The sequence below is a fragment of the Aegilops tauschii genome, chromosome 7 (genome assembly GCF_002575655.3).
Source record: "Aegilops tauschii subsp. strangulata cultivar AL8/78 chromosome 7, Aet v6.0, whole genome shotgun sequence".
Classification (NCBI taxonomy): Eukaryota; Viridiplantae; Streptophyta; class Magnoliopsida; order Poales; family Poaceae; genus Aegilops; species Aegilops tauschii.
The window spans coordinates 436801354-436873442 of NC_053041.3; the positions used below are offsets into that span (position 1 = coordinate 436801354).

Consider the following 72089-nt stretch of genomic DNA (forward strand, 5'->3'; position numbering starts at 1 on the left):
CCCGGAAGGCATCCCCTCTTTCGACTTCAATCCATCGGTAAATTTACTTGAGGCTATATTTTTATTCACCACATGATATGTGTTTTGCTTGGAGCGTCTTGTATAATATGAGTCTTTGCTTTTTAGTTTGCCACAATCATCCTTACTGTACGCACCTTTTGAGAGGGACAAGCATAAATCATGAATTTATTAGAATACTCTATGTGCTTCACTTATATCTTTTGAGCTAGGCAATATGCTCTAGTGCTTCACTTATATCTTTTTAGAGCACGACGGTGGCTTTATTTTATAGAAATCGTTTAACTCTCTTACTTCACTTATATTATTTTGAGAGTCCCTAAATAGCATGGTAATTTGTTTAGGTTATGAATTTAGTCCTAATATGATGGGCATCCAAGAGGGATATAATAAAAACTTTCATATTAAGTGCATTGAATACTATGAGAAGTTTGATTCCTTGCATATTGTTTTGAGATATAAATATGGTGATATTAGAGTCATGCTAGTGAGTAATTTTGGATTGGTAGAAATAGTTGTGTTAAAGTTTGTGATTCCCGTAGCATGCACGTATGGTGAACCGTTATGTGATGAAGTCGGAGCATGATTTATGTATTGATTGTCTTCCTTATGAGTGGCGGTCGGGGATGAGCGATGGTCTTTTCCTACCAATCTATCCCCCTAGGAGCATGCATGTAGTACTTTGTTTTGATAGCTAATAGACTTTTGCAATAAGTATGTGAGTTCTTTATGACTAATGTTGAGTCCATGGATTATACGCACTCTCACCCTTCCACCATTGCTAGCCTCTCTAGTACTGCGCAATTCTCGCCAGTGCATTAAACCCACCATATACCTTCCTCAAAACAGCCACCATACCGACCTATTATGGCATTTCCATAGCCATTCCGAGATATATTGCCATGCAACTTCCATCGTTCCGTTTATTATGACACGTACCATCATTGGCATATTGCTTTGCATGATCATGTAGTTGACATCATATTAGTGGCAAAGTCGCCGTTCATATTTTTCATACATGTCATTCTTGAGTCATTGTAATCCCGGTACACCGCCGGAGGCATTCATATAGAGTCATATATTTGTTCTAGTATCGAGCTGTAATTCTTGAGTTGTAAAGTAAATAAGAGTGTGATGATCATCATTATTAGAGCATTGTCCCAAGTGAGCAAAGGATGATGGAGACTATGATTCCCCCATAAGTCGGAATGAGACTCCGGACGAAAATTAAAGAAAAATAAAAGGAGAAAAAAAGAGGCCAAAGAACACAAAATAAAAAAATGAGAGAAAAGAGAGAAGGGGCAATGTTACTATCCTTTTTCCACACTTGTGCTTCAAAGTAGCACCATGATCGTCATGATAGAGAGCCTTCTATTTTGTCACTTTCATATACTAGTGAGAATTTTTCATTATAGAACTTGGCTTGTATATTCCAATGATGGGCTTCCTCAAATTGCCCTAGGTCTTCGTGAGCAAGCGAGTTCGATGCACACCCACTTAGTTTCTTTTTGAGCTTTCATACACTTATTGTGACGCCCCCGATTTGACCGTACACTAATCATGCACGCAAATGTGTACGATCAAGATCAGGGACTCACGGGAAGATATCACAACACAACTCTAAAACATAAATAAGTCATACAAGCATCATAATACAAGCCAGGGGCCTCGAGGGCTCGAATACAAGTGCTCGATCATAGACGAGTCAGCGGAAGCAACAATATCTGAGTACAGACATAAGTTAAACAAGTTTGCCTTAAGAAGGCTAGCACAAAAATAGCAACGATCGAAAAGGCAAGGCCTCCTGCCTGGGACCTCCTAACTACTCCTCGAAGCCGAACTCCACGTAGAATCATCCTCGGGATCTCTAGCTCCTGGACTCCAGCATCTGGTTGCGACAATCCGGTATAGAAAGGGGAAAAGAAGGAGAAAAGCAACCGTGAGTACTCATCCAAAGTACTCGCAAGCAAGGAGCTACACTACATATGCAAGGGTATATGTGTAAAGGGGCATATCAGTGGACTGAACTGCAGAATGCCAGAATAAAAGGGGGATAGCTAGTCCTGTCGAAGACTACGCTTCTGGCCATCTCCATCTTGCAGCATGTAGAAGAGAGTAGATTGAAGTCCTCCAAGTAGCATCGCATGGCATAATCCTACCCGGCGATCCCCTCCTCGTCGCCCTGTTAGAGAGCGATCACCGGGTTGTATCTGGCACTTGGAAGGGTGTATTTTATTCAGTATCCGGTTCTAGTTGTCATAAGGTCAAGGTACAACTCCGGGTCGTCCTTTTACCGAGGGACACAGCTATTCGAATAGATAAACTTCCCTGCAGGGGTGCACCACATAACCCAACACGCTCGATCCCATTTGGCCGGACACACTTTTCTGGGTCATGCCCGGCCTCGTAAGATCAACACGTCGCAGCCCCACCTAGGCTCAACAGAGAGGTCAGCACGCCGGTCTAAACCTATGCGCGCAGGGGTCTGGGCCCATCGCCCTATGCACACCTGCACGTTGCGTACGCGGCCGGAAGCAGACCTAGCCCCCTTAATACAAGCGCGAGCTTACGGTCCAATGCGGCGCGCGCCACTCAGTCGCTGACGTCAAAAGAGCTTCGGCTGATACCACGACGTCGGGATACCCATAACTACTCTCGCGTAGATGGTTAGTGCGTATAGACTAAATGGCCAGACTCAGATCAAATACCAAGATCTCGTTAAGCGTGTTAAGTATCCGCGAACGCCGACCAGGGCCAAGCCCACCTCTCTCCTAGGTGGTCTCAACCTGCCCTGTCGCTCCGCCACAAAGTAACAGTCGGGGGCCGTCAGGAACCCAGGCCCACCTCTACCGGGGTGGAGCCACCTGTCCTTTCAGCCCCCTCATCAGAATCACTTGCGGGTACTCAACGAGCCGACCCGACTTTAGTCACCACATGTGTCATGTATATAATGTATATAGTATATACCCATGATCACCTCCCGAAGTGATCACGGCCCAGTAGTATAGCATGGCGGACGGACAAGAGTGTAGGGCCACTGATGGAACACTAGCATCCTATACTAAGCAGTAGGATAGCAGGTAAGGGTAACAACTGTAGCAACAATGACAGGCTATGCATCAGGATAGGATTAACGAAAGCAGTAACATGCTACACTACTCTAATGCAAGCAGTATAGAGAAGAATAGGCGATATCTGGTGATCAGGGGGGCTTGCCTGGTTGCTCAGACAAGAAGGAGGGGTCGTCGGTGACGTAGTCGACCACAGGGGCATCAGCATCGTCACGGGGTCTACCGAAGAGAAGAGGGGGGAGAAACAGTAAATACATAGCAAGCAAGTGCATAACAAGACAACAGGCAGAGCTAGACGTGTTCTAACGCGGTATGAGGTGATACCGGTGAAGGGGGGAAACATCCGGGAAAGTATCCCCGGTGTTTCACGTTTTCGGACAGATGAACCGGAGGTGAAATGTTGCAGGTTCACTATGCTAGGGACGCGTGGCGGACGAACGGACTGCGTATTCGGATTCGTCTCATCGTTCTGAGCAACTTTCATGTAGAAAGTATTTTCATCCGAGTTACGGATTATTTTATATGATTTTCTAAAGATTTAATCATTTTCTGAATTTTAATTAATTATTTAATTCAACATTATCCAAAACAGTGTTGCGATGACATCAGCATGACATCATGCTGATGTCAGCAGTCATCTGACATGTGGGTCCCACATGTCATAGACTGATTAGGGTAATTAGGGTTAACTAATTAATTAAATTAGATTAATCTAAACAGGGTTAATTAACTAATTAATTAATTAATTTTATTTTTATTTATTTTTAATTCTTTTTTTTAAACAGGGGCGTGGGGCCCCGCTGGCAGTGGCCCATCTGGCCACTGGAGCGGGCTATCGGGGCTGCAGGAGCGGGGCGCTCGGGTGTGGGCGTGCGTGCTCGAGGCCACCAGGGGCGGGGAGCACTCGGACGCCCAGGAGGGCGTGCGCCGGCGGCCATGGCGCGGCCGGCCGGAGCCGCGAGGACTGGGGCGGAGGCGGACTCGGCGAGCGGCAGCCAATCCAGGCGCGGCTGCAGTGGCGCGCGGTGGTGCGCGGTCAGGACGCGGGCACGGTGAGCACGAGGTCGTCGCGAGCTTCGGGCGCGAGCTGGACGGCGCAAATCGACGATGGAAACGATGGGGGAAAAAGGGGGGCGGACGCGGCTCACATCGGAGTCGTAGGGAGGTGGCAGCGAGCTCGAGGGGGGCTCGGGGTGGCGATGGTCGACGACGGGACGACGACGGCGCGGTGACGAGCGACGGGCGCGGCGTCAGGAAGCGTCGGCCGGCGAGGGTGAGGTGGTGACGGGGCAGTCCGGTGGGAAGGCAGCGCCAGCGAAGTCCACGGGCGGCGGGGGCGGTCGTCGGGGCGCGGCGGGGTTGAGCCCTCGTTCCAGATCGGGGGCGGAGGGGCCGGGGCGGCGCACGGATGGGAGGAGAAGGAGAGACGGGCGCGGTTGACCGCGGTCGAGCCCCGATCCAGAAGGGGATCGGGGGAGTGGGGGGGAGTGCGTGGGGAGTGGGTGACGCTAGGGTTCTGGGTGTGGCCTAATAGGCCAGGGGGTAGCGGGGGTGGGCCGCGTGGGTGGCCAGTTGGCCCGGTTGGCCAGCTGGTTGGCCCGGTTGGCCAGGGGGGTTGGCCTTTTTCTTATTTTTGTTTTCTTTTTAAAAACATTTCTGTTTTCTTTTATTTTAAGGCACTTAAACAATTTGTAAAAAGATGATTTCTCCACTAGTGTTTTCTATGAATTATTTGTCAAAGTCTGAACACTTTAGTTTTACATTTTGAAAACTTTAAATTTTGACTCTAATTTAAATTTGAATTTGGACCGGATTCGAACCAACGTGAGTTTAACAATAGTAATCATGATGACGTGGCATCATTAGCAGGGAATTACTGTAGCTTAATTATCCGGGCATCACAATTCTCCTCCACTACAAGAAATCTCGTCCCGAGATTTAAGAGGGAAGTAAAGGGGGAAGGTTCGGGTTACGAAATTCTAGGGAGTGTTCTTGGTCTTGGTTGTTCTTCTCGAAGAGGTTGATCCATTACATTAATGTCTTCATTCTGCTGCCTCAGGTCATCATGATAAAGTTGTCGTCCTTTCTTCGGGAACTCCATCGTACTTACGACAGAGTAAGGGGGGTATTCTGGAAGAACGGACCTCTGAACGGTTGACTATCTGGTTGATAACATCGGGGAAGGTGGCGGAAAGTAACTCTCGAATTAAATCTTAAGAAAAAGCCGAGAGCAAGTAAGAAAGTAACACGAGAAGTTTCAAACGGGTAGGCAATCGTTCGAAGCCTGAAACAAAGTGTGAAAGGGGGTTCAAAGCAATCGGAATAAGTATTATGTCTGGTACCAGAATAGATCACTAGGCAGGTGGCCCGTGAATCACATACGAAGTCAAGCTCGAGGAATAACTTCGACAACAGGGTGTATAGGAGAGTCAGGTTTCGATCCTGTGGAACTGTGGGTTATGGGCCCACCATGTGGTTTTTTTTATAGGAGCAGTGACATCTTGCACGGTCATGATAGCAAGGCATGTCAGAGAATAGCCTGTGAGTTATGTCGGCAACACGTTGGTACCAAGGGCGAGGGACGAAGAGAACCATTTTCCTGCTCGTTGAAACGAGGCGGACCATTAGGCAAAGTTCTCGTCCATCGGTGGCTACCGGGATGTCATCAACAATAGTAACAGGGTCTTGCTGACAGAATGTTACACCGAGGTGTTTACATAAGCAGGAGAATATTACTGCTTAGATCATATAGAACTCAAGAAGGGTTAAACAAAAGAATGGAAAGGAAAATATCATTATCAGATTAAACAGAACAATGGAAAGGAAAATGTGTTTAAACACATATTTCAAGGGTATATTCTTCCCAAGGGTAAGCAGAGCATGATATCCATGTCGGGATATAACATAGAAAACCCTTTAGGAAAGAGGAGAGAAATTTCATGCCATTACCCATACAACGGTGTATGGATAATTGGTAAAGAAAATTTAGCATTGTGCTTCAAATGTTCTTATTGAAAATTGGAGTACCAGTGACATGCTTTGAGATAGCATTGGCAATGTATTCAAGCAAAGGTCAGACTTTGGATACAGGAAGGATCCATCAGGAACAACTTGTAGAATAAGTCTTACAATTTCCTTATGGGAGAATGGTTAACCTTGCTAAAAAGGAAATTATAACAAAAGGTCCTCTGGCTAGGGGTGCTAAGCAAAGACACCACCTTATCGAGTTATGTAGAGACCAATGTTATAACTCTTGGAAATATGTTCCAACCATCATATCTGACCGAGATTCAGATCTGATTGGTGTCACGATTCCTCAGACTTAGGATGCCTAAGAAGAAAAAGGTGCAACACCAATTGACGAGATGACATTGTAAGATTCTCGGGAAACGAACTATGGAAGCGAGTTCCGAAACAAGAGTCCATCAGTATACCAACGAGAGGATGAGGAGGTGGCTGATTGTCTCAGCGACAACCCATTGAGATTTCCAAAAGATGGATTTCCACAACTAAGTGACCAAGGAGATAACATTAGCTAGATCGAATGATTTAATGAGGTATGCTCGAGGAGAACATACCCAATTAAACATTGGTTGAAAGGTGCACCCGAAATATAGGATGGGTTGCACGACCAACGTCGGAATGGTGATTCCATAATCAATAGTCTAAGAATGAACGGCCGACCATTAACTTCAAAGGAATAAGGTTGCTAGAAGGGCAGAATCCAAACAACACAGTTCACCTGCTGGTATCCCGGTTAGAATCAACACGTGAACCTAGAAATGAATGGAGATGACGAGAAGTATTACTATATCAGGAATTCTTAAGAGGTGGGGCAATCCTCACAACATCCTTGACATGAAGGACAGTAATACTTCAATGTAGAACATAACATAAGCTAGATAGTAAAGAGATCCATAACATGATCAAGTCTGACTTGGAGGGGGGGGGCAATAACGTTGCCGATGATAACACCAATCATCGAGGGCAAGGATGGTATTTCTCATCCTGAATTTCGACTGATATCCTGGAAGAGCTCAAAATGTTGATGGTGATCACGACATTTTGTTGTCGAGGGGATCCACGAAGAAGCAATTGATCAGCGACTGCATCAAGCAAAAGGACTGATGCAACAAAAGATTATTGGAGCCACGGATACTACACAAACTCGGGGCAAGTTTGTTGTTCGAGGTGAAACGATATGATGAGGAAAATCGACGTAAGCTTAGCTCATCGTCGAAAGTGGTGCTCCGGGAATAAGGACCAGGTAGCACAGTTAAAATCATCAAGATAATGATATAGACAAACAGGCTAGGAATGACGCGATCGGGTACAAACTCGTAGGTAAGGAACATTACTAAAAGTTGTTGAACCGTAGTGCGGACTCGATTCAATTATCGATGTCCTTGAGTGTTTAATAACTCGGAGCCCGTGAAAAATTGGAATCAATGAGAATGTAATACTTGATGGAGAACTCATAATAAGTTATGCAGTTCCGCGATAATCTCGAGATACCAGGGGGGTAATACTCGACGACAAACCAAAGTAGAGGTTGGACTGGGGTATTGCTCTGCAGAAGACAAGTGCTTAAACTTGCACAAGAAATGGTATTTAAAAGAGAACATGGTTGGAACCACGATTGCAAAATGTCAGATCCCAGATATAAGACGAACTTATACCAAGGGAATAATTAATTTAAGAAAAGCTTTAATGATAAGATCTACATCGTGTCCATGGGCATGAACGCAAAGTTCAAGGTCGACTCGCACTTCTCCAATGCATAACCTTTCATTCACTTCTCATTTTTCAAAGAAGTTGTAGTGTTGAAATTTTATCTGGCAAAATACCAGAAGAGTATGACTCATGAAAACTTTCGAGTTCACACATATTATGAAAGGCATAGGTTCAACCCATCAAGGCATCTTAGGAACATATACCACAAACTTCGGAGTAAATATTACAAGCTCAAAAGAAGAGCATTATTCAAAAACAGATGATACAATTTACCAAATGCATTATATACCCATGGAAAGGCTCACAAGGTTATTCAATATGAAGGACACTGCGGATAAAATCCAACAAAGGAACCGATGGTCCACAAGGGATCTGATGTGAGCATCGGTACTCAACCAGAGGAAGAAGAATGCAAGGAGATCTGATTATAGAAACAACTGACTAACTCAAAGTTCAAATGCAAAGGAATTATGATTTCCAAATCAAGGGATCAGAAGCAACGCTCTGATCAAGGATGGATAAGTTGAGTAGGCTTAGGGTTACAATCGATGGCAATTTGATAGGTCGAGATCCAGCTCATGTTAAAAATGATGTCTGGGCCGGAAGGATGAATTCTAGGATCTGATTGAGGATTGCGAGCTTTCGCAACAAATTGAATCAACGGACTCAAAATGATAATGACAAGAGATGCCAATAAGATTTAGACTTATGGGATTAACCATAATGCAAGTAAGTAAGAATTTCAAGAGCAATAGGCTACTCGGGATTTCGGAAGTTCAAATAGTATTTTGAAGACTTTTGTGAAATACATGAATCAACTGGGGATGAGCAAATATCCGGTGAGTGCTAGAAATTATCCTTAATGGTATTCATGTGGCAAAGAACAGCAAGGCAGTAAGCTCAAAGGATTCTCGGTGCAGCAAAGAGAATTTCAGGGTATCTTGTAATAACAAGATCAACTGGGAAACAATTGTATGAATGGCGAGTATACGTGGCTATTCATAGGAGTTTATTATTGAAAGGGAATTGCAAAAGCGATGAACACAAGTTCTCGGGTTATCAGCGGAGAGTATCTTCAGGGTCTTCACGTGCAGCAGACGATCATCAGTAATAAGGAGCTCTCCGGGTGAAAGTGATAACGAGATCCTAATGTTAGATTTAGCAAAATTCACTTAACCCGAATAGAAGAGAGATCAGAGTTCCAGAGTATAGGCAAGGAGTAAAAGATCCTAGTACCACCCAATGGCGACGTGGGCCCGTAAGACACACAACCATGTTAGTAAAAGTTTTGTAATGTCTAGACTCGACTTCGGCCAAGGAGTGTGGAAAGGGGGATTCCTACAGGCAGTCGGCTCTGATACCAACTTGTGACGCCCCCGATTTGACCGTACACTAATCATGCACGCAAATGTGTACGATCAAGATCAGGGACTCACGGGAAGATATCACAACACAACTCTAAAACATAAATAAGTCATACAAGCATCATAATACAAGCCAGGGGCCTCGAGGGCTCGAATACAAGTGCTCGATCATAGACGAGTCAGCGGAAGCAACAATATCTGAGTACAGACATAAGTTAAACAAGTTTGCCTTAAGAAGGCTAGCACAAAAATAGCAACGATCGAAAAGGCAAGGCCTCCTGCCTGGGACCTCCTAACTACTCCTCGAAGCCGAACTCCACGTAGAATCATCCTCGGGATCTCTAGCTCCTGGACTCCAGCATCTGGTTGCGACAATCCGGTATAGAAAGGGGAAAAGAAGGAGAAAAGCAACCGTGAGTACTCATCCAAAGTACTCGCAAGCAAGGAGCTACACTACATATGCAAGGGTATATGTGTAAAGGGGCATATCAGTGGACTGAACTGCAGAATGCCAGAATAAAAGGGGGATAGCTAGTCCTGTCGAAGACTACGCTTCTGGCCATCTCCATCTTGCAGCATGTAGAAGAGAGTAGATTGAAGTCCTCCAAGTAGCATCGCATAGCATAATCCTACCCGGCGATCCCCTCCTCGTCGCCCTGTTAGAGAGCGATCACCGGGTTGTATCTGGCTTGGAAGGGTGTATTTTATTCAGTATCCGGTTCTAGTTGTCATAAGGTCAAGGTACAACTCCGGGTCGTCCTTTTACCGAGGGACACGGCTATTCGAATAGATAAACTTCCCTACAGGGGTGCACCACATAACCCAACACGCTCGATCCCATTTGGCCGGACACACTTTTCTGGGTCATGCCCGGCCTCGTAAGATCAACACGTCGCAGCCCCACCTAGGATCAACAGAGAGGTCAGCACGCCGGTCTAAACCTATGCGCGCAGGGGTCTGGGCCCATCGCCCTATGCACACCTGCACGTTGCGTACGCGGCCGGAAGCAGACCTAGCCCCCTTAATACAAGCGCGAGCTTACGGTCCAATGCGGCGCGCGCCACTCAGTCGCTGACGTCAAAAGAGCTTCGGCTGATACCACGACGTCGGGATACCCATAACTACTCCCGCGTAGATGGTTAGTGCGTATAGACCAAATGGCCAGACTCAGATCAAATACCAAGATCTCGTTAAGCGTGTTAAGTATCCGCGAACGCCGACCAGGGCCAAGCCCACCTCTCTCCTAGGTGGTCTCAACCTGCCCTGTCGCTCCGCCACAAAGTAACAGTCAGGGGCCGTCAGGAACCCAGGCCCACCTCTACCGGGGTGGAGCCACCTGTCCTTTCAGCCCCCTCATCAGAATCACTTACGGGTACTCAACGAGCCGACCCGACTTTAGTCACCACATGTGTCATGTATATAATGTATATAGTATATACCCATGATCACCTCCCGAAGTGATCACGGCCCAGTAGTATAGCATGGCGGACGGACAAGAGTGTAGGGCCACTGATGGAACACTAGCATCCTATACTAAGCAGTAGGATAGCAGGTAAGGGTAACAACTGTAGCAACAATGACAGGCTATGCATCAGGATAGGATTAACGAAAGCAGTAGCATGCTACACTACTCTAATGCAAGCAGTATAGAGAAGAATCGGCGATATCTGGTGATCAAGGGGGGGCTTGCCTGGTTGCTCAGACAAGAAGGAGGGGTCGTCGGTGACGTAGTCGACCACAGGGGCATCAGCATCGTCACGGGGTCTACCGAAGAGAAGAGGGGGGAGAAACAGTAAATACATAGCAAGCAAGTGCATAACAAGACAACAGGCAGAGCTAGACGTGTTCTAACGCGGTATGAGGTGATACCGGTGAAGGGGGGAAACATCCGGGAAAGTATCCCCGGTGTTTCACGTTTTCGGACAGATGAACCGGAGGTGAAATGTTGCAGGTTCACTATGCTAGGGACGCGTGGCGGACGAACGGACTGCGTATTCGGATTCGTCTCGTCGTTCTGAGCAACTTTCATGTAGAAAGTATTTTCATCCGAGTTACGGATTATTTTATATGATTTTCTAAAGATTTAATCATTTTATGAATTTTAATTAATTATTTAATTCAACATTATCCAAAACAGTGTTGCGATGACATCAGCATGACATCATGCTGACGTCAGCAGTCATCTGACACGTGGGTCCCACATGTCATAAACTGATTAGGGTAATTAGGGTTAACTAATTAATTAAACTAATTAATTAAATTAGATTAATCTAAACAGGGTTAATTAACTAATTAATTAATTAATTTTATTTTTATTTATTTTAATTCTTTTTTTTAAACAGGGGCGTGGGGCCCCGCTAGCAGTGGCCCATCTGGCCACTGGAGCGGGCTATCGGGGCTGCAGGAGCGGGGCGCTCGGGTGTGGGCGTGCGTGCTCGAGGCCACCAGGGGCGGGGAGCACTCGGACGCCCAGGAGGGCGTGCGCCGGCGGCCATGGCGCGGCCGGCCGGAGCCGCGAGGACTGGGGCGGAGGCGGACTCGGCGAGCGGCAGCCGATGCAGGCGCGGCTGCAGTGGCGCGCGGTGGTGCGCGGTCAGGACGCGGGCACGGTGAGCACGAGGTCGTCGCGAGCTTCGGGCGCGAGCTGGACGGCGCAAATCGACGATGGAAACGATGGGGGAAAAAGGGGGGCGGACGCGGCTCACATCGGAGTCGTAGGGAGGTGGCAGCGAGCTCGAGGGGGGCTCGGGGTGGCGATGGTCGACGACGGGACGACGACGGCGCGGTGACGAGCGACGGGCGCGGCGTCAGGAAGCGTCGGCCGACGAGGGTGAGGTGGTGACGGGGCAGTCCGGTGGGAAGGCAGCGCCAGCGAAGTCCACGGGCGGCGGGGGCGGTCGTCGGGGCGCCGCGGGGTTGAGCCCTCGTTCCAGATCGGGGGCGGAGGGGCCGGGGCGGCGCACGGACGGGAGGAGAAGGAGAGACGGGCGCGGTTGACCGCGGTCGAGCCCCGATCCAGAAGGGGATCGGGGGAGTGGGGGGGAGTGCGTGGGGAGTGGGTGACGCTAGGGTTCTGGGTGTGGCCTAATAGGCCGGGGGGGTAGCGGGGGTGGGCCGCGTGGGTGGCCAGTTGGCCCGGTTGGCCAGCTGGTTGGGCAGGGGGGTTGGCCTTTTTCTTATTTTTGTTTTCTTTTTAAAAACATTTCTGTTTTCTTTTATTTTAAGGCACTTAAACAATTTGTAAAAAGATGATTTCTCCACTAGTGTTTTCTATGAATTATTTGTCAAAGTCTGAACACTTTAGTTTTACATTTTGAAAATTTTAAATTTTGACTCTAATTTGAATTTGAATTTGGACCGGATTCGAACCAACGCGAGTTTAACAACAGTAATCATGATGATGTGGCATCATTAGCAGGGAATTACTGTAGCTTAATTATCCGGGCATCACACTTATAGCTCTAGTGCATCCGTTGCACGGCAATCCCTACTCACTCACATTGATATCTATTGATGGGCATCTCCGTAGCCCATTGATACGCCTAGTTGATGTGAGACTATCTCCTTCTTTTTGTCTCTGCACAACCACCATATTCTATTCCACCTATAGTGCTATATCCATGGTTCACGCTCATGTATTGCGTGAAAGTTGAAAAAGTTTGAGAACATCAAAAGTATGAAACAATTGTTTGGCTTGTCATCGGGGTTGTGCATGATTTAATACTTTGTATGATGAAGATGGAGCATAGCCAGGCTATATGATTTTGTAGGGATAACTTTCTTTGGCTATGCTATTTTGAGAAGACATGATTGCTTTATTAGTATGCTTGAATTATTATTGTTTTTACGTCAATATTAAACTTTTGTTTTGAATCTTATGGATCTAAATATTCATGCCACAATAAAGAAGATTACCTGGATAAATATGTTAGGTAGCATTCCACATCAAAAATTCTGTTTTTATCATTTACCTACTCGAGGACGAGCAGGAATTAAGCTTGGGATGCTTGATACGTCTCCAACGTATCAATAATTTTTTATTGTTACATGCTATTATATTATATGTTTTGGATGTTTTATATGCATTAATATGATATTTTATATTATTTCTAAGACTAACCTATTAACCTAAAGCCTAGTGCCAGTTTCTGCTTTTTTCCTTGTTTTTGAGTTTTATAGAAAAGGAATATCAAAAGGAGTCCAAACGGAATAAAACTTCCGCGATGATTTTTCTTGGACCAGAAGACACCTACGAGACTTGGGGATAAAGTCAGAAGACCCATGAGGCGACGACAAGCCGTAGGGGCACGCCCCCTGGCTTGTGCTCCCCTCGAGGTCCTTTAACCCTAATGTTTGGGTTATAAATTCCCAAATATTCCCCCAACATCATAAGCATCCACCAAAATACTTTTCCGCCACCGCAAGCCTCTGTTCCCGTGAGATCCCATCTTGTGGCCTTTTCTGGCGATCTACCGGAGGGGGATTCGATCACGGAGGGCATCTACATCAACTCTATTGCCCTTCTGATGAAGCGTGAGTAGTTTACCACAGACCTCCGGGTCCATAGCTAGTAGCTAGATGGATTCTCCTCTCTCTTTGATCTTCAATACAATGTTCTCCTCAATGTTCTTGGACTTCTATCCGATGTAATATTCTTTTGCGGTGTGTTTGTCGAGATCTGATGAATTGTGGATTTATGATCAGATTATCTATGTATATTATTTGAATCTTCTCTGAATTTTTATATGCATGATTTGATATCTTTGTATTTCTCTTTGAATTATCGGTTTGGTTTGGCCAACTAGATTGGTATTTCTTGCAATGGGAGAGGTGCTTAGTTTTGGGTTTAATCTTGCAGTGTCCTCACCCAGTGACAAAGTAGGGGTAGCGAGGCACGTATTTTATTGTTTCCATCAAGGGTAAAAATATGAGGGTTTCATCATATTGCTTGAGTTTATCCCTCTATATCATGTCATCTTACTTAAGGCGTTACTCTATTCTTATGAACTTAATACTCTAGATGTAGGCAGGAGTTGGTCGATGTGTGGAGTAATAGTAGTAGATGCATAATCATTTCAGTCTACTTGACACGGACGTGATGCCTATATTCATAATCATTGCCTTGGATATCGTCATAACTTTGCGTTTTTTTATCAATCGCTCGACAGTAATTTGTTTACCCATTGTATGCTTTTTTCAAGATAGAAGCCTCTAGTGAAACCTATGGCCCCGGGTATATTTTCCATCATATATTTTCAGATCTATAAACCAAAAAACCCAAAAATACCTTACTGTAATTTATTTGTTTTATTTTGTTTTACGTTTTAGAAATCTTTTATATCTATCTTTATCATATCTCATCCTTGCAATTGATCATGAAGGGATTGACAAACCCTTTATCGCATTGGGTGCAAGTGTTTGATTGTTTGTGCAGGTGCATAGATTGGAGACTTGTTTGTACCTCCTACTGGATTGATACCTTGGTTCTTTAACTGAGGGAAATATTTATCTCTACTTTGCTGCATCACCCTTTTCTCTTCAAGGAAAAACCAACGCAAGCTCAAGAAGTAACACACGGCTATGCCTCTCGCGGAAGCAAATTCGTGCCTCCACGAGAAGTAAATCCATGCCAAAGAAAATGCGGGTTTTTTCCTTTCCGAGGGGCACTGCCATGCTCTCGCGGAAGCAAATCCATGCCTCCGTGAGAAGTAAATCCGTGCCTCCGCGGAAGGGGGAAAATTGTTTTTCGCGCAAAAAACATTAGTCCAAAAGCTAAGAAAAACCATGGGAAACCTGATAAGCCAAAAAAATCATCTAAAAGGCGAAAACGCGTATAAAACACAAATCAAAGGGAACGCCCAGAGCATGACATGTGGCGGCGGCCGAGAAGGAGTACTCGCCAGGGTCCCCTCCTCTGATGAAAGTTCCCTAGTTATTTACATCCTAAGTTATTTGTATAGAAAGTGTGACTCCTGTAACTTGTCTAATGTTTCTTATGATAAGTGGTCCAATTATTGAAGAAAGTGGAACATTGTTTTTGAACACATTACAATCGATGTCACTCATATACACAAGCATATCCTCGCTCCTATGAACGTATGCACGTACTACCTATCCCTATGAGCACCTTCGGAAGACTGGACCAGTCTAGCATCTTGAGATTTTACGAAGTTATCACAGACATCTAGCAGTCGACGAGAACATCTTCTCTCGCTGAGCAAACATCATCGGAAGTTTGAAATAAATTCATCCCGGTTAGATCAGTGGCCGTACTTCTTCGCTTGACCACAAACCATTCAATCGGGTCTTTTTATCTAATAATTTAATCCAGTGAACAATAATGTCACATGCAAATACTTTGACCGAGTATGCTATATCATGAGGGGAGATGCCTGGGAAGAAAAATTATTAGGAATTAATGAAGAGTTTCCTTACTGCCTAAGTCTTGGTTTTCATAGTTAGGCTCGCTCACAGGGAATCTTTTCCGGGGAGGGCGAGTAGTTTAGCAGATAAATTATTAGAATAAAGTTATGTTTATTATGCTAAAATTGGTGGTGGAATAATACATGATAATATGCCGGTCCAGTCTCTCGAAGTTGCTCATAGGGGTACAGTGTGTACGTTCATAAGGGTGAGTGTATGCGCGTATATATAAACGTATTGTGTTAAGAAAATTGTCATATTATTTTCTTTCCCCCAGCTGCCTACAAATCTCTTTCTTCACTAAAAAAAACTCTTCATTCAAATTTTCCTTTGGTATATAAGCATCACCAAGATTAATCCAGCGAATGTGCAATTATGTACTCATAATTTATCTGACACTGCACAGTAGTTTTCGGCTGTCTGAAACTATTTCACCCTTGAAGAACAAATACTCTACACTATTCCATCAGTATCTTGAGAGAAGGATGAAATGAACATGTAGCATGCATGTTCATACGATATTTTTTGTCCAAGAATCTGTTCTTTTTTTCTATTTGCTTACGTTGTAGAAATCCATAAATAAAAGCCGGGTGTCTTTGGGCCGGGGGTGCATCAAAGAATCGTTTTGACTAGCTGAATATTGTGTTTTATATGAGCTGAACCAGTCAATATTGGTTGCTTGCTCTAACGTTAATGTCAAAATCGCATGTGTGTCACAGACGGAAAATTAGCGCCTGATCGAAGTCGACGAACGTTTGTACGGAAGGGCACGTCATATGAAGCTTACGTTCATACTGTATATCTGTGTATGCAAGAGCAATTAGTTAAGAAGAGGATATACATGACTAGTGTGCTGGAATTGGAGAGCAGCAAGGTAGCTAGAAGAGCTGCCGTACATGTAGACGTGCGTACCTGGTCCAAATGCGTCAGCGTCGCCACATTTGAGTGCTTGAAATTTCTTTGGTACGGACAACAAGACCCGTGTTTGGAGGCAAAGAAGTCGCAAGTCGCATAGAAGAAAAACACAAGTGCTGACATAAAATTTTCTACGGGAACATACATAGGTGTTCTCCAAGTAACTCTTAGCTTTCTTCATGGTACTTGCAAAAGTCATGCGTTTCTCAATCAAATTTAGATGAAGCGTTCATGATACTAATTAACCCTCACAAACGAAAGAAAAACAATTAATCAACCAGATGCTAAACAAGAACACAAGCTAGGGTTTCATGTACCAAGTAGCTTTAATTAAGTGTGCAAGTTGTGATATAGTTCCATTTCGTTGTTGGGATCTATGGCGCATCACATGGTTTCTGTGTTTGATCACGTTGTGGTAGCGTTGGAGTGCGTGTATATCATGAATATCCGTGAAATGTCCGTTAAACTTGTAGAGCTGGTGCGCATAACTTCCTATGTTTGTATTATTATTGCATGGAGGTCGACTGTATATATGAGTGTATGCGCGTACATATGAGCATGCATCTGTACCGTGTTAAAAAAATCATCTTAAAACATCTACAAAGATGAATACATACGATTGGTTCAGCTAATAGTAATAACTGAACCCCATGTATATGACACCACAAGCAAAACAAAAACTCAAATTCTTGCAAAATCAAGTTAAAAGAGCAGACGTGACGACAAATGATCCACGAAAGGGCGACAAACAAAATTGGACTTCATCTCCCTCTCACGGAGTACCGTGCAGCATATATAGCATAAAGATGTGCTTGGGATTCCGTACAAAGGGTTGACATTAGGGACAAATGGTGATGGCGATAGCTTATCATCAATGGCCTGCTCCGTACGGATACGATGCATCGATAAGCATGGACGTGGCTGCCCGCTTATAATATTAGGAAAACCGTACGTATAACTATAAACCTAAGTAAACGGGACAGCTGCGCGCTGGATCCTAATCAGGTGGTGGTGGTACACGCGTGATCCACGGCTGTTCACATGCTAAGCTCTCTTCCCATGTTATCTCTTTGATTGATTTACTATGCTGATCATGTCACGCGAGCTGCGCCAGCTGACCAAGTCTAATACTCCCTCTTACATTCATATCTACATAAATCTAAGACAATCTTTTTGATACGGAGATACACCTGCATTTAGATAAATCTAAGATAGTTTTTTTGTGACGGAGGTAATATGATTCGGGGATCAGGGGCAAGTGAACTTGAGAGGCAGGAACAATTTATAAAATCTATAAATTTGCAAAATGCAACAAACCAGTCGACGTGATTAACTTGTTATACGGTACATAATGGTCCAAATCACTACGGAACAATTCTAGTCACCTTTTTTTTGCAACAACGAAAAAGTCCAAAAGTAAACAAAAACTACACAAAATGGTCCTCGATCAGGCCATTTATTGAACTTTCGGCTAATTTTATTTTCACACGTTCCATTGACGGGGAGGGCCCACTTGCCAGAGCCATCTTCCTCAACCAATTGTGGGGGCATGCACGATAGCCCGATGTCATCTTCCTCTTCCTAATAATTCGGGGATCAGGGTTAAGTGAACTTGAGAGGCAGGAACAATTTGTAAAGTTTATAAACTTGTAAGATGGAACGAACCCGTCCATATGATGAACTTTTTATACGGGCACATAATGGGTGCAAATGACTATGAAACAATTCTTGTCGCCCTTTTCTTACACCCACAAAAAATCTGAAGGTAAACAAGAATTGCACAAAATGGTCCTCGGTCAGGCCATTAACTGAACTTTCGGCAAATTTTATTTTCACACGTTCCATTGACGGGTGGGGCCCACTTGCCAGAGCCCTCTTCCTCAACCAATTTTGTGGGGCATGCACGATAACCCGATGCCGCTTCTCGTTCCCGTTGCCACGCAGTAACCATGTCCAGTTAGCTCTGCTCGCTATTCTACCCCTCTCCGTATGAGGAATCGACGCAGGAAGCTTCAAACCCTTCATGCAAATACACGTGAGGCCCCACGCACAAGGTCATCATGCCATCCCGAAATGGGCCTAGGCCCCCTTTCCAAAGTTGGCACAAGCGTCCCTTTCCATCCCGACCATGCAAAACAGCTCTATCTCAAACCGATGGACGGAAGAAGACCAGCTATAAACCGTGTGCACTTTGATACTCATCCACTCCATCTGTGATCCACAATGCCCCACTCCCACCTGGTATGCACAGTGCGTAGATCGCCCTTTCCATTCTGGCTTCTTCTAATGGAAAGTGCAAAGGAGAAAAAGGTTTGTGGCGTCTGGGAGAGGATGAATGAGATCCAAATCCACCAGTAACAGCACGGAACCACAGGGTCAGGTATAGGTGTGATCCACTAACCTAACATGGATCATGTGGTTCGCAACAGATCATATATCATTGCCAGAGACGAATGAAGGCTGGACATACCATCTTTCTCCAATAGATTTTTATCATTGCCCAGGCAGAAATATGGACGGATGGATAGACGAATGAATCATCTTTTTGTGGAGAACTCTTTTGGGCGACGTACTGTTGGCACATTCCTGAGGTCATGTCACTGATCAACGTCTGAATGATCAATATGCTGCTCACTCGATCAGCTTTCGGAACAAACCGTGCGATCTACGTTTTCGCTATTTGCTGAAGAGGACGTGTCCGTCCGCGCATGTGCGGCTGCGGGTTCGCTGCTGGCCGTGCTGGAAGGAAGGAGGTGCGTTTGATGATGCGTCTGCGCGTTACAAGGGCAGCCCTTGGCGAGGAACGTTTTGTGACGCCTTCATATGGCGTGAGCATGACTGTGCGCTTTGGATTGAACCTCTTTTGGCTCTGTGAAAATGGCTCCACGACTGGTTTCAGCGGTAGGTTCAGGTATTGACAGAGCTCAAGTTCCACATCGATTCTCCTTTGACAAATACTTATATAGGGCCGGAATAGAGACGGGCCCCGAGCACCCGAGCGTGAAGAAACTTTCGTTGATGAAGTTTGGCGATTTCAAGCGAGGCATATCTTGCTCAGCTCTTGTCTCGCCGCCAATGTCTACATCGGCATGCTTCTCTGACAGACAGTCATCTTGAGGTGGTGCGAGTTCCACTGTTATCCACGGCAGCGACCTCAGCTACTCTGAAGCCTGAACCCCGTCGCCGGCCGAACATCTCAAGTATGTGCACGCTCGATCGTTGTCCTCAGACGTTCGGGAACAATCAACGTGCTAGGGATCAAACTTTATGTATTTTAACAGGTTATAACGGTCACCTTTTGCCTTGAATTTAAGCATAGCATGCTAACATCGCATAAACACATCAGTAAATGCAAGCCACACACGCACTCGACTTCATATATAAGTAATGAATATCCATGACGTCAACAAAATGTCATGATGTAGATCAGGTTCCCATACAAACATGATATCAGCTGGCCTCCTATTCCCAACACAAAGATGAGGCCAGCAATTGCACAGTAGATACATGTGTGCACCCCAGCGTCTGATGTCTGAACTCTCAAGTATTAAAATTTCGATATACAAACTCTACAGCATGCAACCAAAACCCACAGCAAACATGTGAGAACAAGCATACAATACAATCCACGTCATAACTAGGCCAAACTTGCAAGCCCAAGCTACCCATAGCTATGAACAAGAGTCTTCTATCGTGGAGCGATGCTTCTGATCTCACCACACCTCAGGGCAGCCACTTCTTTTAGACTGCAGGCTTGAGCATGCCGATTGTATCATCAAGGTCAGGCAATGAGGATTAAGTGCTTGCAGCTAGGCCAACCTTGTTTTTCATTTCCTATCTTCCGATCAGCATATTTCAATTCTCTACAGTGATGTATGTGGTCTACAACAAGTTCCTCTCAGTTATGATTCTGAGCTTTCACCTACGGATGATTCTGGTTTGGTGTCGGCACTACCAGGGTGTTCGCTTGCATTGCTTGTACTGATATCATTCCCAGATAAGCTAGCATTCGTCGTACCAGGGACATGAGAGGAAGGTGCTAACTCTTCCCCAGACTCCTTGGTATCAACAGTTGATGGCATGTCGCTGCCCTCATTAACCACAACATTTGAACTCTTGTTCAAACTGTTAGTGGAATCATTTCTGCAAGCAATATTTTCATCTAGGGCATCTCCCTCGGAGCTTCGAGTTCCTCGAAGAGCATCCTTCTTGTTATCTTCGATAGCTGAATCAGTGCCCTCATCTTCCAGGTCACCATTATTTCTTTCGTTACAACCAAACTGGTTGTCATGGTCCTGCGGCAATTCACTCAGTGTCTTATCATTCATCAGAACATCCGCCGGTTGCTCCAGGCAATCAACTGTTGGATATCTTGGAACTTCATCATCATCTTCATATGACGACTCTAGGGATTCTCTATTGATCTGTGGCTTAGGGCTAGAGCATTGTGAAGCAGAGGCTTCCTCAAATACTCTGTCAGCAGATTTTCTGCCTTCTATTGTGCCCACTGCTACATCCATATCACCAATATCATGATTAGTATTTCCCTGATGGATCTGTTCTTGAGAACTTGCAACGGAGCCCTGTTCAGGAATAGGTGAAACAACTATAGCAGAATCTGCATCATCCTTGGCAGCAGTTGCGGGAAGAGATTGGAAAGTGTCCCAATCATCATCCCAGTCATCATCGCTAACTTCATTTCCATCCTTCTCTTCGACTGCATCAGCACCAGACGCTATGGCTACAGACACAGGTTTTTTAGTGCTATCCTGAACATTCTGCTGTGATTGTGCACTCGTATTCAACGGCACCATGATCTGACCATGGCTTACTGAAGCCCGGATCATGTCCTACAACAAAAGGCAAGAGCAGAGTGCTTTAAGATGCAAAGAATGCAGATATTTAGCACATCAAAAGATGCCCCAAACCCACATCCCATCAAAAGAAAGCTGCATCGCAGCTGGATATTTAGCATGAAGGTAATCTCAAATTACAAGAGAATGGATCGCAAGGTGACAAAAAATTAGAAGCCATCACGAAAATCAGGATCCAAAAGATGTATAAACAAAAACATTCACGTGATGAATGACAAGCATATACTAATGCACAATACCTGAAGCTGCTGTCTTTTTGTAGGTGGTGCTGACAGCATTACATCTTTGATCTGTATGGCGGCTGACGGAATCTGAATAAAATGAGAGAACAACTTCTTGGAGATGGTATTTACTTCAGTAAGTTCCTGAAAGGTATCCGCTTAGACAGACATTAACACCAAACTTGATACTATACACATGATATAAAACTGGGAAAAAGATATCGATTTGCTACCTGTGAAGCATTCTCATCGGACAAATAGAAAACCATCAGTAAGGCATCCAACAGAAGTACTGTAGCCTCTTGCTGGTATTTCTGTGATTGTGCTAGTGTGTGGAAGAGGAAAAGCAATTTTAAACAATCATCAATCACATTGACAGATTCCTGGCTTGAACAATTCTGGAGAAGGAAAGCTGTCAAAGCATGCCATCTGATTTCGTAGAAATGTCAATAATATCAAAATTAATACAGCTGCAAACAGTACCTTCAATGCAGTTTGCATCAAATCAAACACATCTCCTAGTAATTCCCCAAGCAATATCATAAAAGAATGAGTCTCTGTTTGTGAAACTTCAGTTAGCTCTCTCTGAGCACAAGTTTTCAGCACATGTATCCCCAGCATTTGAACCTGATTGGTCAAACCATCTTCTTAGCTACTAACACAATCTGAAATGTTAGGTGCACATAGTAGGCAAAGCCAGTTAGATACCTGCATGTTGGTGCTACGAAGTGATCCCTGAATAATGTGTATGCAATGCCTAAAGCTGCCACACATATGCACATCATTCTTAGCACCATTTTCATTAAGAAATTCAATCTCGTGAACAAGTTTTGCAAGAGCAATGACTTCTCCGGAACAAAAAAATAGTATCTTCGCCAACAGCCTGTAGGAATCAGAAATCTTGTTTTCCAGCATTGAAATCCTATTATCACATTCTGTACAGAAGTATGCCAACAGGCTAATCAAAGCTCCTAATGCAACTTGCGGATTGGTGTGCACATCACCTGGTTCAGCTCTTTCTGCAAAACAGACAACATTAATATATATAGCCCTTTTCAGTCAGCACTTACGGGCAGAAAAGTTTAAAGCTACCTATGATTTTCCTTTTGGCAAAATTCTGTTTTTGGTACATATGGCAAACATAGATACTCGTATTTTCCAGACTGGTTTGACCAGTCTCCAGTAGTTTACTGAACCTCGAGATGCATACAGAAAGGACTAAGAGCAATTTTAGATATTTATTATGTTTTCAAGGAAATTCTGAAATATGCAGATATTGTACGGACACAAGCAAAAAGTTCTCTTAAAGGAAGTAGGTCAAGAACAACAGGAAGATGCTACCTCTAAAGCACTTCTTCATGAAAGGCAAGATATTATGCAGAAAGGAGATGATATTTGACAAGCACTGATCAGTCGAGACTAGTTGAGACGATTGATGCGATGTGGATAGCAGTACCATCATTAGCTTCCACAAATGCTGCCACATGAATTAAGCTATTAGCTTTCATAAGTCACAAAAGGCAATAAGGAATTTTTACACGCAGTCAGAGATATTAGCTCGGGTTGCGTCATATCACTACCTTATTGTTCATTCGGCAACCCATAGTCTCACTTGCAGAAGATAGTTCAGGAAGTAAGTTGTTACTTGGCAATTCCTGGGAATTTCCATCCCTGCTGCAATGAGAGAGAAAAAGGAACCAATTGCCAATATTATGCTGAGGAAAGAAGAAATAATCACGAGCCCATAAAATGGGATTCGGAGTTAAGTACATTATGGTAGAAATACCTTCGAAGTACCATGGCAAGACAATGAGAGTATAACTCTAATGCAACAAAGACAAAGTCTTCCTCCTCAAAAAACTTGTCAGGGCAGAGTCTTATAATCTTCAAGAGGAAAAACGTGTTAGTTAAATAGCCATGAAAGCATGTTGAAATAGAGCAAATCAACGGATGCCCCAAATTCCAAACCAGCAGCAATACTTTTATGGCACAAAGGTGCAATGTTCCCACAAGCTTTTAGCACACATGAATAAATGATGATCTTATATTCAAAAAAGAAACAATAGTAGCAAGTCCTTTTTTCTTGAGATAACAAAAAAGCCACGGGTCTTGATGCATTGATAGATAGAATTAAATAAGTTGTCACAGACTAGGCGTGGATGGTAATGTGAACTGTAACCCTTCGTGCCAACCGCCACTCAAGAGTCGTGCCTCTGCTTGGATGGCAGACATCAGCTTAGCGATGACGATCGTTGAAGAGGGCAGCATTTCGGCACTTAAATCTACTATGCGTAGAGCATAGCAAGGCTACACCCCTCCATTGCACCATGGGCATGCTGCGCATCGTGAATATCTACAGCTCTACAAAGTCATCTCCAGACCCAGGTGGCTGTCCAGTGGATTGAATCCATGACAGAATCTCACGCCAAAGCTGCTGCGATCAAGAGATGTTGCACCGTTTCTGGTGCTTGGTCCAACAGCAGACAAGGATTAGCATGTGGTAGCTAGTGCCTAGGCAGATACTCCGCTGTCCAACACCAATCCTGGCAGGCTAGCCGTCTGAATACCTGCCTTAACACAGCTGGGCACAAGATTGTAAACCTCTGGGCAAACTCCATGATGGTGCAGCACTCAGTTGCACCGTCATAAAGTCCAGCAGGGGCAGGACCCCCCCCCCCCCCCCCCCCCGGCGTAGGATTTTGCTGCTAATTTGCTACAAGCAGTGACATCAGTATTTTTTGCTGCTGAAAATCTATTTTTCAATAGTTTGGCCCTCCCTAACTTGTTTTTGCAGAACTTGGCCCCCCTGATACATATTTTCTGGCTCCGCCACTGTTGTCATGGATTATGAGTTCTACAAATGAATGTGCATTAGTTTGTAGGCACAATTGCCGGAAGCTTAGGAGAGAGGCACGATACTAGCATCTAGCCAAAGAGCTTAGCCAAGAGATGTATCAGGCTAATTCGCCTGATCTCACATAGTGTTTCTCCCAGATCAGCACAATCAATGCTTAATTCAGGTAAATTTGTCAGACGCAGCAGTTTTCACTGTGTCTCGATGCTTTGACAACTTTGGAAGTGAAATCATTTTGTCCCGGCGCCTTGTTCCTGGGGAGTCATTTGAGAACACCCCAAAATACAAACCCCAACTCTAGCAGGTTTGTCAGAAGTGGACCCCTTGTGGGAGGGTTTTGACTAATTGTGCATCACATATACAAATTAAGGTGCCAGATTGACATTCACGAGTGGTCGGACCAAGATGATCCCATGCTGCAAGGCATTGCAATTTACCAATTCATATCATAGTTTTGCTGCCCAGGCATCCATTCCGAATTTACATTATAATAAGCCGAGTGTGTGTTTATGTTGGTTTTCTTATGAACTTGTTTTCAACTTTCATCTTCTTTCTTTGCATTTTCACGTGTACTAATAATCATATATCCTCAAACATATTATACATAAGGATAATGTTCACATTCAGGAGTGCTCATGATGAAAGCACGATGAATTGTGATTGGTAGATTACCTTTGAGAACAGAGATACAACAGGAGCACCAGAGCAATCAGCATATATTAGAGCCTGCATTGATGCAAATTGCTAACGTAAGAATGGCCTTGAGAAGGATATGACACAATTAATAAAGTCGAACTCACAACTAAATAGAAGAATAAACAGTAACACATCTAAGCAAGCAGCTTCATATCTTTTTTGATAACCTCAGACCTGCATACCAATTTGCAACTGTGCAATCACCCAAAGATGTCCATGGAGTTAAAGAACACTGATGGCGTATCAGAATTGCATCTAGTCATCTTATCATTTGGAAACATGAATAGTGTTTAGTTGGGTATGCCGACGCAAGTTCCCTCAGAAACAGAAATAACTAAGATGTAAGACTCTCTTGTCATATTAAAAGCTAAATACTTGAGCTTATTAGCCAACGGTAGAGACTGCCATGGCCAAAGTTGCTCCCTTGCATTGAAATTTGCATGGCTATAGTAGGCTCAACCGCTCTACTAACTCAAGGTTGGCAGAAATATACTCAAAACTAAACTAGAGAACCATCGCACTCATCAAATGTGTATATGCACCTAGTAATGCATACATTAGCACTATACTTAGATTCCCATCATAACCAAGAATACAAGTAAATATCGAGAATAGAGCCGAGTGCACTGACCTGAAGGAGTTCCTGGCAAATATCGACTGAAAGGAAATCCTTGCTGAAAAAGGCTTCAGTTGTGAGGGACAATAACACAGGTAAGACTTGATCACATGGCCTTGGATTATCTAGTCCATAGAAAACAATGTTCGAAAAAAAATTCTCTTTGCTACAGTCAAGCTTCATCTTGACAGAACCATTCACCGTTGATTGGTGTGAATGAAATAGCACAAGGACAGATAGTCCCCAGAGAAACTGGAAATCACTTTGCTCCAATTTGACCATACTACGTCCAGAGATAAACATGTGTTCATGAACATCTTCAGAATCATCCGCGCCGAACTCCACAGGAGCTGCATCAAGAGCTGTTGCCTGGAGAATCAGTGCCCAAACTTCATCAAGATACTTCTGTACCTTCAACGAGACCAATAATGACTGAATTCCATCAAGGAATGGCTTGTGCTGTTTAAAGAAAACAATGTAGGTCATTTCCTAATCTTAGGTGTGCAGTAATTGGAGTTTGACGGATGGTCTTACATTAATTCTTGAATGCAAGCCAAAGATTATAGAAAAGTAATCCTTGAGGGCTCCAACCCAATATTTCCCCAATAGCGTTGAGCTATTTGCTAGTAAAGGTGCCAGCTGCTGGTGTTCATCAGGAACATTTTCCTTTGCCCTCAAGAATTGATAGGTGTAACATTTTACTGCAGCATGCGCTGTAAGAAGGCGCACTTTGATCTGTATGATTGCACAGCATAGATCAGAAACAATGAAGGTACCAGATACTGAAAACAAAAACAGAAGAGATGTATCACTACAGAAGAAAATCTAGGAGAAATACCTTACACACAACCCAGTCAGCAAAAGATGGGTAAAAAAGGTCCTCTATATCACTTAGTGGACGGGATATTAGCAAAAAGAGACGATTAAGGGCTACTTTGTCCCCACCAATGACGCTGCTCGTCATAACCTGGTGTTAATGAGCATAGTTGTTTATAAGTGGAGATCAATATCAAAGGGAAAGAACAGGATTCATTTAGGGATAGAGCTTTCACCTTTGTAGCAAGTTCAAGGCCAGCCTCCAATAGAAGTGGACCAGAAGTAGTACTTATTGCCGTTTTAACAGCTGAAACAAGCTGAGCCTGCATTTTGAAGTACGCAACAGTGCATCAAATAATTGGTCAATCACTTGGTTAATTTATATCAGCATAGATGATTTGTCCGCATACATCTGCCGCATGCATGTATTGGATTACACAGTAAGAACACAGGCCATCAAGAATTTCTTTTTTGCTCAAAACTGCTATTAGGAAGTGATGAGATCAGAGAATCACCTGAAATTGTTCTAACAAGATATGTCCAGGAAATTCAGGATCCACTGTCATGCCAAACTAGAAAAAAAAATGGCCCAGGTTGAGTTTAACAGAGTAAATAATTTAAAATAGATAATTAGAGGACTAATATAATCACAGGAAAGGATTCATACAAAAAGATAGATAATTTAAAAATCTCAATTCGGTACTCAATATCCCTGGTGAAACAATTATAAGGACTACCACATGATTTGTGCAAGCAAATAACAGGACTGCATTATTGCATGATAGACAGACTAGACTTACCAGGTGCCTAAATCATTTCAGGACACATGTACAACATTATACTTCGCAAAACAATGTACTATAGTTTCACGGCATTTTAAAGGCAACACAATATGCATGGTCAACAAGCCTTGACCAGTTCTTCCATATTATAATTCAAGTCACAGATGTTTGCCTTAGAATTGCTATAAAGTGAATGGTTGATTGCATGAACAACTTATATATTTATGTCAAGGCCTATATCTTTGGAAGAGCTGAGATACCTTGTCCATAATCAAACATAAAAGCTGCACGCCTATCGGTTGCATGCCCTCAAACTGTCCAGTACTTATCTGCCATGCAAATGTAGTTGTTAGCTTTAAACAGGCAAATTTGACTTAAGAACTTCTTTCAGATGGTTCTATGGTCTGCATGTAAGATCTGTTTTATGTTTGGACCTGATACGAAAGCGAGACCAACTCCTGTAGCTTAAGCACGAGCCAATCATTTGATAAATAAGTCCCCTTAGCTATTGCACTCCTTGCCAACAAGAGATCAAAATGAGCTGGTTCTGTTCCAACTGCAACCGGTACATGGCTAACACATCTGTTTTAACCAATAGAAAGTACAAATGATGAGTGGGAAACAAAAAATATTACGTTGTATCTTCAGAAAAGTTTGGGCTCGATAGAAGCAAAAGTCATATGCACAACATACTCTGCTGCAAATACCCTAGTGCGGTATCTGAGGTGCTTATTTCTTCGAGAAAACTGACTCGATATAGGAGCAGACCAGTTTACTTGCTCCTGCTTTGGGCCGGAAATCATATTGTCGTCATCTTCTCCATACACATCATTCTCATGTGTACTGTCAACGGAATCATATCCAGAACTGGTCAGACCTTCACTCATATTTCTTGTAACTGATGTAGCAAGAACCTGAATGGCAAAAAAGAATCAACATAAGCCATACCAACTCCAAAGCATGAATTCTCCTCCTGAAGAATTATGTACCAACACTTGGAAGGAACTAATACACATGTTTATCATCACGTATACTAGATCCATGAAGAATGTACCACAGTGTCACCAATCTATGATTCGCTTACTGAGAATATGCGCTCATGATGAGAATCAACAAATTCAGAGGCAAGAAAATGTTTAGCATATAGTACCAAAAGCCTTCTGTCAGCGCGCATGCAAATAGGAAGACAGGTATTGAGATAAGAAATGCCATCATGCTACAATTAAATTGCATAGAACATACTAGTTGCAAGAATCTATAGCATTTTGCATGATTCTCTTTTCGAGACAAGGAACAGTATGCCAGTAGAGATATGATATCTACCCTCGGCGCAGAATGAATAATCAGAACATTAAAAGGATATATGCCATCGCAGATAATTATTGTGATGCATGTCTCTCTTCATGATGGGGATAAACTAGTCTTAGGAACTAAACACAACATATTGAAACTCAATGCAAGGCCTATTAAACATACCATATTCCGCAGAACGGCTAACCATCGAGATGGATGCAGTGGACATGATGTATATAATAAGCGAATAATAGTAGCCCGAACCAATGTTGCTATTCTGCACATTTGAAAACTGAAAATTAATTTCCATCTCACAACTGACAAGAACATTTTATAATAGTAATAAATTTTCCACCTTCCAAACAATGATTTTATAGAAATATTAATCCAAAATAAGTGTCAGCAATACACATATGTACAAGCATTGAATGGAAGGTGATACAATATGTATGTCCTCTGTTTGCACAACGCACATAGATGACATTTTGGGCATACAATATTTTCAGTATGTTTGTTAAACAATACCATGGCGTTTACACCCTCAAAGAGAATGTTCCGCATTTACTACGAGACCCTTGCCCTTCTTAAGTGTTCAGTAGAAAATGCTGTCAACCATTCTCTTTGAAACTGTAAACGCCTAGTATTTCACAGTTTCCCATCCATAATAAATACCCTTGTGTTTGTTAAGCTTCATGCACTAGCCAACGCAAGAAAAAGTCCGAACTGATGGAAAGGGCTAGGCAATCCACATATACACTTCAACACTCCCTCTCACGTGTGACACGGGAAGTCAACACATGGATAGACTCAGAGGTATGGCTCAAGAGGCCTATACGTGGACACAAAGGAGGGAACAACAATTTTGAATAAATTGCGAAAGCCAGGACTTGTACTCAAGACCTTAGGCCCTGATACCATGTTAAGCTTCATGCACTAGCCAACGCAACCAAAAGTCCAAACTGATGGAAAGGGCTAGGCAATCCACATATGAACTTCAACAGTGTTATCCATATATAAATTCCCTAAGCGGCGGTGGCCCTATATTGGCTGCATTTGATGTGCATACACAAGCATCTAATATGGCAGCCAGAGATTGGATTTAACATCGCTCATTCAAAGGAGTAATTAAGTGGGATAGAATGCCATGCAAAGCTCAATATGATGATGGTAAGAAGCCTAGAACGTCATGCAAAGATGAACATATGGGAGTATAATATGATGACGGTAAGAAGCTATACATGGGAGCCAAAATATGACATACTGGCACCTAACACCGGCACTCCATCCCTTCAGTTGTACGGTTGCACTAGTCCACCTTTACTTTGGTAAATATATAATATAATCGTGGTAAGAAGCTACAGATGGGTGCAAAAATATAGCATGCTGCCACCTTATGATGGCACACTGACAAATATGACAATGCCAGCCTTGGCATCTTTGTATTATGCAGCAAAAGGACAGCATCATCATAGCACGATGATGCATGCGAAGACAGGAGGATATATTTCAACCAATATGGAAATTCAAAACCTAATAAGAACTAGCTTGGACACGAAAAGATTATAACTACTAGGTGCGAAGAATACAGGATATACCACAGATGCAACACACACACACACACACACCAATGGTAGTAACATACTCTGAGTCGGTTTCCCCATCAAGCATACTGAACAGATTCTCTTCGATGTTCTCATTGATCATTGCAGCCTGACATAGAAGATTCAGCGGCAAATAAGACAAGCGGAAGTAATTGCATAGGATTCTTCCACAACAGGAAATTCTGGATAAAACATATGTATTCTTACCATATAAAGATGCCAAAAAATGTTATAGCATCAAAGAGGTCATTCAAGTTTATTCAAGTGAAAGAGCTAAAAATTTAATTGATTAATGAACTAGCTGTCCATCAAACTCATATTAAAATGTTATCAGTGACAAATCAAACATCAATTTGAAAAATATGACAAAATAATATAACGACATCAGATCTTCCTGCATACAAAGTTAATGGCATCCAAAATGGCAGAGTTGGCAGTAATTAGTGAGTGCTTATTGCTAACACACTTACTGCTACTGGATTTTACTTTACGTAGTAAAGATTACATGCATATTTTCCAGAAATAGCAATAAGTTTAGACAGTTACCCTTGTAAGAAAATTTGCATGCACAGGTAGCTTTTACATTAAAATAAGACAAATCAGTATGAGAATTTATGCCAAATAATATAGTGACAAGCAATCAAAAATAAATCCTCATTTCCATGCTATGTACTCCCTCCGTCCGGGTTTATTGGGCCCTTGGACCAAAACTTAGAGACCAAGGCAACCTCGAACGCAGAGATATAGCTTTGATTAGAACCAGTAGTTAAGCATGTATTATTGCCGATAAACCAGGCCGCCGGGATCGCAGTAACTGTGCCTGTGATTTTCCTGGAAAGCGCACGAATGCATGCTCACGTGCGCGCTAATCGTGGCTGCATGGCCAATCAGGACCATTAAAGATGCGTGTGCTAGCTGTTTCTTGAAACGTCCCGCGCTTTAAAACTGCACGCGAGATTAATTCGGGAGAAAATCGAGGGCTTCCCCCTGCAGGGGCCTTGTAAAACTGTACGCGTGAGTGTTGCTTACGGGCCCAATAAACCCGGACGGAGGTAGTACAACATAAAGCGGAAAATTATAACTTTTATGCAAATGATACTAGAGACTGTCAGGTATTTGGACTGAAGCACTAAAATAAAGGGTTTCAGCTTGCATGCCTTACCGGGTCTCTTTCGATCAGATGACGCAATGTCGACACTGCTAAATACCTATGGCTTGGCTGTTACAAAAGTAGGCCACAGTAAGGGAAGGGAATGCTAATATCGAAGTAAATGAATACGCACTACGGCATAACCTACCTGTTTACAGAAAGGAGATGTTAATAAGAAAGTAAACAACTACACAGGACCGCGTACCTGTCTTGAGAAAAGCGTTGGGACAAGACTTCGAACATGGGAATGCACAGGAACAGCTTGAGGAGCAAAAAGAACAAGCTGCTGAGCAAACCTAACTGATCTGCAACATACAAGAGAAAATACTTTGAGCACTACATCCAAAGCTGACCTCTCCTAATCACCTACTTGTTAAAGAAAATAGATATTATTTATGATCATTACGTACTCTAGAAGTGTAGCCGTTTCATTTGAGGAGCTTATCTCTGCAATGACAGACTGAACTTAACAATATGAGTCGTGTGAACAACTTCCTCTAGAAACAAAAAAGGAGAAAAATAGCTGCAAGTTCATGTCTCTTAAAGACAGTAAATGGTCCCTCCATTACTAGATACATGTCATTCTAGCAACATGCACGAGAACTCAAGCACAAGAGAGACTTAACAAGATGAACTTTACACTGTTCATTAGTTCAATACCCTCTGTATTATACTTTACATAGCTATACCCAGAAGTTTTCGTTATGGAAGATATGTGACATGTGCATCCCAAAGCGGTAGAATGACATGTGAACCTTGAAGTGGTAAAATGACATGTATGAACAAAACTAAAAGGGTAGACTGACATGTATATTCATTAATAAGACATTAATTATTAGCAAGATCCAATGAAAAATAGGCCGGACCTTCCTTTTTCTTGAATAAAGGTTACCAGAAAATTATAGAGAAAAAATTGTCCAACCTTGCAGCGTGAAAAGAATATGCTACCCGGAGCAAGTTCAGGACCGAGAACTGCCACTATTGCATTGATAAGATGGCCTATTTCCTGTCTAAAATCCACGTAACCATTTTCTTCCAACAGAAGAATTTCCATAGCAAGGAAAAGTGTCCCCTGTGTAACAACATATCAAAGCACCCATTACAAATTTACAATCAGCAGTACAAGAATACAATTATTATGCAACTAGTGGGCGAAATAAAGGCACAAAAGGTGATATTAAGAGGTAGGCCTGCTTGGTTGGTGCCTAGCATGCCGCATTTCGCCACACTACATGTTAGGCAAATTTGCCTGAGTTCGTCACCCTGTTTGGTTAGAGGCGGCACTTGTACCAAGATACATTTCCTACAGCATGGGCCCGACCACTGACTGAGAAAGGTGTGACAAGATTTTCTTTGGTTTGGCAACATGGCTTTCACTTTCATTGCCTGGTAATTTGCCAAAAAAGTGGTTTTGCCACACTATACCTAAGCTTAGATATGGCAAGGTTAGCTTTGAACCAAGCATGCCCCTAGTATACCAACCAAAGATACCCTAATTCCACGAAACTGAGATGTTTAATAAGTGTGAAGGCGAATTGCATGGAAGGATCCCTCCTGATTAAGTGTATCCATGGATGTTTGACAGTAAATGGAAATTGCTTTGCCAAAGTGGCACAGTTATGATGCTAAACATGTAGATCCACATGTTACTCTCAAATAGGATAATATTCCACATGTTTCCCTTGAGATAAAAAATGGTGAGGACTACAATCCCTGCATCTCATACCCCTATTTAAGAGATGTTAAACAAAAATGTACTTAATACCGGTGTGTTCTGGTGTGTTGTATAAATCCTCGCACCATCAACACAACAGCGTAGATAGTTCACAAAAACTGCATGGCATGTATGAAAGATGACAAAAACCAAAAGGAAACTAACAATACTATTGAAACCTATGCATGGCTGCCACATTACAAGATTTCTCTGCGTATGAAAATCTGATGAGAATGTAATTACTAAGATGGTGTAAGAACAGTCACTGAAAACCTTTGCACAGCAAGTGTATAACTCACTAGGTCGAATTCATACACAATTCATTGCTCGAAAAGAGTGTTACAACTTATGAAATAAGACTGACGAAAAATACCTGAACCTGGGAAACGTAAGACAAGCCAGCAGCTTCGATGGTCAAAAGAAGAGCATGGAGTGACCACAACTGCAGGTTAGAATTAGAACTCTTACTCAAATGAGACAGCGAGTTCACAGTTAGAGTGACCAGAGTAGATAATGCCATTCCCCCTGCACTGCACCAACAAAAAGAGCATTACTGCAGTGAACTCCACGTGTCAAACATACCCACAGAAACTAACTCCACATAGGTAACAACTTACCCTATAGACACCACTACATCTCCCCACATAATCCAAATAAATAAACAAGGTGACACATGCTTCTAACGAGCAATTTCACATACATAAGACAGTTAAATACTAGAACTGATATACTCCCTCCGTTCCAAAATAAGTGTCTCAACTTTATACTAACTTTAGTACAAAGTTGTACCAATCTTGAGACACTTATTTTGGGACGGAGGGAGTAACATATATGTACGACTAGTCCAATGCATTTGCTACACATGAGACAGAAAAAAATATTACAAGCTCTAACCACGCCCTAAATTTTTAATTGCAGCTCTCAGACTTCTTCAAATTACAAATTAGCCCAATTTTTCCTTTTTGAACCCTAGACACATATTTTAAATTTAAGGCTCTGCTGCAATTCCCAGCCATGGTCCATGCCAACATAGCCCAATCTTTTTTTCCTTTTTGAACCCTAGAGGCCTAGACACATTTCTTTAACTTAAGGCTCTGCTGCAATTCTCAACCATGGTCCATGCCAACATAGCCCAATTTTTCCTTTTTGAACCCTAGACACATTTTTTTAATTAAAGGCTCTGCTGGAATTCCCAACCATGGTCCATGCCAACATGCACCGAACCACCACCATTGTACTTGGCCCCTGCCATCCCCTCGAGTTTGCCGTCGTCAACCTTATGCCACACCATACCCCCTAACTTCACGGCCGTTGACCTTTTGTTGGATTGCATAATGGTAAAATCAGACAGAACCACCAGTTGTTGCTGCAGTTTGCTAAAATGGAGGCATGCACATGCTACAGAGTTTTTGTAACCAGCAACGACATTAAGCAATTTCATTGATTAGTGTTATTATTAAGGGTAGTTCAGGAGTTGAGACACAAAATTGCTCTACTAACTTGCTTAATTTCCATATTTTCCCTCTTAATTTTTGTCCAATCCCCGAGACTTAAGGGGAGCACTCTCCGGTCTACTCAGTGAGGTCATGCACCATGGTGTACTAGTGTGATTTTGTGTACACACATCGCAGGGTGGCTATTTAGGATTTAGTTATGAGATTTCCTTTTTGTGGGATAGCTAGGATTTGTTCTTGCTAGCTCTTTCTCTGGTTTTATTTTAGTTGCTTTTTACAACTGGGAGTTGGGGAGACAAAGAGGAAAAGTGTCATCACCATTCACCAGAGTCTCTATACTAGTACAGAAACTGATAGAAATACAAATTACAAAAGCGAGATGATTTAAACTTTGCGGGTACAAGCCTGTGCAATGCAAGCTAGCTCAAACTAGCCTAACCAAGCTTGATGTAGGTTTGGCTCCTCCATACTTATGCAACACAAATGACGAAATATTTGTGTTAACACAGTACTGAACATATCGAAGTAAGGTGAGCAATATCCCAGGTGACCAAAAAAAAGGCTTCCGCCAGGTAAAGCCTGAACTGTCTTTTATAGGGAGAGGAAGAATAAATACAATAATAAGCAGAACTTACGTTCGATGAATGCATCCCAATGAAAGTGCAACCGATGCTGCATAGCTCAGATCCACTGGTGTTACTAGCTCTCCAAGAAGGGAACGAGCCTAGTAAATTCAAAAACCACTTCCATTACTATAGTCTAGAAGATGAAAATGTATCTGGGGAGAAATGAAATGCATAACCATCTACAACATGCCTGGAGAGTGGAGAGTATGAAGGATAAAGTGCATAACTGATAAAAAATTGTAGTAATTTTATACAAAAATTCAAAGTTGACAAAGCAGGCAAATATTAATATTAAGTGCAAAAGTATGACCACACTCAAGAGACAAACCATTCTTGCGGTGAATATATCATTCCCAGTGCGTGCCAGTAAACCAAGACCCTCACATGCTGCCCGCCGTTGTGCTGTAGAAATTTCACTCTCCCCTAGGATGCCCTGATGCCAGTAATCACGTTAAATTTTTTTTGGTGTGTGTGTGTGTGGGGGGGGGGGGGGGGGGGGGGGGGGTAGTTTCGCAAATTTGATCTGTACTCTGTACGCATACTTTACCTTGAATATAGATTGGATCATACTAAATATATCAGTTGGCAATGATTGAGCGCCACGTAAAGTCAGTAACTCCTGAACAGAGAGCACGATGATATTAAAATTAAGAAAACAAATTAGACTGTTAGCGCTCTCAGCTTATAACAAATATTAGAAGTACCTTTAGCCCTGACAATAGAGCAACACAGGCATTTGAAACAAGAAACATATACCAAGAGTACTTCTTCCCAGCCTTGAGGCACTGGTCAATATTGTTCAGGAGTCTTATCTTGGCAGTATTGTCCTGTCAATAGGCATATGAACAAACAAAAATAGAAAATCATTAATCAACAAAAGCAGAATTCCCAAGTTAAAAATGAACGAGTCGCTGAAGTTAACTGCACCTGACATGCAAAGATAGAACCATAGCACAGAAGCATCTGATTAACCAGCATTTTGCTTACTGATTCTGGCTTCAATAAGAAAAACAAACATATATTAGCCCATTCAGAGTGTGCACCTGACTGTAGAAAGTCGATGGCATCCACATGTATCAACAGTAATAAGCTTAGTTGAAGTTTGGATTAATACATAAGGAAGTTACTAATGAGTAAGTGAACAACCGATCAAAAACACTGCAAACATTATCCCAGTTCAAACATAACTTCAGTGTGTGACTGATAAGTGATCATAGCCTCATAGGACACACTCGCTATCCTGTACCCTTACTCAGTCCTCACACTGGATGCTATTTTCCTATTTATAATTCTTCGCACAATTTTGTTCAAATAAAAGAAGTGCGGTTAAAGGAAAAAACAGTATTGATTTTCAGAATGACAGTATATACATGCATCAAAAGAGCTTACCAGGCACAGGCAGCTTTGTTAATTAGCAATTGCTTCTCTTGTAAAAGGGAACATTTAAAAAAATCCTTATGTACATAGTGCTTTCTAGGTATAAGCTTAATGTAGGATTCTTATTGACTAATACTAAATTAGTTCCTTCCTGAACCAATTATTGTATTTTAGAACTGGCCTAGAGTGTAGTTTCCATGTCTGGATGCATGTGAAACATATCAATAGTATCAAGTTTTGAGCAAACATAAGCATAAAGACAGCTGGGCCGAGGTATTGAAAAGATAACTACCTGAGGAAAGTTGCTGATTTCATCATCCCACACACATGGTAGAAATCCATCAACACCACCATCAAAAGCTCGTAGTTCATCCTCAAATGAATCCCTGATTAGTAATAACCAATAAACCATCATAAATATTTTTAAAAGAAGACAGTGTAGTTGGCCATAGTTCAGTACAACGAGAACTCATACTTGGCACGCTACCTTCCAGGTATCCACGGGCCCAAAGAAGCATCTCTCTTATCTAACAGAAACTTCAAGCATGAGCTTTCTTCCCATCCGGAAGGGTCACTAGTTTCATCACCCGGAAAGTTAATACATAGAACAAAAGGCGAGTGATACAGTATTAAAGGAATGCAGAATGAGAAAAAAGAAGGGAATACTGGCTGTCAAATGCTGAAGATGAATTACATGCTTTAAGTCTCTATGTTTTAGAGCACACCAAGGACCTACAACGTAATAGAAGTTCTATCGTATTGGGAGTTCGTGTAGCCAGGTACCTTGATGAAGCATATGTGAAAATAGCGCTCAAAAGAATAAATTGAAAAGACAGAATTGCCTTTTAAGACCATGATAATGCCATATTGTGTAATCATTCAGAGTTTTAGAAAGCAATTCATATACAACACAATAATGTCCAAATGTTGCCAGCACTAAGGACAAAACAGTTATGCAAATTGTACTGTAGCACTGAGTCCCAGAAACGTTTTCTTCGAGTGTTTATTGTCAAGTATGCTTGGCAGACCCATTTGAAATCTCTCTTGTGCAGATAAGATACATGATTGGGTAGAATTTAATTAAATCCTAGTTAAAAAATTCTTAGTGCTCAAATACAGTTGCACAATTATATGTAGCCGATCACATTAAATTGAGTAGATGGACCGAAATAAACAAACCAATTTAGGGTAACTGAGCACACAAAATTAAGTTGTGGGGCATGCAGTGTAACACTCCAAATAATCAAAAGGGAGGTTCGAATGTATTATGGTCAGAGGTTGGTAGCAGGTGTTGGTGCTCGCTAATTTTTATTAAATTCTACTCCCTCTGTAAACTAATATAAGATCTTTTAGATCACTACTTTAGTTTACAGAGGGAGTACATTTTAATGCATAATGACATGCCAAGCATAAATATAATAAAACCATGCTATTCAAAATACACCACCTGAATGGGCTTGAACACAGCTGAAGCATTTGCTCATGCTCTGATTGATAAACCACTGGATTGGAAAGAGACTGATACGCCATCAGTGTTCTAGTTGTGAAGAGATTCAGTGCAGACTTGAGATTTGGCAGTTGCTTAGTGCTCAACGAAGATATAAGGGATAAAGCTCTGCATTGTATAGCTTGAAACTTAGCCTTCACGGAATACACACTAAAGACTAAAATAGGAATTCAGCAGTGAATTTTACGCACCCACCAAGGTAGGCCAGGACAGGGTTAAGTAAGATTCCACCATTAGCAGTTGCGATAATAGGAGAAACGAAGCTTCTTATGAAAGCAGTAAGCGCCTCGATTGCAACCGACAGAACGCTGCAGCAAAAAGCTAAACAAATCAGCGAATTAACTAAAAAAATAACTTTAGCAATGAACAGATTTGCAGAAGTTGTCCAGTGTATTTTATTTTCTTTATCTCTACTTTCTTGTTTTATCTGTATCTGGTAGGAACCGATGTGAACCTTTCATGGCATTGTTGTCTATCTTACTTGATGTGGTTAGGGACTTCTATTCCTATAGAAGTGCAGGCAGATCATTGAGATCCTTAAGCAAAAACTAACCAGAAGTTCTAGTTTCCCCCTCCTTCTCCAAGGCTGCAAAAGGCCTAATACCTATCTACCAACTCAGGGAAGAGCGCTGCCAACGGCTAGATGAGGGTGATCCCCTACAGTCGATTGCTCTACTTTCAGTCTTCAGACCCATGCCCAACCATGCATGTCACAACTCACAACTTGGTATCAAACAAAGAATCATGGAAGAAATAGAAGTATCAAGGTTGCAAAGCTTGCAGGTATGGAAGACAGAGACATCCAGGATGACAATGAACGGTATCACAAAAATGTTTTTGAAGCTATTATGAAACTATCTATGAACTAGAAACATGCAATACATGTGTAGTTGCTGAAACGAACCGCAGTTCTGATGCCCAGTCCTGTATATGACTAAGGTACGACTCAGGATTTCCAGTAAAAGGACTAGCCCATAGCAAAAGAACATCAAACACTTGATCTTCCAGCTCCTGCATACATACCACAGAAAAGAGCCATCGATATGTAAGCTTTATAGCAATATATATACATGAGACACATAGACAGTATCTGCAATACCTCTTTTGGCATGGATGCTAAAAGAGAAGCTAATAACAACCAGCCAGCTTCACGCTCTGCTATAGCAGCCACTGGGTTTCGGCTGAAACCATTCAGCATCTTTTTGGACAACTCAAGTACGGAATTGGGCAGCCTGCACGTTTATTGAATAGGAAAAGTAAGATAAATTTATAATATATGAGGGTCAAAACATTGGAAAAACAAATAGCGCTTATTCCTTGGGCATAATTTCCACTAACAGAAATAATAAATGAGAGTTATCCATTCTAACATTGTGTTTTTAATACATGTTGGCACTGTTAAGAATGCTTATCAAAGTTATGAACCTGCGACAATAGATCCAAAACAAAGTTGGCACAACCTAGTATCATACCCTTTTCATGCCAAATATATGGTTCAGATTTCAGAATATTAGAGCATTTATAGCCTTTTCATGCCAAATATATGGTTCAGATTCCAGAATGTTAGAGCATTTCTTTATCCACTGCTTCTGCTTTGTTCACATGAATAACAAGGTAGGTTTTGTATCAACTACAGAAACGTAATGCTAGGCGCTAGTTAATTCATGAAATTATTTTTGTTATTATGCCAGAAGGGACTTTGATACAGTCGACAGGTGAACGACCTGACAACAACAATGACCTAGTACACTTTCACGGGGTGCTAATGGTACTCAGAGATATATGAGAGCACACAACACACTAAAAAATATTGAACGTAGCCCCACCAGATCACACTGCCAAGGATCCAATCTAAAACTTGGCCCAAGGCTACATCGTTACCAAACAAACCTAGGAATACAGCAGCAAACTGATGTAACAAACCTTAGGCAAATTTCAAAAGCTACAAAATACTATGAAGATGTAGTGGTGAAACAATGCAAGCAGCCCCACAAACTACTGCCATATGAAAACTTATGAATGTCATTTCCCATTCACAAGTAGGGAGCGCGGGGGTACAAAGACTTCAGATATATTTGACCGAAATGTACATCTTCATTCATTTACAATTTACAATCAGAGACTAAAACCAAGGAAAATATCGCGAAGTATAATGAAATGAACCTTGCAGGGTAACCAAGAAGTAACTTTGGCGAGATCGCAACGAGAGTAGCTAACACAGTAGCCTGTCCATGTAGCGAATCAAGCTCATGGTTCAGATTTTTACCCTGCTTTAAGTAAATTTATCAAGAGGGTAAATGTCAAGGCAGTAAACTGTATCATGCATATATGATGCCAAATACAGTATAAAGTAGCAATAACTAATGAAAAGATAAACCAATAGTCGCTGATGAACATATTAAACTACAAACACAACATAATATGTTAGAGACTAGTGCCAATTCATCCTATAGGAAAGTCCGGACTAGATCAGCAAGCCTTTGTACTGATTAATGAGTGAGGTGAGTAAAAACAAGTGTACAAAGACTCTCTGCCAGTGCTGCAAGTACTATGCTCTAGGCTTACATGTATTTATCATGCTGTATGCATGATGCATATTTTTTAACCACTGTTTCCTCTTTGTGAGACAGCAGAAAGTAATTATGAAGCTGCAACACAGATCAATTCTCAAGACTGTAACATGAGAGGTTCAATTACAATTAGAAACAGCGACATCGGTTGACTCTGCGCTTTAAAGAGTAACTATTTAAGTACGTACTAAATATTAAGTAGCATGGCTAGCTGTGCACTGTGAACATCCGGAACAACCGCTTATCCCTAGGTATAATAAGTTTATGAAATGCAACAGACAAGCTTCACTATACCTTATCAAATGATAAAGTCTCCCTGAGAGCATGTAATGTTGTAATACCATATGAGACTAAACCGCCAACACATGTCGGATCAACTTCCGCTAAAGCACGCAATGTTAAAGCAGCCTCGACACGAACCTATACAATGTCAACAAAGATATTAGGGTTGGTCAACCACTTAAGACAACATACAAATGAACATCTGTAGCATTGATTGATGGTAACAGAAAATTTAAGCATGGCTTGAGTTTCATTTTTAGAAGAAACAACTGTACAAGGTGCAGCAACAGCAGGACATGCCAAAATGACTGCCACTATATTCAGCTTTCAATTTACTCAATACTCATATTAAAGGGAACCTTGTAGAATATAATGGAAGACCACAGTAATATTCAGTTTTCCTCGGTACTCAGTAATACAGTAGGCAGCAAGATCAATGATACACTGAATGTGAAGTTCAGACACTGCATGCAAATTTTGTATTGACAAGCAGGCAAGTGTGTGATAAGCTATGTTGGTCGTTTGCAGGAAACAGATTGATGAAATATGATATGCAATCAGAAAAATGAATATTGGCACCAGAAAAGTAAGTATATGTGTAGTTTACTCAACATCAGTGGTTTACTATTTCATTGATGTCATTGATGTTGAGAAAAAACAAGCAGTTGAACAATGAAGAAAATGTTCTCAAGACGGAGTAACATGACATGTAATATAGCAATGGCACAAGCAAGTGGATCTGTGACTACATGGTTATCTAGTCATCTAGTAATATATATCTCTGAAAGCTGAAATAAAATAATTTTGTAGTATACATCTATCATACATGAGGATTCAGTAAGCTACATGTGTTTAATCGTGGAATTGCATAGCAGATATGTACAACAGAGATGATGTGAAAAACAAAATGTTCATGTACTTATGAATTTAAGAGTACACAAAATGAAAATTCAGGAAACCTATTTTGCAACATACATTTGCTGAAGAATGAGATAATGCTGCAACGACTGTGTTATCAAGAATATCCTTGAATTCAGATGGAACCTGTGTGATGGAGCATGGGATGTTACTCATGTACGCATAGCATTGATCCAAAAACAGAAAATTAGCTAAGTACTATGGCAAAGAGGTATAAAATGGAAACATCATTGTTTGTGGGAATGATATATGAGGCTCAGAGCCACATGCGAGTAACACATTGGATAGTACTTTTCCAACTTCACGATCTCTGTGATGGTACTGAGCAACTGCCCATAAACAGATAGCAAATAAGAATAACACTTTCGCCAAAGAGAATATAAAATCATACACGTAACTCAAAGTAGCTGGAAATGCATCAAGTATGCTACTTGGTTGAGTTATAACAATCGAGGCTGCAAATTAAACAGGGAAAAAACATTGATAATACATCATCCCTTCGAGTGCAAATACCTCGCCCAAGCTTCTCAAGAGGTAAGATAGAATGCGTAATGTTGTCACTCTCGTCGGAGCAGAATAATTTGAAGACTCCAACTGCACTCAACAATACATACAGAAATTCAAAGGATGTAAGGAAATTCACTCAGGCTTTTTATACTGTTTTTCAGAACCAGGTTGAAGCTATCGAACCTTTTTTCCCAGAAATACCAAAAATTCACCCTGTGTTGGCTCGGTCATCTGGTCAGCAAAACCAACTCGGAGGACATATAGCACACATGCCTGGGCATTTAGATATAAAAGCAATAAGAACCTTTAAACTAAAGCAACTGAAGTGGAATAACATTTTCTTGCCAGTATTTGATATCCTGTTTTCTTAACAAACAAAATTACAAATTCATACTAGTTTAGACTAATTGGAAACAAGCATCAAACTGCTGGGCTCTTACAAAGCACATGTTCCACTTCTTGTGTCACATTTCTGTCATCTATAGGTGAACTAATTCCATGTGGACATTTCATATTTCTAGGTAACTCATGCAGCTGCATCAATCCATCCTCAAAATAAATTCTAATAAATTGATAAACCGCATGTGGAAAAGGCAGTCTCTCTTGTGAAGGAAATATTTGCTGACAATACAGCCATTTTAAAACATAATAATTCATGGTTGAAAAAAAATATGGATACACAAGTTCAAACTTCAAACCAAAATTGACAAAGGAAGCTACCAATGCGTGTGGATCAGGAGAACCATTCCCTTGGAGAATTTCCATCACTTGTACAGCATAGTTTTGAAGTTCACTGTCCAGGGTACCGTACTTCATATGGATCATCTGCACCAGAGAACTTTTGTTAAGAGAGAGAAATGAAATATCAATGTGCTACAAAATGCAATCAGGCTACTTGTGAATTAAGGTAAATTTAGTAGAATTGAGGCATAGAATCTTTCTAGTTCAAATAGGAAGACAACTTTTTGTGAGGGAGCCAAGTGACAATAACTAGTAGGAAGTAGGTATGTTTCTTTGTTTTTTTGCTGGCTAGAAGAAAAGCACCGATGTTCAAGTTAAAAGTGGACTTAAATCTCATTGATGGGGCTGTACATCCGCTCACCCACCCACTGAGCTAGGTCGGTTGCTAATTCACTACAGCGACAAGCTAACAATTGAAAGATAAATATAATGAAGTTGAGATGCCTAATGATGCATCCCTTAGGATGGAAGTGAACGGCAACAACCCTTTGAAAGGGTATTTACTACTCAACAACCTTTTTAGGTCTTCATGATAATCAGTTTGGTACATTGTATACATAGATAATTCAAACAATGGTTTTATTTTTATTTTCTTTATTTTTTGAACGAAAACAGTAACTCCGTCTATGTTGCCTCAGCATAGCCGGTCCCAAGCCCAGGTAAAGGAGGAGGGTTGTGATAGGCTTGGCGAGCCAACGTAAAAACTCAGCCACTCTTATGGAGATGAAACCCAAAAGATTTTCGTTGGGGCGTAACCCTCTCAGCGAGGCGCCACATCAGAACCCGGGTGTGGGTGTCAAATGGGCAAGGTCCCCCCCCCCCCCCGGTGGCGCGCCGTATCTTGATCTGGTGGCAAGTGGCAAGTGAGCGATGATCGGGTCGTCGCATCCTTAGTGGCCCGCTACATGGGCGCCCGAATGTAGTGGAAAATGAGCAAGGGTCTTCGCATTTGACTCGACGAGTGCGAAGGGTAAGGAAGCTAGTCAAGCCTAGGAGGATCCACTTAGGTAGCTGGAACATAGGGTCTCTGACAGGGAAGCTTCGGGAGCTAGTTGATGCAGCGGTGAGGAGATTGTTGATATCCTTTGCATCCAAGAAACCAAATGGAGGGGACGGAAGGCGAAGGAGGTGGAGGATACCTGCTTCAAGCTGTGGTACACGGGGACGGCTGCAAACAGAAATGGCGTAGGCATATTGATCAACAAGAGCCTCGAGTATAGAGTGGTAGATGTCAAGAAATGTGGGGACCGGATTATCTTGGTCAAGCTGGTATTTGGGGACTTAGTTCTCAATGTTATCAGCGCGTATGCCCCACAAGTAGGCCTCAATGAGAACACCAAGAGGGAGTTCTGGGAAGGCCTGGAGGACATGGTTAGGAATGTACCGATTGGCGAGAAGCTCTTCATAGGAGGAGACCTCAATGGCCATGTAAGTACATCTAACACAGGTTTTGAAGGGGTGCATGGGGGCTTTGGCTATGGCATCGGGAATCAAGAAGATGTCTTAAGCTTTGCTCTAGCCTACGACATGATCGTAGCTAACACCCTCTTTAAAAAGAGAAAATCACATCTAGTGACTTTTAGTAGTGGTCGACACTCTAGCCATATTGATTTCATCCTCTCAAGAAGAGAAGATAGGCGTGCGTGCCTAGATTGTAAGGTGATACCTGGAGAGAGTGTTGTCCCTCAGCATAAGTTGGTGGTTGCGGACTTCCGCTTTCGGATTTGTGTCCAGAGGGATAAGCGTGCCAAAGTCGCTAGAACGAAGTGGTGGAAGCTCAAGGGGGAGGTAGCTCAGGCATTCAAGGAGAAGATCATTAAGGAGGGCCCTTGGGAGGGAGGGGATGCAGACAATGTGTGGATGAAGATGGCGACTTGCATTCATAAGGTGGCCTCGGAGGAGTTTGGAGTGTCCATGGGAAGGAGAAGCGAAGCTAAGGATACCTGGTGGTGGGATGATGATGTTCAGAAGGCGATTAAGGAGAAGAAAGATTGTTTCAGACGCCTATACTTGGATAGGAGTGCAGACAGCATAGAGAAGTACAAGATGGCGAAGACGGCCGCAAAGCGAGCTGTCAGTGAATCAAGGGGCCAGGCGTATGAGGACCTCTACCAACGGTTAGGCACGAAGGAAGGCAAGAGGGACATCTATAAGATGGCCAAGATCCGGGAGAGGAAGACGAGGGATGTTGGCCAAGTCAAATGCATCAAGGACGGAGCAGACCAACTCCTGGTGAAGGACAAGGACATTAAGCATAGATGGCGGGAGTACTTCGACAAGTTGTTCAATGGGGAGAATGAGAGTTCTACCATTGAACTGGACGATTCCTTTGATGATACCAGCAGGCGTTTTGTGCGGCAAATCCAGGAGTCTGAGGTCAAGGAGGCTTTAAAAAGGATGAAAGGAGGCAAGGCAATGGGCCCTGATTGTATCCCCATTGAGGTGTGGAAAGGCCCCGGGGACATAGCGATAGTATGGCTAACCAAGCTTTTCAACCTCATTTTTCGGGCAAACAAGATGCCAGAAGAATGGAGACGGGGTATATTAGTACCAATCTTCAAGAACAAGGGGGATGTTCAGAGTTGTACTAATTACCGTGGAATTAAGCTGATGAGCCATACTAAGAAGAATGACAAGTGTGACCAAAAATCAGTTTGGCTTCATGCCTAGGAGGTCGACCATGGAAGCCATTTTCTTGGTACGACAACTTATGGAGAGATACAGGGAGCAAAAGAAGGACCTGCATATGGTGTTCATTGACTTGGAGAAGGCCTATGATAAGATACCGCGGAATGTCATGTGATGGGCCTTGGAGAAACACAAAGTCCCAAGAAAGTACATTACCCTCATCAAGGTCATGTACGATAATGTTGTGACAAGTGTTCGAACATGTGATCTCGACACTGATGACTTCCCAATTAAGATAGGACTGCATCAGCCGTCAGCTTTGAGCCCTTATCTTTTTGCTTTGGTGATGGATGAGATCACCAAAGAACTAGCTATGGACAGGGGTGTGTGGAAGCTTGTTATCCATGTGCCAGAGCCATGAGTTGGTCGCGAGATCTTATGGGTTTCACCTCTAGCCTACCCCAACTTGTTTGGGACTAAAGGCTTTGTTGTTGTTGTTGTTGATGATGGATGAGATCACAAGGGATATACAAGGCGATATCCCATGGTGTACGCTCTTTGCGGATGATGTGGTGCTAGTAGACAATAGTCGGACGGGGGTCAATAGGAAGTTAGTTATGGAGACAAACCTTGGAATCGAAAGGTTTTAGGCTTAGTAGAACTAAAACCGAGTACATGAGGTGCGGTTTCAGTACTACTAGGCACGAGGAGGAGGAGGTTAGCCTTGATGGGCAGGTGGTGCCTCAAAAGGACACCTTTCGATATTTGGGGTCAATGCTGCAGAAGGATGGGGGTTTTGATGAAGATGTGAACCATCGAATCAAAGCCGGATGGATGAAGTGGCGCCAAGCTTCTGGCATTCTCTGTGACAAGAGTGCCACAAAAGCTAAAAGGCAAGTTCTATAGGACGGCGGTTCGACCCGCAATGTTGTAATGGCGCTGAGTGTTGGCCGACTGAAAGACGACATATTCAAAAGTTAGGTGTGGCAGAGATGCGCAAGTTGAGATGGATGTGTGGCCACACGAGGAAGGATCGAGTCCAGAATGATGATATACGAGATAGAGTTGGGGTAGCAGTAGCACCAATTGAAGAGAAGCTTGTCCAACATCGTCTGAGATGGTTTGGGCATATTCAGCGCAGGCCTCCAGAAGCTCCAGTGCATAGCGGACGGCTAAAGCGTGCGGATAATGCCAAGAGAGGTTGGGGTAGACTGAATTTGACATGGGAGGAGTCCGTAAAGAGAGATCTGAAGGATTGGGGTATCACCAAAGAACTAGCCATGGACAAGGGTGCGTGGAAGCTTACTATCCATGTGCCAGAACCATGAGTTGGCCGCGAGATCTTATAGGTTTCACCTCTAGCCTACCCCAACTTGTTTGGAACTAAAGGCTTTGTTGTTGTGTCGTTGCTGTTTTGAGCGAAAACAGTAGGGAAGGCCCTTACTGCGCCATTTTATAAATTTTTAAAAGATGGGATATGCACAATGGGTGAGAGGATGGGGCTTAGTCAGATTACAAAATGTCAGAGCCCACTTCAGCATTAAATTTCTCTTATCTTTGTACATATTTGACCTCTGCGCCCTGTGGCACTCTAACTCGGATGTTTTCGTAGTATCTTTACTTACTTTATGGTCAGTTACGCTTAATAGCTCATCCTTGTAGTCTCCTTACATAAATTTAGTCACCTTAGTATTGCACTATTCTAATTCCGTGATTTTTCTTTCGCGTCTTTGTGTTTACTTCCTACAAAACCTTTATTCCATTTCGAATAAAATTTTACCTGCAAAAAGAACACCCACGATAGGGACAAACCAACTCGGAGTTTCTTTGCATTGGCTCCATTTGCTGCAATAGGAAAACAGGGAAGATTTCAGTGAATGCACATAAGCATGAATTGTCGACTAAGTCACACATGGCTATCTGTGCCATATGCAGAAGCAGCGGCGTGCTCACATTGGCGGTATAATTGATAAAAAGAGCACCATAGCATAAATTTAAATAATTACAGAAAATAAGAAAAAGAAAGCGTTGCACACATTGTGATATCATATCAATATAAAAGAGGATCAAGAGGGAAGGAACCCCGGTGATACATTCCTAGGAAGACACTTGGATACACATTCCACCATTGAGCTACCTAGGGATTGACCATGTGCCCTATTCAAATATTGAGAATGCTAATTCTAGACAGCCTTGAGCATGCTACTAGCAATAAGCACATACTAGGATCAATGCCCATTTTCAGTATAGTGTGAGTTCGGCAACAAGTTTAACAATTGTGGTTCACACTGAATTCATACTGGTATTGTTTCACTTTCACATGCCTCTCCTTCATAATGCTTTCATATTAGTTCCTTTTTAAATAAAGACAGCAAATATGCAAGACTGGAATGAAAAAACAGTATTCAGAACAGTGTTACAACAACATACATACACACTCATGTCTTTAAATAGCTTTCATCACACTTAGAAAAGGACACCACTATTTACCTTTAACAAATGGCAAAATTAAATGCTTCTGTATACCATCATCAAATTTCTTTGCAGAAGCATTTTGCTTTTTTCCTCCTTTAGTTACCTGTCAACTAAAGTCATATACAGAAACTGACAGGAAAAAAGTTAAGAGCATATGAAGCTATATACCTGTGCATCTGGGTTCACTGCAAGAGCAAGTATGGCACCAAGTGCTTCTGCAAATGAATCTCTAACTGCTGACACATTATCTTCCAAGCCCTATAAAATGCCATCAAGCAAATAATAAATTCAGCTAAAATAACTTCAACCACTGGTTTTTAAGTAAACATGTGGAATAAATAAAATGAGTAAACGATACCTTAACACAACAAGACATTGAAGTATCAAGTTCAGCCATCCCCAACCCAGGCCCACCTATATTAGCAAAGGCCTTCAAGCATCGCGCTGCTGCTACTCTAACAATATATGATTTGTCACTTATGCCTCCTCGCATGATTATGCGGAAAGCCTCCAGGTAAGCTGCACCACTACCACCACCACCAGAGCCTTCCAATGCATTCTCAAGCAAGAGGAGTGCATCTTGCCTTACAAAGTCCTGAAGATTCAAGTAAGAAAAAATTGCTTTTACTGGTAGACACTAGAAAATGAACAAGGAGCAAAAAGAACACCAGAAACGGGGCTGGAGATATGCATCAACACTATTAAGAAAATTGTGGGTCCTTGGAAACAAGAAAAAAGAAGGAACAAAAAGTCCCACAGGTGAACATATTCAGATTTACAGCAAGTCCCCGATCTTGTAGGAATCATTGTTTCTAGACAAACAAAAGCAAGTACTCCACATATTTTAACATAGATGTTGTATTGCAAGAGAAATAAAAAGATGATATGAATACCAAATAACAGTCAGATAATATTCTGTAGAAGGCACTGGAATGAGAACAGAAAGAATAATAAGGAAACTGAAGGGAGAAGCACAGACCTCATGATACTTCATCAGTTTTCCTACGATGTTTGATGTCTCAATCAATCCTGCGGTAATCTTGCGCCCGAATAAGTGGTAAATTTCTCCTAGGCATTGCGCTGCACCTGTTAGGAAATTATTTGGTTTTACATCATTAGAAACACAATCACAATCCATAAGCAGACCACATCATTATAGCGCGACTTCTATGAGAAATAGCAGGGGCCATCTAGTCCAGATCATTGCACAATGCACACCAGAAAAATGCATTACTACATCATACTATTATTTTTTTGCAGGCACATAATCATAACCAAATAATCTACCCAAATGGTAAGTGCCACACGTGTGGCACGAAGTAACACCTCCCTGACGTTTTTTACACTAAAGTTTCATCGGAAAAAAAACTCAAAAAAAATTGGAACTTGCCATCCAAACAGAAAGTCACCATGTTTCACAACTAAAGTTGCCATCCTCTTGTAACTAAGCTTGCCATCAAAAAACGTCAGGGCGGAATTGCTTCGTGCCACACGTGTGGCACTTATCAGGGTCCATAATCTAAGCCACTCATAATAATAATCACAAGCTCCGCCTATGTTGTCTCAACATAGCCAGTCCCAAGCCCAGGTAAAGGAGGAGGGTTGTGATAGGCTTGGTGAGCCAACGGCAAAACCCAGCCACTCTTATGGAGATGAAACCCAGAAGAACATCGTTGGGGCGTAACCCTCTTAGCAATGCGCCATATGGAACCCGGTGTGGTGTCAAATGGGCAAGGGCCAGGCCATCACCCCCTTGGTGGCGCGCCGTATCTTGATCTGGATACGGTGACAAGTGCGCAAGGATCAGGTCATCGCATCCTTAGTGGCGCGCTACATCGACGCCCGGGTGTAGTGAAAAATGAGCGAGGGTCTTTGCATTTGACTCGACGAGTGCTAAGGAAGCTAGTCGAGCCTAGTAGGATCCGCTTAGGTAGCTGGAACATAGGGTCCTTGACAGGAAAGTTAAGGGAAGCTAGTTGATACAGCGGTGAGGAGAGGTGTTGATCCTTTGCGTCCAAGAAACCAAATGAAGGGGGCATAAGGCGAAGGAGGTGGAGGATACCGGCTTCAAGATGTGGTACACGGGGACAACTGCAAGTAAAAATGGAGCAAGCATGAAGCATCTTGATCAACAAGGGCCTCAAGTATGGAGAGGTAGACGTCAAGAGGCGAGGGGACCAGATTATCCTAGTCAAACTGTTAGTTGGAGACTTGTAACGCCCCGGCCACATCCACCGGTTCCTGGACGTTACGCTTGGCAGGATCTAGACTGGCCCCACAGACCAACACTAGTCTTTCCTGCGCACTTTTGTCCTCACTCGTGTGCACCCGAGATCAGCTGCTCCAAGCCAAGCACGCTTAACTTTGGAGTTCTTTTCAAATTGGCTCCCGGAAAAGAAGGAATTCCTTGTTGATATGAGTAGTCTATCATTCCTATTAAGCCAGGCTCTCACAGGACTTGGTTCTCAATGTTATCAGCGCTTATGCCCCGCAAGTAGGCCATAATGAGAACACTGTTATTGGGTCTCGACAAGTAAACAGCGTAGATCCTTCTTTTCATTCAGCTAATGAGAGTATTTCCATGATTTCTCTTTTTTTGATAATTGTGGGCATTTACGTTCACCCGCTGGCTACAAGTCTATAAGTAAACGGATTTTTCAATAGATAAATTACAACTGCCAACACATCCGAAATAAGTTAAGAAATTTATACAGCATGAATTGTGATTCCTAACCTGCACATGCCATGGGATCCGCTCTTTTCACATCTACCAACCACCCCTGCAAGGTGCTCGCCCTTGAGTATACTGATATTGCATCACCTTTCTGAATTATCCGCCCCATTGCTGATGACGCCAACCGTCGAACAGGGCGGCAAGCACCAAAGACAAGCAAGGACTGGAGAGCATCCTCGCATTTCCTTTGCCAAAGTTGGATGGTGTCCTGAATAGCAACATCAAACACACAATTCAAAATCAGAGGTACCAAGGAAATCCTCCATTCATCACCTGAAGCTGCATATTACACTTTCTGGGTTAACATAATCAAAGAGCGAACTTCCTCGTGGTGGCTCATGCATCGCAAGTTTGACACACGCAAGCAGGAAGGGATGCAAAATTGTGAGCAATTTTCAGTTCAAATGCGTGTCAATCATGAAGCATTTATTTACTTCTTCTGCCCCCTCAGACGCAGCTAAAAGCAACCATATGACCCCATACTAGGATCCTCCGACCCAGCAACTAGAACAGAGTAGAGCTTTGCAAGGAGCCAAGGACACCGAACTCTAGCAGTGAACTACCGAAATTACTCCCCATAGCGAGCCAATTCAAGCAGATCACGGCACAGCAACACCGATCGAGGGAGCTCGTGCGGCAGTAGCATACGCATAGGCATTGCTATAGCAGCAGGGATCTGGAAGGTGAGATCTAGGGCAATGGGAGAGGAGGGTTGGGGCGCGACCTTGGGGGCCTCGTCGAGGGCGGAGGAGAGCTCGGAGAGGAGGTCGAAGCAGAGGAGCGCGTCGGGGGGCTTCTGCCTGGCCGACGCCACCACGGACTCCAGCTGCGCCACCAGAGCGCCGAACCGCGACAGCGGAATTGGCTCGCCGCCGGCGACGCCGCGCTTCGCCATGCGAAAGGTGGGGGAGGAGGGAGCGGGAGGGCGTGCGGGTGTTTGGGCCGATGGCCTTTTTCCGGTACCACTGGGATGGAGATCTAGAGTAGACGTGCCGCCCGGTGTGGTGCTTGGTTGGTAGTCAAAAAATTAGCTTAGCCAACATTTGCAACTCCAAAGCTTCTTAGTTTCAAAAAAAAAAAAAACTCCAAAGCTTCTTTAATTTTGGCAACTTATAAGAAATTGGAAAAAATGACTTTTTTTTTTGGTAATATGTGTCTCATCCATATCATAAAGATTAAAGTAAACGAAATATGTATTTGGCAACTCTGTGCCCGATTGCAAAACTGCCACACCACTCGGTGTCCCTTCGATCGGCATCGCAGCATGATCCACTTTTTTCGGTTCTTCCACTCCTTCCCCGCGCTCGTCCTCTCCTTCAGGCGATGTCGCGTCGCGGCTCACATATAGTGGTCGCCGCCCCGCCGCCGCCGCCCGTCCGACGGCAAGCCATGGCGTCGCTGCTGCTGCGCAAGGTGTCGGGCTCCGTGCCGCGCCGCACGACCCGGACGCCTCCTCATCGTCCTACCACGGCGCCATGCGAGCTCCGCCGGTGCTCGCCTGTGTGCGCTGCCGCCCTGTTCGCGTCTCCTCCACTACTAGTCCGACGCGGACTGCCACCGCACCTCCCGTTTCCTCCTTCCCTTCCTCCAGTCTCATTCAGCACAAGCATGCTCCAGTGAGTCGTTCTGCTCCAAAAGGATCAACAATTTACATGGTAATGTTCCCTACCAAGTACGGACTGTTGATAAAATTGGACCTTGTTTGCTGACAATTAGCTACTGCTAGTGGTAACCAGTTGAGGAGACTCACAGTCTAAAGATGCAGCGAGCAAGGTTGCAAAGCGGAGGCAAGGTGTTCGAAGAAATGTCTGACGGGGATATTCAGCCTGATGTTGTGATGTACACAGTTTGATGGAGCCTGTATACCTCTGTACTGCAGCGTCATGTACCATTGTTCTCTGAATCACTGCAATCAAGGGTTCAGTCTACATTCAATTTAGTTTTCTATCAGAATCCAATTCAGTGAGATGAACAATCCCATTCTGTTCCATCTTTCAAACTAAACATCAGAACGTAACCATTCCATTCCTCAAAAATGTTCTTACCAAACACAAGAACGGACCGACCCATTCTAGTGGAATGGAACCATGATATTCCATCCCACTTCGTTCTCAAACCAAACACACCCTATGTGTAAGTAGCATGGTCATAAGCACTGAAGGCGTGATAACTTTGGTGAAAGCATCGTGGTAACTTTGATCATTGGGAAGAAATTTGTTAAACCCCGGCCCCGGTAATTTCTGTAAATAGCACGATAACATTCACGCCATAGACCAGACAATTTAGATACAAAAATCATGGTAACTTTAACCATTGGGAAAGAAAAATGTTAAAAGATACCCGATAATTTATGTGTAAATAAATGGTAATATATGCAGCGCACATCTGATAACTGAGGTAGAAACACCATGGTAACTTTGACCATATGGAAGATATTTTTTTAAAGATACTCCGGTATCTTCTGTGTAAATAGCACGGTACTATACCTCCCTCCCCTGGTATTTTTATGTGTAAATAGCATGAAAACATATGCACTGCGATAACTAAACACCATGATAAGTTTTTGACCCGTGGGGGGGTGTTTGTTGAAACATACCCCTGATAAATTTTATGTAAATAGCATGATATTTTAAGCACTGCGGGCTTGATAGGTTACCTAGAATCACCATGATAACTTTTTATCCCAGGAAAAAGTTGTTCAAAACATCCCCGATAATTTTTTTGTGAATAACATGATAATATAAGCACCACGTAACCGATAACTTACAATATAAACATGATGGTAACTTTTTACCAAAGGAAAACAAGTTGTTAAAAACATACACTCGCCTCGCCGGGCCTCTTAGATGAACACAACACATGATGTGCCACTGAAAAGCCACATAATGTTTAGTGTCATGAGGGCCACACGTGCTCGTGGGTTGGCCCGAAAAACGGCCCACTTTGACCCGCTATAGGCGTGATAAGTTACGCAAAAACATCGTGGTAATTTTTGACCTATGGAAAAAGTTACCGAAACACACCCAGGTTTTTAGGTATAAGTATCATGATAATATATGAACTGTAGACCCGGTAACTCATGTACAATCCCCCATGGTAACTTTGACCAGGGCGAGGTTGATGTACACATACCCTGATAATTTATGTGTAAGTACCACGGTATTTTACACATCGAAGACCTTATAACTTGTGTACAAAACACAATGGTAACTTTGAAAGGGGTGTAGTTGTTGAAACATAGTACCTGGTAAGTTCTATGTAAATAGCACGGTAACTTACGCATCACAAGCCTGATAACTGGCATGCAAATACCATGGTAACTTTGTACTGAGGGGAAATCGTGGTAATTTTATGTACTTTTTGTAGTAACAAAATTGTAAAAAAAAGGGGTCAAAACGATTAGTTTCTTTAGTTTGAGCAACAATTACCTAAGGGTGAGTTGGTTGTGGTGGCGCGCTTTGGTGCCAAGGAGGTGTGGGTTCGAATCCCACATGCGCAATATTTTCTTTATCATGTGGTAGACGTGAAGAAGTGGCAGTTTTCTCGGGGGTGGGCGCGCGAGATGTGCGGGAGAAGCAGGTTTCTCGGGCGAGCTTGCGGGGTCGTTCGGGAGAAGGCGGGGTCAAAGGAAGGGGATCGTGTGGTACTTTAAAGTTAAAGAAGTAGAGGTGTGGCAGTTTTGCTTATATGGCACACATGTGCCAAATATCACAGTCCTAAAGTAAAAGTCACATAAAGACCGACATGGCAAAACTGAAAAGACAGCAGAACGTCTCTGAGCTTGACACCAACGCCCGTCACGTGCCTCCAGCACCACCATAGCAGCCACCAAAAGAAAAAATGACGGATCACCTTCTCACCTGAGCTCGATGCGGCTCCATCGCTGATATGCAGCTTTGCGGATCTTCAAGATGGCTCGCCAAAGACGAAACCATTACCGTTGAACGAATCAGACCGGGGCAACACCCCGGACACGCCATCAAACTCCAGATCTGGCACCCCCACATGATTATGACGTCGGAGGAGGAAACCATACCTGCGATCCATGAACCACGAGCCCAGCACACGTTCCGCAATCTGCATCCGCTCCTCGACTACCTCCCAAGCTCCGTGTCGACGTTGGAGAAGACGTCGTCGCAATGGCGGAGCCCGAGGACACATGTCCACCACAAAGATGCCGCCGCCGCCACAACATCCTCGCTTGAACAGACTGGTTCCCAGATCCTTCACTGACAATAGAGATGATTGCCTCGACGGAGAAGAATCTGAAACTTCTTTATTTAGCATCCTGTCACCGCCGCTGAAGCTAAGACCTCGAACGATCCAAAACCCTATACTTCTTGGGCCCTAAAACCTAAAGCTAAAACAATCCACAAACGCGGGATCCGGCGACCCCCCTCATCACCGACAACCGAAAGGTCACTGGCGGAGGAGAGCCGCTGGAAGACAGCGCGGGAAGGAGCGGCTCTCCTAGTGGCGGCAGCTAGCTTGCAGTCATCGTGATTAGCTTTAATAATTTTTATGTTCTCAGTCATCAAAGCATATAGGTGATCATGAGTTATTATTGTTGACATTATCCCTGAGATAAACAAAGTTGGGAGGTGAATCGTTTGTGTCTGATGGAAATGTTTGCTCTAAAGATATGCTTTGAGTGTCAGCAATCATGGAAGACTATATGATGGTTGAGTATGTGAAATTTACTAAACCAAAAGCTCTTACATAGACTCTTCCTAAAATATGATGAATTGTAATTGCTTTGATGACTGAGAACATAGTTTGCTAGTTGTCAAGAAAGTTTATCTCTTATACTTTGGTTTTGTGGATATTACTTGATCATGAGAAGTTTTACGTTAATGTGTTGTTGTTATAAGAATGATCATGATGCTACCATGTCCGTATTTTGTTTTATCGACACCTCTCTCCATAAACATATGATCATGATTATCGAGTTCGGTATTCGCTTGAGGACAAGCGAGGCCTAAGCTTTGGGGAGTTGAAACATCCATTTTGCATCATGTTTTCCTACTGTTATTTATAATGTTTTGGGTTAATATTTCACTTCATGAGGCAATTCTAGTGACTTTTCTCTCTAATTTAGCAAGTTTCACATGAAGAGTGAAATTGCTGGCGGCTGGAATTCTGAACCTGAAAAAGCTATAACAGAGATAAACATTCTTCGGAGCTCCAAATGACCTGGAAATTTACAAAGAATTATTTTGAAATTAATAAAACAAATACTGGAAGAGGAATCATCGGGAGGGGCCCCACCAGTGAGCCACAAGCTCAGGTGGCACCCCACCCACCCCCCCCCCCCGAGGCGCGCCATGTGACCTTGTGGCCCCACCAACAGGCCTCTGGTGCCCCCTTCTCCTATATGATGTCATTTACCCTAGAAAAACCCAGAAGAAGCCTTTCGGGACAAAGCGCCACCATCTCGAGGCAGAAACCTGGGCCGGAGGACTTTTGCTCTCCGGGGGAGCGATTCCGCTGGGGATACTTCCCTCTGAGAGGGGGAAATCGAACCCATCGACATCACCAACGTTCCTCTCATCGTGGGAGGACCAATCTTCATCAACATCTTCACCAGCACCATCTCCTCTCAAACCATAGTTCATCTATTGTATTCAATCTTCGTCTCAAAACCTCAGATTGGTACATGTGAGTTCCTAGTAGTGTTGATTACATCTTGTAGTTGATGCTAGTTGGTTTATTTGGTGGAAGATTATATGTTCAGATCCTCAATCATATACAATACCCCTCTGATCTTGAACATGAATATGATTTTTGAGTGGTTACTTTTGTTCTTGAGGACATGGGAGAAGTCCTGGTATAAGTAATCATGTGAAGTTGGTATTCATTCAATATTTTGATGATATGTATGTTTTTGTTCCTCTAGTGATGTCGTGTGAACATCGACTACATGACACTTCACCATGTTTGGACCTAGGGGAAGGCATTGGGAAGTAATAAGTAGATGATGGGTTGCGAGAGTGATAGAAGCTTAAACCCTTAGTTTATGCATTATTTCGTAAGGGACTGACTTGGATCCATATGTTTCATGCTATAATTAGATTTATCTTAATTCTTCTTTTGTAGTTGCAGATTCTTGCAAGAGGGGGTAATCATAAGAGGATTGCTTGCTCAAGTAAGAACAACACCCTAGCACCGTTCCACCCACATATCAAATTATCAAAGTAGTGAACACGAATCAACTAAACATGATGAACGTGACTAGACGAGAATTCCGATGTGTCATCTGGAACGCTTTGCTTATTATAAGAAGTACTTTCGGCTTGTCCTTTGATATAGAAAGGTTTGGGCCACCTTGCTGCACTCTTGTTATTATTGTTACTTGTTACTTGTTATGAACTACCTTGCTACAAAACTATCTATTATCACTACTTATAGCACTTGCAGAGAATACCTTGCTGAAAACCGTTTGTCATTTCCTTCTACTCCTCGTTGGGTCTGACACTCTTACTTATCAAAAGGACTACGATTGATCCCCTACACTTGTGGGTCATCAATATGATACACTCTATCACACATAAACATTATTATATCCTTCCTCGAAACAGCCATCGTACCTACCTACCATGGCATTTTCATATCCATTCCGAGATATATTGTCATGCAACTTCCATGGTTACTATCCACATGATGTGTTTATCATCATATTGCTTTGCATGATCATATAAAGCTGACATGATATTTGTGCCAAAGCCACCGTTCATTGTTGTAATACATGTTACGCTAGATCATTGCACATCATGATACACTGCCAGAGGCATTCATATAGAGTCATATTGTTTCAGTTTATCGAGTTGTAAGTAAAAAGAAGAGTGATGATCATTATTAGAGCATTGTCCCACTGAGGTAAAGAATGGTGGAGACTAATGAGTCCTCCAAAAAGTGGGGATGAGGTTCATGATGTTGTTCCAATAAAAGAGTGAGAGAGTGAGAAAAGAAGAAGAAGAAAAAAAAGAGAAAACAGAGAAGGGACAATGCTACTATCCTCCTACCACACTTGTGCTTCAAAGTAGCACCATGTTCTTCATATAGAGAGTCTCCATGATTTGTCATTTTCATATACTAGTGGGAAATTTTACATTATAGAACTTGGCTTGTATATTTCGATGACGGGCTTCCTCAAATGCCCGAGGTCTTCATGAGCAAGCAAGTTGGATGCACACCCACTAAATTCCAGTGATGAGCTTTCATACACTTATAGCTCTAGTGCATCCGTTGCATGGCACTACCTACAACTCGCATCAATATCGATTGAAAGGCCTCTCTATTGCCTAATGATCCGCTGAGTTGATGCGAGACTTTCTTCACTTTTGTCTTCCCTTATACACATCTACCAACATATTCTATTCCACCCGTGGTTCTAAGTCCATGACTCACGCTCATACATTGAGTGAAGTTGAAAATGCTGAAGCGAGAAAAAGTACGATACAATTGCTTGATTTGACACTGGGGTGCTCATGATTTGTACATATGTTAGGAAGATGGAGTCATGCCATGCTTACATAATTTAATGAGTAGGGATAAGATTCGTTAAGAATCATATATTTTGAAGGGTAATGATTATGTTCTAGTATTCATGGATATTATTATGTTGATATCAATTACTTCATCATTTCTCAATATTCATACCGTACAAATATTACATGATAAGACATGCTAGGTAGCATTCAACATCAAAAATTATGTTTTTATCATTTACCTACTCGAGGAAGAACAGGAATTAAGCTTGGGGATGCTGATACGTCTCCGACATATCTATAATTTCTAATTATTTCATGCTATAATTGAAGGAAATATGCCCTAGAGGCAATAATAAAGTTGTTATTTTATATTTCCTTGTATCATGATAAACGTTTATTATTCATGCTAGAATTGTATTAACCGGAAACTTGATACACGTGTGGATACATAGACAAAACACACTGTCCCTAGTAAGCCTCTACTAGACTAGCTCGTTAAATCAAAGATGGTTAAGTTTCCTAACCACAGACATGTGTTGTCATTTGATGAACGGGATCACATCATTAGGAGAATGATGTGATGGACAAGACCCATCCATTAGCTTAGCATAATGATCGTTAAGTTTTATTGCTATTGCTTTCTTCATGACTTATACATATTCCTTTGACTATGAGATTATGCAACTCCCGAATACCGGAGGAACACCTTGTGTGTTATCAAACGTCAAAACGTAACTGGGTGATTATGAAGATGCTCTACAGGTGTCTCCGAAGGTGTTTGTTGGGTTGGCATAAATCGAGATTAGGATTTGTCACTCCGAGTATCGGAGATGTATCTCTGGGCCCTCTCGGTAATGCACATCATGATAAGTCTTGCAAGCAATGTGACTAATGAGTTAGTTGCGGAATGATGCATTACGGAACGAGTAAAGATACTTGCCGGTAACGAGATTGAACTAGGTATGAAGATACCGACGATCGAATCTCGGGCAAGTAACATAGCGATGACAAAGGGAATAACGTATATTGTCATTGCGGTTTGACCGATAAAGATCTTCGTAGAATATGTATGAACCAATATGAGCATCCAGGTTCCGCTGTTGGTTATTGACCGGAGATGTGTCTCGGTCATGTCTACATAGTTCTCGAACCCGTAGGGTCCGCACGCTTAACGTTCGATGACGATTTGTATTATGAGTTATGTGTTTTGGTGACCGAAGATTGTTCGGAGTCCTGGATGAGATCACGGACATGACGAAGAGTCTCGAAATTGTCGAGAGGTAAAGATTGATATATTGGACGATAGTATTCGTACACCGGAATGGTTCTGGAGTGTTTCGGGTATTTTTCGGAGTACCGGGAGGTTACCGGAACCCCCCAGGGGGAAGTAACGGGCCACATGGGCCATATGGGAGAGGCAGGGCAGCCCACAAGGGGGTGGCTCCCCCCCATGGGGAGTTCAAATTGGACAAGGGAGGGGGCACGGCCCCCCTTTCCTTCTCCCTCTCCCTCTCCTTCCCCCTTTCCCCCTCCGAAAGAAGGAAGGAGAGCCGAATAGGACTAGGAGTCCAAGTGGGTTTCCTCCCAACTTGGCGCGCCCCTAGGCCGGCCTCCTCCCCTCTCCTCCTTTATATACGGGGGCAGGGGGCACCCCAAAGCACATCAATTGTTTCTTAGCCGTGTGCGGTGCCCCCCTCAACCGTTTACTCCTCCGGTCATATTGTCGCATTGCTTAGGCAAAGCCCTGCGCGGATCACTTCACCATCACCATCATCACGTCGTCGTGCTGATGAAACTCTCCCTCGACACTTTGCTGGATCAAGAGTTCGAGGGACGTCATCAAGCTGAACATGTGCTGAACTCGGAGGTGCCGTACGTTCGGTACTTGATCGGTTGGATCGCGAAGACGTTCGACTACATCAACCGCGTTAAACTAACGCTTCCGCTTTCGGTCTACGAGGGTACATGGACACACTCTCCCCTCTCGTTGCTATGCATCTCCTAGATAGATCTTGCATGAACGTAGGAATTTTTTGAAACTGCATGCTACGTTTCCCAACAGTGGCATCCGAGCCAGGTCTATGCGTAGATGATATGCACGAGTAGAACACAAAGAGTTGTGGGCGGTGATAGTCATACTGCTTACCACCAATGTCTTATTTTGATTCAGCGGTATTGTTGGATGAAGCGGCCCGGACCAACCTTACATGACCACATTCATGAGACCGGTTCCACCGACAGACATGCAACTTGTTTTGCATAAAGGTGGCTGGCGGGTGTCTGTTTCTCCAACTTTAGTTGAATTGAATTTGACTACGGCCAGTCCTTGTTGAAGGCTAAAACAACAAACTTGACGAAACATCGTTGTGGTTTTGATGCGCAGGTAAGGACGGTTCTTGCTAGAAGCCCGTAGCAGCCATGTAAAACTTGCAACAACAAAGTAGAGGACGTCTAACTTGTTTTTGCAGGGCATGTTGTGATGTGATATGGTCAAGACATGATGTGATATACGTTATTGTATGAGATGATCATGTTTTGTAAAAGTTATCGGCAACTGCCAGGAGCCTTATGGTTGTCGCTTTATTGTATGAAATGCAATCGCCATGTAATTGCTTTACTTTATCACTATGCGTTAGCGATATTTGTAGAAGCAATAGTTGGCGAGACGACAACGACGCTACGATGGAGATCAAGGTGTCAAGCCGGTGAGGATGGAGATCAAGACGGTGCTTTGGAGATGGAGATCAAAGGCACAAGATGATGATGGCCATATCATGTCACATATTTTGATTGCATGTGATGTTTATCTTTTATGCATCTTATTTTTCTTAGTACGGCGGTAGCATTATAAGATGATCCCTCACTAAAATTTCAAAGTATAAGTGTTCTCCCTGAGTGTGCACCGTTGCGATAGTTCGTTGTGCCGAGACACCACGTGATGATCGGGTGTGATAAGCTCTACGTTCACATACAACGGGTGCATGACAGTTTTGCATGTGCGGAATACTCATGTTAAACTTGACGAGCCTAGCATGTACAGACATGGCCTCGGAACACTGAGACCGAAAGGTCGAACGTGAATCATATAGTAGATATGATCAACATAGAGATGTTCACTATTGAAAACTACTCCATCTCACGTGATGATCGGACATGGTTTAGTTGATATGGATCACGTGATCATTTAGATGACTCGAGGGATGTCTATATAAGTGGGAGTTCTTAAGTAATATGATTAATTGAACTTAATTTATCATGAACTTAGTCCTGATAGTTTTTGCATATCTATGTTGTAGATCAATGGCCCGTGCTACCGTTCCCTTGAATTTCAATGCGTTCCTAGAGAAAGCTAAGTTGAAAGATGATGGTATCAACTACATAGACTGGGTCCATAACTTGAGGATTATCCTCATTGCTGCACAGAAGAATTATGTCCTTGATGCACTAGGTGAAAGGCCTGCTGCAGGAGTAGATGCTGAATTGCTGATATTATGAACGTCTGGCAAGCTCAATCTAATGACTACTCGATAGTTCAGTGTGCCATGCTTTACGGCTTAGAATCGGGACTTCAAAGACGTTTTGAACGTCATGGAGCATATGAGATGTTCCAGGAGTTGAAGTTAATATTCAAATGTCCAAGTTGAGAGATATGAAGTCTCTAACAAGTTCTATAGCTGCAAAATGGAGGAGAACAGTTCTGTCAGTGAACACATACTCAGAATGTCTGGGTACCGTAACCACTTGACTCAGCTGGGAGTTAATCTTCCGGATGATAGTGTTATCGACAGAGTTCTTCAATCACTGCCACCAAGCTATAAAGGCTTCGTGATGAACTATAATAAGCAAGGGATGGAGAAGACTATTTCTGAGCTCTTCGCAATGCTCAAAGCTGCGGAGGTAGAAATCAAGAAGGAGCATCAAGTGTTGATGGTTAACAAGACCACTAGTTTCAAGAAAAAGGGCAAGGGAAAGAAGGGGAACTTCAAGAAGAATGGCAAACAAGTTGCCACTCCCGTGAAGAAGCCCAAAGCTAGACCTAAGCCTGAAACTGAGTGCTTCTACTGCAAAGGAATGATCACTGGAAGCGGAACTACCCCAAATAATTGGCGGATAAGAAGGATGGCAAAGTGAACAAAGGTATATTTGATATACATGTTATTGATGTGTACTTTACTAGTGTTCATAGTAACCGCAGGGTATTTGATACCGGTTCAGTTGCTAAGATTAATAACTCGAAACAGGAGTTGCAAAATGAACAGAGACTAGTTAAGGGCAAGGTAACAATGTGTGTTGGAAGTGATTCCAAGGTTGATAAGATCACCATCGCATACTCCCTCTACCTTCGGGATTAGTGTTGAACCTAAATAAATGTTATTTGGTGTTTGCGTTGAGCATGAATATGATTGGATCATGTTTATTGCAATACGGTTATTTATTTAAGTCAGAGAATAATTGTTGTTCTGTTTACATGAATAAAACCTTCTATGGTCATACACCCAATGTAAAGGGTTTATTGAATCTCGATCTAGTAATACACATATTCATAATATTGACGCCAAAAGATGCAAAGTTGATAATGATAGTGCAACATATTTGTGGCATTGCCGTTTAGGTCATATTGGTGTAAAGCACATGAAGAAACTCCATGCAGGTGGACTTTTCGAATCACTAGATTATGAATCGTTTGATACTTACCATGCCTCATGGGCAAGATGACTAAAACTCCGCTGTCCGGAACAATGGAGCGAGCTGATGATTTATTGGATATAATACATATCGATGTATGCGGTCCATGAGTATTGAAGCACGCGGCGGGTGTCATTATTTTCCGACCTTCATAGTTGATTTGAGCAGATATGGGTATATCTACTTAATGAAACACAAGTCTGGAACATTTGAAAAGTTCAAAGAATCTCAGAGTAAAGTGGAGAATCATCGTAACAAGAAAATAAACTTTCTACGATCTGATCGCGGAGGCGAATATTTGAGTTACGAGTGTGGCCTTCATTCAAAACAATGTGGAATAGTTTCACAACTCACGCCACCTGGAACACCACAACGTAATGGTGTGTCCGAACGTCGTAACCGTACTTTGTTAGATATGGTGCAATCTATGATGTCTCTTACTGATTTACCACTATTGTTTTGGGGTTATGCATTAGAGACAGTTGCATTCACGTTAAATAGGGCACCATCTAAATCCATTGAGACGACACCGTATGAACTGTTGTTTGGCAAGAAACCTAAGCTGTCATTTCTTAAAGTTTGGGGTTGCGATGCTTATGTGAAAAAGCTTCAGCCAGATAAGCTCGAACCCAAATCGGAGAAGTGCGCCTTCATAGGATACCCGAAAGAAACTGTTGGGTACACCTTCTACCACAGATCCGAAGGCAAGATCTTTGTTGCTAAGAATGGATCCTTTCTAGGGAAGGAGTTTCTCTCGAAAGAAGTGAGTGGGAGGAAAGTAGAACTTGATGAGGTAATTGTACCTTCTCTCGAATTGGAAAGTAGCTCATCACAAAAAGCCGTTCCCGTGATGCCTACACCAACTAGAGAGGAAGCTAATGATGATGATCATGAAACTTTGGATCAAGTTACTACTAGACCTCGTAGGTCGAACAGAGCACGTTCAGCACCAGAGTGGTTCAGTAATCATGTCCTGGAAGTCATGTTATTAGACCATGGCGAACCTACGAACTATGAAGAAGCTATGATGAGCCCAGATTCCGACAGATGGCTTGAGGCCATGAAATCTGAGATAGGATCCACGTATGGGAACAAAGTGTGGGCTTTGGTGGACTTTCCCAATGATTGGCAAGCCATTGAAAATAAATGGATCTTCAAGAGGAAGACGGGCACTGATGGTAGTGTTACTATCTACAAAGCTCGACTTGCCGCAAAAGGTTTTCGACAAGTTCAAGGTGTTGACTACAATGAGATTTTCTCACTCGTAGCGATGCTTAAGTCTATCTGAATCATGTTAGCAATTGCCACATTTTATGAAATCTGGCAAATGGATGTCAAAAGCTGCATTCCTTAGTGGATTTATTAAAGAAGAGTTGTATATGATACAACCAGAAGGTTTTGTCAATCCTAAAGGTGCTAACAAAATGTGCAAGCTCCAGCGATCCATGTATGGACTGGTGCAAGCATCTCGGAGTTGGAATATACGCTTTGATGCGTTGATCAAAGCATATAGTTTTATACAGACTTGCGGTGAAGCCTGTATTTACAAGAAAGTGAGTGGGAGCACTACAACCTTTCTGATAAGTATATGTGAATGACATATTGTTGATCGAAAATGATGTAGAATTTTCTGGAAAGCATAAAGGAGTGTTTTAAAAGAAGTTTTTCAAAGAAAGACCTTGGTGAAGCTGCTTACATATTGGGCATCAAGATCTATCTATAGAGATAGATCAAGAAGCTTGATAAAACTTTCGATGAGTACATACCTTCATAAGATTTTGAAGGAGTTCAAAATGGATCACTCAAAGAAGGAGTTCTTGCCTGAGTTGTAAGGTATGAAATTGAGTAAGACTCAAAACCCGACCACGGCAGAAGATAGAGAGAGAATGAAAGTCATTCCCCATGCCTCAGCCATAGGTTCTATAAAGTATGCCATGCTGTATACCAAACCTATTGTGTACCTTGCATGAGTTTGGCAAGGGGGTACAATAGTGATCCATGAGTAGATCACTGGACAACGGTCAAAATTATCCTTAGGTACCTAAAGAGGACTAAGCAAATGTTTCTCCGTTATGGAGGTGACAAAGAGTTCGTCATAAAGGGTTACATTGATGCAAGGTTTGACACTGATCCGGATGACTCTGAGTCTCAATCTGGATACATATTGAAAGTGGGAGCAATTAGCTAAAGTAGCTCTGTGTAGAGCATTGTAGACATAGAAATTTGCAAAATACATACGGATCTGAATGTGGCAGACCCGTTGGCTAAACTTCTCTCACAAGCAAAACATGATCACACCTTAGTACTCTTTGGGTGTTAATCACATGGCGATGTGAACTAGATTATTGGCTCTAGTAAACCCTTTGGGTGTTGGTCACATGGCAATGTGAACTATGGGTGTTAATCACATAACGATGTGATCTATTGGTGTTAAATCACATGGCAATGTGAACTAGATTATTGACTCTAGTGCAAGTGGGAGACTGAAGGAAATATGCCCTAGAGGAAATAATAAAGTTGTTATTTTATATTTCCTTATATCATGATAAATGTTTATTATTCGTGCTAGAATTGTATTAACCGGAAACTTGATACATGTGTGGATACATAGATAAAACACAGTGTCCCTAGTAAGCCTCTACTAGACTAGCTCGTTAAATCAAAGATGGTTAAGTTTCCTAACCATAGACATGTGTTGTCATTTTATGAACGGGATCACATCATTAGGAGAATGATGTGATGGACAGGGCCCATCCGTTAGCTTAGCATAATGATCGTTAAGTTTTATTGCTATTGCTTTCTTCATGACTTATACATATTCCTTTGACTATGAGATTATGCAACTCCCGAATACCGGAGGAACACCTTGTGTGCTATCAAACATCACAACATAACTGGGTGATTATAAAGATGCTCTACAGGGGTCTCCGAAGGTGTTTGTTGGGTTGGTGTCAGTGTACAAAAGTAGGGGTTCTCCTTTTGACCCCTTTACTTGTGCACGGGCAGTCGGAGCCGCACGCCACAGCCGCACATAGCAGGGCAAAGGAGGGAAGCCGGAGAGAAGCCGGAGCACAAGATGGCCAAGGCAATGCCAAGACCAAAGATACCAAAGAGCGAGAGGGCGAGGTGGACTCCCCCGGCAAGATCCTTGCCGGGGCAGGCCTCCGCGGCCCCGGCAAGAACCTTGCCGGGGCAATTTGCCCAAACGCCAACAGAGCGAGCCGCCCTTGAGCCCACGGGTTCCAACCCAACCAACTACGATTGGACCAGGGCTCGGGAGGCACCTCCGTGGTGGCATGCAAATCTTTGTCAAGACCATAGATATATGAGATCAGATGAGGACTAGAAGACGGCGACCCTCGGCGGATCCTTGCCGAGGAGATCCACAAGACCCCCGGCAAGCGCCTTGCCGGGGACGACTGCAACGCCACGGCAAGACCCTTGCTGGGCCCCTGGCAAGGCCCTTGCCGAGGGCGTCAGCAGGGCCATAGCCAGGCCCGCGTCGGCCAAGACTCCACCGCCGTTCCCAAGCAGCTGCTAGCTCAACCAGCTGGGCAGGCACCTGCGTGGCGACGGGCGGCCTCTACGCCAACTCAGCAAGCACCTGCGTGGTGACATGCAGATCTTCGTGAAGGCTCCACCACCGCGCCACCTCAGCTGCCTGCCTGCCTACATGGCACCGCACGCGCCGCTGGCCTGGGCGCGTGTCGAAGCGAGGCGGAGCGGCGACGGACGGGACGGGCCTTGCTCCCGTCCCCAATAAAGCTAGGGGACACCTAAGCAACACATTAAATGTGTCTTGTCCTGTAATACGGGCAATAAGCTCATAGTAGTGTAGGCCTTTCCACCTCCTGTGTGCCACTGTGGCAGCCCCTTTCGACTATAAAAGGAGGCCCATGGCATATTGGAGGGGGATTCGACGCTTTGGAACTACACAGCCACCATAGCTAGTTCGAGAGCTCAAGAACACTCAATACATCCACCAAAGCAGGACTAGGGTTTTATGCATCCTCGCAGCCCGAGCCTGGGTAAACGATCCTTGTGCTGACTGTTAATCCTGCTCTTCTCACAACCCCGCGCCCCGGCAACCGTAGTAGGGATTCTTGTGATCCCATAGGTGTCGTTTCCCACCGACAGTTGGCATATATCGAGATTAGGATTTGTCACTCCGAGTATCAGAGGGGTATCTCTGGGCCCTCTTGGTAATGCACATCATGATAAGCCTTGCAAGCAATGTGACTAATGAGTTAGTTGTGGGATGATGCATTACAGAACGAGTAAAGAGACTTGCCGGTAACGAGATTGAACTAGGTATGAAGTTACCGACGATCGAATCTCGGGCAAGTAACATACCGATGACAAAGGGAATAACGTATATTGTCATTGCGGTTTGACCGATAAAGATCTTCGTAGAACATGTAGGAACCAATATGAACATCCAGGTTCTGCTATTGGTTATTAACCGAAGATGTGTCTCGGTCATGTCTACATAGTTCTCGAACCCGTAGGGTCCGCACGCTTAACGTTCGATGACGGTTTGTATTATGAGTTACGTGTTTTGGTGACGGAAGATTGTTCGGAGTCCCGGATGAGATCACGGACATGACGAAGAGTCTCGAAATGGTCGAGAGGTAAAGATTGATGTATTGGACAATAGTATTCGGACACCAGAATGGTTCCGGAGTGTTTCATATATTTTTTGGAGTACCGGGAGGTTACCTTAACCCCCCGGGGGAAGTAATGGGCCACATAGGCCATAGGGGAGAGGCAGGGCAACCCACAAGGGGGTGCCCCCCATGGGGAGTCCGAATTGGAAAAGGGGAGGGGGCACGGCCCCCTTTCCTTCTCCCTCTCCCTCTCCTTCCACCTTTCCCCCTCCGAAAGAAGGAAGGGAGGGGGGGCGAATAGGACTAGGAGTCCAAGTGGGTTTCCTCCCCACTTGGCGCGCCCCTAGGCCGGCCTCCCCCTCTCCTCCTTTATATACGGGGGCAGGGGGGCACCCCAAAGCACATCAATTGTTTCTTAGCCGTGTGCGGTGCCCCCTCCACCGTTTATTCCTCCGGTCATATTGTCGTAGTGCTTATGTGAAGCCCTGCGCGGATCACTTCACCATCACCGTCATCACGCCGTCGTGCTGACGAAACTCTCCCTCGACACTTTGCTGGATCAAGAGTTCGAGGGACATCATCGAGCTGAACGTGTGCTGAACTCGGAGGTGCCGTACGTTCGGTACTTGATCGGTTGGATCGCGAAGACGTTCGACTACATCAACCGCATTAAACTAACGCTTCCGCTTTCGGTCTACGAGGGTACGTGGACACACTCTCCCCTCTCGTTGCTATGCATCTCCTAGATAGATCTTGCGCGAGCGTAGGAATTTTTCTGAAATTGCATGCTACGTTTTCCAACAATAATATTATCAATCTTGTATTCTTTATATGCAATTTTATACTCCCTCCGTTCATCAATATAAGGTGTATTATATTTTCAAAAAGTCAAACTTCTCTAACTTTGACCAAGCTTATAGACAAAAATATCAATATCTAGACTACCAAATCATTATCACTAGATTCACCATGAAATAGATTTATATATTTTATATATTTAATATTGTAAATATTTATATATTTTGTTGTAAAGTTGGTCAAACATAGACACCAGTTGACTTTTTGAAAAACTAATACACCTTATATTTAGGAACGGAGGGAGTATCATTTTTGGGAACTAACCTATTAACCTAGTGCCCAGTGCCAGTTTCTTTTTTTTTTACTATTTTATTGTTTCGCAAGAATACATTACCAAACGAACTCCAAACACAATGAAACTTTACGGTGATTTTTTCTGGACCAGAAGGGACCCTGGAAGCTTCCGGAGGAGGCCAGAAGATATACGAGTGGGCCACAAGCTCACACGACGCACCCCCGGGGGGCGCCACCTGAGCTTGTGGGCCCTTCGTAGCTCCGATTGACCTAATTCCAACTCCATAAATCCACTAAATTCCAGAAACCACTAGAGCAAGACCCGAAACAATTATTACGCCACTGCAAGCCTCTATTCTTCCGTGATCTCATCTGGCGGCCTCCCCGGGTACTCTGTCGGAGCGGGAATCGATCACGGAGGGCCTCTACATCAACCTTGTTGCACCTCCGATGATGTGTGAGTAGTTCCCCACGGGACCTATGGGTCCATAGCAGTAGTGTTGTAGAGTGGAGACCCTAAGTGGAGATCTTTCACGAATTGGAGGGGGATCCATGAAGAACACAGAGAACAAGAGGGGAAATCACAAGAGGAACACTCAAGAACAAGTCCAATCACACATCCATTAGACCAACAAATACACAAGATCCACAAGGTACATGAACAATCAAAGGGAAATAAGATACATGATAGAGTTCATCCCAAATCCTATGAAGGAGATGAGGGCTTGATGATCTAGATATATCCTTCCCACAAGGGGGTCTTGAATCCCTAAGGATCTTCTCCAATGGAGGTCTTGAACTCCAAATGGAGCCTTCTCTCTCTCAAGAGGAATCCCGCAAGGGGAGATACATGAGCTAAGCTCTAATGTCTAGATCTATCCTTAGCTATCCCTAAATGGAGGAGGAGGTGGAGTATATATATGTCCAAGGCATGAAGGGGTAAGGAGGTATGAAATGGGGATATAAGGGCAAAGCCCAACAACAACACACATACAACCCCGTGTGTATGGGGTAAGTGGAGCCCATGCGCAAGGGGTCTATGAGGCCTGTGGGCACGAGGGTCCCGTGTGCACGATACACTCCCATGCACACAAGGTCTTCAGATCCGTGCAGACTGGGAGGCCCGCGGGCACGGGGTCAGGGAGGCCCGTGTGCACGGGGTCGCCTGGGAGCTGCCGCATTCTTCTTGGCAGTTCCTTCTCTGCTTCCAGGCTTCTCTCTTGGATGGTGTAGTTGTTCTCCTGAGCTTGGACTCCTCCTTGATGAATATGTAGCTCCGCTCACACCTATGTATGCACACGAGAGAGGGGTCAAGTAGTATACCATCCTCGAAGGGTGCAAGTAGACACATGTAAAGGAGATGATTCACCTTTGTATGCATGAAGTAGATGTCGCACGTGTCACCTGCCAAATGGACTCTTGACATGGTGATGTCCATAGGATGCTCTGCATCATCCCCTCCCCCTTGGGAAAGATCTGACCTCGAATCAAAAACCAAATCACCATGGGAAAGAGATGGCGTCGCCATGTAGAAGTGGACGTTCACCAAGTACTCATCGTCTTGAAGCTCTAAATGGGCATTCTCCAATGCCGCACCGTCTTGGGATTCCTTCAAAAGAAGCAAGAACAACAAACACTTGGAAAAATAAATGTGGTTAGCGTTAGTGCAAAACCAAGCATTCAAGAGGTGATTCACCCAACAAGTGTCGTCATCAAGCATGTTTAGGAAGAAGCTTCTGTCACCCTTGCCCTCCAATGCATAGTCCTATCAACATGCAACTAACCCTACGGTGTGATCCACACGCGCTCTCATATGATGGGCACCAAAGGACAACAACATAACCACAAGCAAGTCATAGCAATTCACCAATTACCGGCAGGACAACAAAAATCTACTCAAGCATCATAGGATGGCAACATATCATTGGATAATAGTATGAAGCATAAAGCACCATGTTCAAGTAGAGGGTACAACGGGTTGCGGGAGAGTGGGCCGCTTAATATAGATGGGGGAAGGTTATGAAGATGTTGGTGAAGATTACAGAGTTGTTGGAGTAGATCGTCGTCACACGAGGATTGCCCCGACGACGTTCCGGCGCCACCGGGAGAGAGGGGGAGAGAGCCCCCCTCCTTCTTCTTCCTTGGCCTCCCCCTAGATGGGAGGAGAGGTCCCCCTCTGGTCCATGGCCTCCATGGTGGCGGAGGGGCAGGAGCCCCTCCGAGATTGGATCTCCTTCTCTGTTCTCTTCTATTTCGCGTTCCCTAGATTTGGCCGAAAACCGTTTCTTAAATATCCGGAGATCCGTAACTCCGATTGCGCTGAGATTTTAACACGATTTTTTTTCTGGATATAAGCTTCCTTGCCCCCGAAGTAGAGACCCAACCGACTTACGAGGTGAGCATAAGACACCTGGGCGCGCCCTGGTGTATGTTGGGAGCTGTGGGCCTCCTTTTCATTGATTACACCTCCAAAATCACAAATATTCCAAAATAATTCTCCGTAAATTTTTATCGCATTTGGACTTCGTTTGATATGGATATTCCGCGAAACAAAAAACATGCAACAAACAGGAACTGGCACTGGGCACTGGATCAATAGGTTAGTGCAATAAATCATATAAATTGTTGGTAAAAGAATGTAAAAGTTGTACAATATTGGCATGGAACAATAAAAAATTATAAATACGACGGAGACGTATCACCGGCAGCTGGAATTATGGACCTGAAAAAGCTACATCAGATATACCTATTCTGCAAAACTCCAAATGAGATGAAATTTCACGAAGAATTATTTTGGAATATATAAAAAAAATACTAGAGAAAAGAAACACCAGAGGAGGCCCACCAGGTGCGCATGAGGCACCAGGGTGCGCCCACCCCCCTAGGCGCATGATAATCCCCAAGTGCAAGGAATCGTCGTAGCAATTTCCAAAGGTGGAAGTGATAAGTATGGAGTGTCTAACCCACAAGGAGCTAAAGGTAAGATCAATATTCTCGCAAGTCCTATCTGCCACTGATACGACTCTACGTACACCGTTCGTTTGCTTCCATCTAGAAACGAGAAATAAAACTACGTTGTGGGTATGAAGAGGATAGCTTTGCATGATATCGGAGAACTAAAATATAAAAATAGGTGTTGTTATCATAAAGTTAGAATATATTACTATATATTACAAATAGCGAGTGTGGAATAATGATGGATCGGTGTGCCGAATTATCCTAGGCAATTGTTAACAAGATCGGTAATCATTAT

The 72089-nt window shown here is 43.2% G+C and overlaps 1 protein-coding gene across 3 annotated transcripts; it reads right to left on the reverse strand.

Annotated features, from left to right (window-relative positions):
- Positions 1-19871: 19871 nt before the first annotated feature.
- Positions 19872-51960, reverse strand: LOC109744378 (protein SWEETIE). Of its 3 annotated transcripts, none has more exons than XM_020303488.4 (48): positions 51686-51960; positions 50962-51169; positions 49207-49313; positions 48586-48822; positions 48396-48485; positions 48243-48330; positions 47533-47597; positions 43104-43208; positions 42567-42656; positions 42390-42470; positions 41934-42002; positions 40971-41096; positions 40270-40376; positions 39206-39338; positions 39011-39117; positions 38298-38414; positions 38047-38214; positions 37087-37173; positions 36892-36985; positions 36150-36218; positions 35927-36049; positions 35770-35841; positions 35551-35655; positions 35232-35320; positions 33516-33672; positions 32351-32500; positions 31839-31888; positions 31634-31733; positions 31441-31497; positions 30320-30387; positions 28861-28954; positions 28078-28298; positions 27819-27966; positions 27645-27713; positions 27118-27174; positions 26839-26925; positions 26625-26753; positions 26321-26521; positions 25802-26245; positions 25147-25200; positions 23407-23504; positions 23201-23294; positions 22962-23097; positions 22329-22639; positions 22104-22247; positions 21854-22018; positions 21639-21764; positions 19872-21375 (listed from the first exon to the last, which is right to left on the reverse strand). In XM_020303488.4, exons 1-48 carry the CDS (start codon positions 51854-51856, stop codon positions 20428-20430), a joined length of 6816 nt encoding a protein of 2271 aa, XP_020159077.1. In that variant the 5' UTR covers positions 51857-51960; the 3' UTR covers positions 19872-20427. The 3 variants fall into 3 exon arrangements, with proteins under 3 accessions (XP_020159077.1, XP_020159078.1, XP_020159080.1); XM_020303489.4 differs by having other exon boundaries at positions 40270-40373; positions 51686-51957; XM_020303491.4 differs by having other exon boundaries at positions 23201-23291; positions 51686-51957.
- Between the last annotated feature and the right edge of the window lie 20129 nt (positions 51961-72089).

What these genes read in the sequence shown, in the direction of transcription:
- LOC109744378 (XM_020303488.4), bottom strand. Translation starts at nt 51,856, where the DNA reads ATGGCGAAGCGCGGCGTCGCCGGCGGCGAGCCAATTCCGCTGTCGCGG. An exon ending in TCTTGAGAAGCTTGGGCGAG is followed by an intron (nt 42,003 to 42,389) that starts GTATTTGCACTC and finishes TCCATCACACAG; the next exon opens with GTTCCATCTGAATTCAAGGA. An exon ending in ATCTGATCGAAAGAGACCCG is followed by an intron (nt 30,388 to 31,440) that starts GTAAGGCATGCA and finishes CTTCTATGTCAG; the next exon opens with GCTGCAATGATCAATGAGAA.